The 57,899-nt window shown below is 41.4% G+C and overlaps 2 protein-coding genes and 2 pseudogenes across 4 annotated transcripts; all 4 read left to right on the top strand.

Annotated features, from left to right (window-relative positions):
* Positions 1–7,403: 7,403 nt before the first annotated feature.
* Positions 7,404–14,181, top strand: LOC108710382 (annotated as a pseudogene).
* Positions 14,182–15,387: 1,206 nt separating this feature from the next.
* LOC108710381 lies at positions 15,388–16,058 on the top strand (annotated as a pseudogene).
* Positions 16,059–16,826: 768 nt separating this feature from the next.
* LOC108710380 (probable N-acetyltransferase 16) lies at positions 16,827–39,039 on the top strand. 2 transcript variants are annotated; one of them, XM_041587332.1, is made up of 4 exons: positions 16,827–16,983; positions 18,442–18,667; positions 18,784–19,008; positions 38,209–39,039. In XM_041587332.1, exons 2-4 carry the CDS (start codon positions 18,479–18,481, stop codon positions 38,830–38,832), a joined length of 1,038 nt encoding a protein of 345 aa, XP_041443266.1. In that variant the 5' UTR covers positions 16,827–16,983; positions 18,442–18,478; the 3' UTR covers positions 38,833–39,039. The 2 variants fall into 2 exon arrangements, with proteins under 2 accessions (XP_041443266.1, XP_041443267.1); XM_041587333.1 differs by having other exon boundaries at positions 16,828–16,983; positions 18,442–18,658.
* An 8,696-nt stretch (positions 39,040–47,735) lies between these two features.
* LOC108711742 (histidine N-acetyltransferase) lies at positions 47,736–51,103 on the top strand. 2 transcript variants are annotated; one of them, XM_018253747.2, is made up of 4 exons: positions 47,736–47,869; positions 49,541–49,742; positions 49,842–50,066; positions 50,207–51,103. In XM_018253747.2, exons 1-4 carry the CDS (start codon positions 47,784–47,786, stop codon positions 50,936–50,938), a joined length of 1,245 nt encoding a protein of 414 aa, XP_018109236.2. In that variant the 5' UTR covers positions 47,736–47,783; the 3' UTR covers positions 50,939–51,103. The 2 variants fall into 2 exon arrangements, with proteins under 2 accessions (XP_018109236.2, XP_018109237.1); XM_018253748.2 differs by having other exon boundaries at positions 49,532–49,742.
* The last annotated feature ends 6,796 nt before the right edge of the window (positions 51,104–57,899 follow it).

The raw sequence follows: 57,899 nt of genomic DNA, 5'->3' as shown, positions 1-57,899 counted from the left end.
GAGTGTTGTGGCTTAAAACCAGATTGTAGGAGGTCCAGCAGGTTATTGTCAGAGAGGAATGAGGTAAGTCGGTTGTAGACTAGGCGCTCAAGTAGTTTAGAGATGAAAGGTAGCAGAGAGATAGGTCGGAGGTTGTCAAGATTGGAGGGATCAAGAGAGGGATTTTTTCAGAAGGGAGTATCTGTTGCACATGATATGCAGTTTATGAATGTAAGTATCAGAAAACAAGTAGGCTTTACTGCTGATTTAATCATTTGCTCTTGGTAAATGTAGTGAGTTGGAGCTGAGTTAAACACTGACAGTGACTGTTTCTAAGTTTGGTCACTAGAGGGCAGTGTGGCAAAGGGACTCCCCATAGTGTGGATAGTGCAGACAGGAGCCGGCTCCCCAATACAAGTAAGGGATGGGATGCCTGAGGAACTATAAGGAAGGCATTCAGGACACCCCTTAGTTTATTGGCACAGGGCTTTTTGTCCAAATCATCGTGCAAACCACGGGCCCTAACCCAAACCATGGCAACAGCCTCAGACCATTATTCCTCCTCCACCAAACTTTACTGTCTGTTGACATTGTGCTTTGAGGCATCTGCCAAACCCAGACATGTCCCTCAAACTGCCATACGGTGAAATGTCATTTCTCAATCTGGAGGCTGCGTGTGCACGATTTATGGATAAAAGAACCTTCATGTTCCCCAGCATGCTGCCCTGTATGTTTAACTTCAGTTTAGCTTCTGTGTCGTGTAGATTGCAATTTATTAATCAATATTGTTTACTGTAACATGTTCCTTTGGTTGTTGATATTTATCAAATGCAAAACATCTGGATTTCAGTGCAGTATCAGTGCAAATAAGCCTCAGGCTGTTATCCAATAAGCAGCCCATAAATATTCCACCCTGTCAGAGTAACGGGATTTATAGTCCCTCCAGAACCTCCCGGCGCCTCCCATAGTGAGTTATTGTAAATATTTCTCATTATAATATATAACAGCCATAGGGCTCAGTTATAATTGCAGTGCCACCATAAAAGTATGGGAACTCCTGCTCCCCAGTATTTCACTCCTAAATCCAGCAGATTAATATAAAGTTGCCCCTACCTTTTCTGATATTATAGCCCCTACTCTTCTGGGACATTTCCCATTAAATGTTGGAACATTGTAACTGGAAGTTGCTCAAATTCATAGTTGGGCAATGATCTAAATGATCAGACCTGGCTCACATGGGGGTATACCCCCAATATATAATAATAAGGGATAATGTACCCCCTACTGTAAACGATAAGGATATTAGAAGTCACTGAGGGGTTGTTCTGTGACCATATAAAGGCACAAGGCTGCAGGCTGAGTTATACAGGGAACTCTGAGTATCACTCATGTATTATAAGGGATAATGTACCCCCTACTGTAAATGATAAGGATATTAGAAGTCACTGAGGGGTTGTTCTGTGACCATATAAAGGCACAAGGCTGCAGGCTGAGTTATACAGGGAACTCTGAGTATCACTCATGTATTATAAGTAGGGATGTAGCGAACCGCCGTTTTGGTGTTCGCGAACGCCGTTCGCGAACACCGGCAAAAACTGCGAACGGTTCGCGAACCGTTCGCGAGCTTCGAACACCCGCAAAATCGTTCGTTTCGAACGTTCGAAGGATTTTTCGTTCGATTCGAACGTTTGAAGGATTTTCATCGTTCGATCGAAGGATTTTCATTCGAATCGAACGGTCGAGGGATTTTAATCGTTCGAACGAATGGAAATCGTTCGAACGAATGGAAATCGTTCGAACGAATGGAAATCGTTCGAACGAATGGAAATCGTTCGATTTTAGCGGTCGAATGGTCGCGAACTCAAATTGCGAACGTTCCCAAACGTTCGCGAACATTAGGCGGACGCGAACGGTCGAAGTTCGCGCGAACAAGTTCGCAGGCGAACTGTTCGCTACATCCCTAATTATAAGGGATAATGTACCCCCTACTGTAAATGATAAGGATATTAGATTTTTGCTACTCCTTAGGCAGAAGAAGGTTACATTAAGACCCTCCTTTCAGCTGGTCCCTGTCAATGTGTTGTGTACTACACCCCTTGCTGCACAAACAGGAATATTTGGACCAGAGGTTAAGAAAACCCCAAATATTTACTTAGCATACAAGCACTCTTTTGAAGGGTTGGCATTTTGCCAAGGTCCCCATTTTTTGTTTAAATTTTAGAGTGAATCTTAATGAAGGGAAAGAAGGGGGTGTGGGCCCATCCAGTTTATTAATTTTTAAACATGAGTAGTGAGTAGTGATTAGCCCATTAAAATTCAGGTTCTGTTGAATGTCATAAATTATCTTAAAAGATATACCTTGGGGTGTTTTTACACCTGGTAATAATGTACCCCCTGAGTATGACGTTTGCTCATTTAGATGCTGACTTGCATCCACCCAATACTCAGCTATTCTTTGGCAATCCCATATCATAGGCAAAAAGGGGTACAGCATTTAATTCGGGGGTGGCTGATTAACTAGATGTACCCATAGTCTTCCAATTCAGAGATGTAGTATATATTTGTTCCACCATTTTTAATTGTAGCATTGGTGGAAAATTAGTTTTTTCTTCCCATTACTACCGTTTAGATTGAGGAGCTCCTTAGTTGACTGGACTTTGATACATGGGGGCAGTTAGCCATTGACATGATGCTCTAAGTCAGGGATCCCCAACCTTTTGAACCCGTGAGCAACATTCAGAAGTAAAAGGAATTGGGGAGCAACACTAGCATGAAAAATGTTCTTGGGGTGCCAAATAAGTGCTGTGATTGGCCATTTAGTAGCCCCTATGTGGATTGTCAACCTACATTGAGGCTCTGTTTGGCAGTACATCTGGTTTTTATACAACTAAAATTTGCCTCCCAGCCTGGAATTCAAAAATAAGCTCCTGCTTTGAAACCACTGGGAGCAACATCCAAAGGGTTGGAGAGCAACATTTTGCTCACGAGCTACTGGTTGGGGATCACTGCTCTAAGTCTCTGAGACTTAGACCTTGGAAGTCCAGCCTTTGCTCAGGCCCCCTCTTAGCACTTTGATATAGTAAACCTGCTATATCTGCCATTCGGACAAAGTTTCAACAATATCTAAAACATCTAATGACCACTCATTAAAATATTGCCATCCCTGCAGGATTTCCAGTAATGGTGGAAAGATAAGAGGATAGGGAGCACCAACCATCAATCAAAGAGGAAGGTGTGCAGGGTCAAGTATGTATTGAATATGTATCACAAAAGAGAAAGAACTGACCCATATAACTGTACCCTTCCATCCATTCCATCCAAGGACTCATGTGTGTTCATGAATAAGTTGAGTTGTGCCTGAGACACATTACATTCTATATGATAGGCAGTTCTTATAACGGCATTGTATCACTGATATACCCAATATGAGTGCATCTACCTAACTATTCCACGGGAGGGATCTTTGAGTGGGTGAAGGGGTTGGCATTGGAAGTGGAATTGTTTGGGTGATCTCACCGTGGATTGCAATTTACTATCAGGGCATACTGAGTATGCAAGGCAGTGAATTTGTTCTGCGTTTTGTGAATATGATTAGAACATAGCCGTATATTTATGTAACCAATAGAACCTACAAATAATTTTAGATATTTTAATCTACTGTATATATATTGGACATTGTTTTATTGAAAGTAACGTTTTATTCATGAACCCACATGAGTCTTTGGATGTAATGGATGGGAGGGTGCAGTTATATGGGTCAGTTCTTTCTCTTTTGTGATACATGTCCAGTAATCGTGTAGTTTTGTAGTAAATGCTGCTTTAATAGGCTTATATATTCTTAATTTATACTGTAGGTGAAGGTCACTCATTGCCTACAACCTACAAGCATCATACACTTGAAAGCCCACTAGAACTGCATTGAAAGGGACCATTTCAAGTGCTGCTAAATTCAATTATCAGGCAAATCAGGATAAATGGAAGGAAATGTTTTATAACAAGGCCCTGAGATTGTGCCTCACGAGCCATTGATCGAAAATCTGTTGGAACAACTGTCGTAAAAGCCCACGTAAGACATGAGCAAGAAGGAAGAACGGATTGATCAGTGGTAGGTTGTGGAGGGGCTTAAATCATGGACACTCCCAACACTAACGGTGTGCTTGACGCGCATATGTAAATCCACCAAATATTAGTCAAAACCTAGAAATAAAATGACCTCAGCCCATGGAAAATAGTTTTACAAAAATTTTATTCTTCTTCCCTATAAATAATATTGGGATCAAGGATAATTTTCACCAGCCAAGTGTAAGGTTTACAACAGGGAACCGCTGTAACCAAGGATAGCCACTCCATGGGGAGTGGATATGGTGGAAACCCAGGGGTGTAGCCATAGATGATTGGAGGCAACGACATGATGAAAGTAAATTGTAGATTTAATGGCAGCCAGAACACAGAAAACAAAAAGGCAGGAACAAGCAAAAAAGGCTAATCAGGGTATCCACAAGGTGAGGGAAAAAATGGGGAACACAGGAACAAAAGGTACTCACTCAGGAACAAAGTACAAGGTATTCAAAGACAAGGTTTCAAAGAATGCAGGTTTCCAGGTTTCAGATACCAGGATTCAGATACCAGGATTCAGATACCAGGATTCAGGAACAAGATTCAGGAACAAGATTCAGGAACAAGATTCAGGAACAAGATTCAGGAACAAGATTCAGGTAAGCAGGTCAGGAACAAACAAATTACATTCAACCCTTACATTCAACCCTGCCCCGAGCAAAGCTCAGGGCAGGGTTTATAAGGGGAAGGTGATTAGGAATGGGAGACACATGAGGGTAAACGAGGTGGGTGGAAAAATACTGTGAACAGGCAAATAAACAGAGGCATCAAACACAAGAGTTCAGGATCAGCCCCACGAGTCCCCAGTGGCTCATGAGGTAAATGCTATAAGTGTCCAGAACAGCACAACAGGAGTTCAAGGAGTTTGAATCCCGGGCTGATCCTGACACCAAGGTAGTAAAATACTGACCAGGTGGCACAGGTCTTAGTCATGGCCTTTCCCACACAAACAAGGCCTTCTCAATAGACTTTTGCAGGCCTACATTGAATATATCCAGGCATATAGTGAGATGTACACCTGAACTCTGCTTTATAGTCTCACCATCTCCCAGGTCTTGGTTTCTACTCAAATGTAGCTGTTGAACAAAAACCTTAGGTGCTGTGACATTACAAATAAAGGGCGTCATTGGATCTAATCCATGAATTTAATGTTTATTAAACATGGTACTTCATTGGTATAGTAACAGATGAGACATTAGTTTATGCAAGACACGATACGGCATATTTATGGTTAATCTCACCATAGTAATCAGTCCTAATGTACTGGATCTGGTGGTGCTCCAAGGGAATACACACTACCTTGAGCCCTACCAGACTGGAGTCCCTATTTTATCCTCTAAAAATCTGAATCCCAACTGCATTTTGGTGGAGCACAGAACTGCTCTGGCTCAGAAATCCTGACTATCTTACACCCCTGGGATATACTAAAATGAACTGGTCCTTATTCATGGGTTCCCTCCATACCCAACTTTTCTAAGACTTTGACTACCTTAGGCTTAACTAATCCAATGTAATTCTTCAGTCTTTCACCAATGTAGGCTGTAACTATGGCCTCCTGTCTCAGGTATTCCAGCAGCATCCAACCCTCTCCTGAAGTGGAAGTCCAAACAGGAAGAGCACCTGGTGACTCCCTAGACTAGGGAAACCAGATACCTGGCCAACTACACAATTGCCAGGGAAACATACTTGGAAAGGGCAACTGCTCCACTCTCAACCAGAAACAGGCCCAGCCCTTGGCTGGATTACACCTTCAGAGTGCTATTTAAAGTAACGTATTACAAAACCATTATGCTCCTACACTATAATATTTGACTGTTTTGCACATTTAATAATTGTGTAGTTTTCTTAAAGGGTTCAGCTGACCTGATATCCAGCTTAATCACTGTATTATCATACATATTTTAGGATGGACAGAGAAATTAAAAAAGGGTAGAGAGGATTTTGTCTTTATGTGAAGCCAATATAAGACATTTACTAAAGAAAAGGCCAAGAATAGCACTGGGGAGGGTGAGAAACTTTCAATGGTGTATTCTACAAACTGTCCAGAATAAGCAAAGACACTGAATCCCAAATGGAAGAGACTTCACAACTAGGTCACATTCTTACTATGGTTGACTTTAATTATCCACACATTGACTGAGGTAATGGGGTTGCGAAATTAGAAAAAGATAGCAGGTTTGCAAATATGTTAAATGACAAATTTTTATTTCAGTTTGTTCAAGAACCTACTAGGAATGATTCTCTTTTGGTAATTGTACAAAATGAATCTATAGCATTTAGGGAATAGTGATCATAACATGGTCTCTTTTGAGATTATGTTGCAGAGGCTACTCTATAAGGGAGTAACTAAAACACTAAATTTTAGATATACAAACTTTGCCAGAATATTAATTGGGAAATGCTTTTCACAGGATTAAACACAGAAGGGGTAATAAGGGATAATATACCTCAATACATTGAGTTGTGCTGGCATGTTTCATGTGTAATAGATCTTGGCAGACTATTTTAATTGCCTTCTATGAGGAGGTGAACAGTAACCTAGACTCTGGGATGGCAGTGGATGTGATCTGCTCAGACTTTGCTAAAGCATTGGAGACAATACCACACAGAAAGTTACTAGTTAAATTAAGGAATATTTGTCTGGAACAGAATATTTGTATTTGGATAGAGAACTGGCTGAAAGATTAATTACACAGAGTGGACCAGTGTTGTTAGTGGAGTACCGCAGGGCTCTGTACTAGGTCCCTTGCTTTTCAACTTGTTTATTAATGACCTGGAGGTGGCCATTGAAAGTACTGTTTCTATTTTTGCTGATGATACAAAATTGTGTAGAACTATAGGTTCCATGCAGGATGCCGACAATTTGCAGATTTGACTAAACTTGAAAACTGAGCAGCAAACTGGAAAATGAGGTTCAATGTTGATGAGTTCAAGATAGAAACAACATAAATGCTAGCTATACACTAAATGACAGTGTATTGAGGGTATGCCTATTTGAGAAGAATGTGGGGATTTTGTAGATACCAAGCTTTATAAGAAGGATATTAATGAGCTGGACAGAGTGCAGAGATGGGCGACTAAACTGGAAAAGGGATAGAGGATTTAAACTATGAGGATAGACTCATAGTTGGGGTTGTTTCCTCTAGAGCAGTGATCCCCAACCAGTAGCTTGTAAGCAACATGTTGCTCTCCAACCCCTTGGATGTTGCTCTCAGGGTCCTCAAAGCAGGTGCTTATTTTTGAATTCCAAGCTTGAAAGCAAGTTTTATTTGCATAAAATCTAAGTATAGTGCCAAGTAGAGCCTTTTGTAGGGGCTACCAAATGGCCAATCACAGCACTTATTTGGCACCCTAATGGACTTACTATACTATGATGTCCATGCCCTTTATTTGGTAGAAGAGTTTCACAGAGACCTTGCTGTCCTCTCCTCCAACCCCTGGGAAAGGAATTACTGTATGTGTGCACTATGATTGGAATGAAAGGTTGACATCTATAAGACCCAGTTTCAAACCTGGACTATATTTCTTAATCAGTTCCAGGGTGCACTTTCATTGTCTAGAATTTGAGTTTAATGACTCCTGTTTGGGACTGCCCCAACCTCTGCCTGAACTGTTACTATGTTACAGTTTTCCCCTTATAATAAAGTTGAACTTTTGCTTGATCTGTCAACTTAGTCCCTACCTGGTCAGTGAGACTTGTATTTATTTTACCTTTCTATGCATTTTGAGTGAAGATTCATGGCAGCAAGAGAGGGGTAGGGAGTTCCACAGTAGGGTAAATGCTAATAAATGCCAAGCAAACCACAGTATATTACTGTAATAGCCTCCATTTGTAAGTACAAGTTGTATGTTTGATGTTTGTAACTCCACGACTGCCTGTATTTTGATTTTGCTTGTACTTTGTTTGCCTTGGGAATTGTGTAACTAGAAAGTCACATATTTATTGCTGGCTATGTTCCTTTTATGCAGGATAAATGATGAGTATCTCTTCATTTGAATTAGAGGACACAGTGTTATGACCATGTGTGACTTCTATTTTCTGGATTTACAGTTTCTCCCTGCCACTGCCAGTGACTACAATGAGATTATGTCTATCTCAGGTGGAACACATGATGGAGTGGATTATCTAAAAGAAAAGAAAAAGATAGTAAGAGCCCCAGTACTCTCAAATAAATTAACTAGTCTAAATTATATAGTGAACCAATGAATTGATAATTATAAAGTGCTTGTGCTAATAAAGAGGATTTGCTTGATTAATTAAAACCTTTTGATAGGCTTTAAATAAATAATTAACAAAACAACAAGTTCAGAGAAGCATAGAGTTGCTTTTTCTGTGTATTAAAAATAGCCAGTGTCAACTTGTTAGTTTATATACTGAATCTATAAGCGATAGATTCAAGATTCCACTAAGTTATAAAGTGAGAGTGCTCAACTGCTTTCATAAAATCACAAGGTAATTCATTAATAATATAGGTTAAAGAAAAAGGAACCAGGACCAACATTCAAGGAAATTTAAGTAGGAAAAGGAAAATAGTGTAGAGGTGGAGAAGTCCCAAAGAAACTGCTGCCTATTATTTTCTAAGCCCTGGGACCCCACACGGGAAGAAAGTAGTACACTGAGGACTGTGGTCTCGTATATTACATACCCTATCTCTTAAAGAGCTAAAATCTAAAAAACCACAAATCCACCAGTGCCATATAAATAATAGAGAATGAAGGAATTGAATGCGGTTCCCTCGACCAGACTATGAGTACCCAAATTCAGTTAAAAAAGATTTTTTTTAAAAAAGTTTTCTCAAGGTGATCGAAATAGTATTAGAATCTAAGCAACCATTAAATAAAATAAAAATATTATTGTGAAGAGAGGCTGTGCCAACGCGTTTCGCTAAAAAGCTTTGTCAAGGCAAAATCTGCCAATCTGCAAAATCTGGATTATCTGCCATTCAGGTACCATGAGTGGTTGGCAGAGCCTCAGCGGAGGATGTGTGTAGCCAGATCTGAAGAAAAAGTGGTGAGTTGGGGAACTCAGGAATCTCAAGCAACCATAGGAGAGTAAGAATGGAAGCCACATAATTACTTAGTGTAGAAATAGTAGATTTAAGTGTGTTTTACCGTTTTGCACAAATATTTTCAAGTTGTGGTTTTATGCACCCCAGGTAGACAGTTTAGACTTTGCTAAAGGCCGGTGCTGCCCTGATTTATATTAGTCTGCATTAATTTGTTTCTTCTTCTTATTATTAATAATAATAATAATAATAATAGTAATAATATCTTTATGGGGACCATCCGGGACTGTTGTGGGCTTAGATGAATCTGGACCTAAAATTGAGGCTGAGCTTTTTAATTGGGCACTTATTTGAATAAACATTTTTCCTGAAGCATTGCCTCTTGGGTGAGTATGACAATGATTTTTATGCCAGCATCCTATTCAGAATCCCAGTGCTAATAATGCATATTCTCTCCTTCGCTTCCTTTTTGTTGGCGGATGGGGGTGTTACAGTTGTGCTGCAAGGTCTTTGTGTTGCCCCGTGGATGAGGGGCCGTGGGTTTGCAAGGAAAATCCTGTAGTTTTGTTTTGACACCCTGCACACTGATCACCCTGAGGTCAAAAACAAACAGTTTGCTGAGCAAGTCGGCTGTTGCATTCTAAGGTATTATCTGCAGTCTAATTATCTGATTACTTTACAACTGTGCCTGGTTGGTTGTTGTCAGCCTTTGTATTGATTTCTATCCTTTAAAATCCTTCACGTGTCTACCAATGAGCTGGAGAGCCCCAGTAGAACCCAATCAAATACCTATTTTTTTCCTCAGAGTTATGGACCCGACAGAAATGCACATTAAAACTAGGCATGTCTTTTTGGTGGCATTGCTGATGACATATTGCATATTAGGGGTACTGTGAACAATGTGGAGAACGTTTGGTTCAAGACATCAGCAAAAGGAGGAAAGGCATTAGCACATCATAGAAAGTATAATTTTGCCCGTCTCTTCTCTCTAGGCTGTTGTCTCAATGCTCCTGCCAACACTGATCTCAAGAAGACAACAAAGTTACTGAGCTGCCGGCTACAGAATGTATATCAGGGGAGACCTCCTGTTCTACCAAACCTCTCTGAGGTTCTAAGTCTGTTTGATGACCCTATTAGTACAGAAGTGTTGTTTCCCAAGGGGATTTTCATTCAGGACCTGCTCCCTCTTACCACAAAGAAATGCAACATAGAGTTATGGGTGCATTGGGGAGTTCCCTGGATATACTCCAAACCTTCTGATCAAACCAGCATTTCTGCAGTTGCTCAGAGTAATTCTTCTTCCTCATCCAACCTGTCTGAACATCCCACTCTCTGCTGCACCTACTCTGGGTTCCTTAGCTTGAGCAACCCTTTATTCCCAGTGCCCTTAGCAAAAGGTATGTACCGTCTGAACATTGATCTGTTTGGCACCAATCCTAATTTTGCCCAGGCTCATATTTTGCATCATTTAACTGAGGCAGTAAGGGTGCTGCCTCCAGGGGTAGTATTGTCTGCTTTGTGTTTGCTGAAGAGAACTTGAGAAACACAGTTATTAATTTTTCACAAGGCATAGCCCCCTTCCATGCATATAGGGAGCTTCTTGTGTTAGAGAGATCCCTGGAGCCCAGCTGTGTGCCATGTAAAAACCTAACATTTTAACTGGCTAATTGGGTTTATGGGACACCCAGAATTCATTTTACTCATGTTTGTTTCTGGCCAGCTGCCAGTCAATCCAGTTGGAATATGAACTTGTTAGGTTAGTGAGAAATTTCAAAGAAAACAGAATAATGAACAAAATTAGATGCTATACACCTACAATAAACTAGTTGAGCTTAGATTCATTTTCCTGTAGATCTCTATGATAGCTGGTGTAATGCCATGGAATCGGGAACTGACAATTTGGTGCTAAAAAAGGAAAAGCATTCTCAGCTAAGGAAGATGGTATGTTCTAAAAATACCGTGTAGGGAGGGGGGGTTAAGGTTTTGTTACCCTTGATTGCAGGCAGTTCCCTGATGTTGTGAAAAGCTATGTGTGGTCCTAATTTACAGGGGCAGATATTTCTGTATCCTGGGTTAAAGTATTGGTAGTTCAGTAACTGACCAGAAGGTATGACAGTCCTAGACTTTAAAAGTGAAAGCCAACATGTGCTCAACCTCTTTGGATCCCACCTGTTAGAGGTGTTGGATGGAACTCAGAGCCTGGGTGGAAATCAGCCCATTAGGTGAAGCTATTGTGAGGATAGTTTTAGTATAGCACACCCTAGGAGTGAAAGTTAGGATCAGGATAGTTAGTGAGCAGTCAGAAGCTCCAACAAGAAAAATAGAAGGATTAGTAATTCTGGGTGCCATTTGGCAAAGTTGAGACTCAGAGTAATAATTTTTTCCACCGACACCCAACCAATTTTTTCACCCTGAAAGTTGCAGTTTAACAATATCCACCCTGAAAGTTCTAATTGTGCAAAACCTTTCCTTCGGTAGCTCTGCAAGAGTTTTGTGAAAGATCAAAAGTCGTATGTTTGTTCGTTCTGCTAGGAGCTATCCATCACCCGGAGGGGGTTGAGGGCAGTCAAAAAGGCAAAACTATGATGCCTTCAGCTCAAGACACATCAAGCCCAGTACTGCATTTAACTATAGTTCATATGGTCTATCAATAGTGCAAACTGAAGGAATAAGAGAAAAGTAAATATATATTTTATTGTTCATATTTATTATTTCTTCAGTTACACAGAGGAGAGGAAGGTGGTCCCTGTGCCATAGAGAAGGTAACACGCAGCATAGTTGGCTCTTTGATGGAGAAATGGAAGAAAAAGGTGTGAGAAAATCAGAGGAGAAATGATGGTGACTTTGTAGTGAATGGAGGAGATGTCCAGGAAGATATAGGGGTGCACAAGGGAAGAGAGGTGGGGAGGTGCAGCAGAGTGAAGGGCTTTGAAGGTTAAAAGGACCATTTTGTAACTATTCTTTACTTAATGGGAAGCCACAATAAATGTCATCAATCAAAAACAACCTGTTTTTCTAGACTTAAGGTGGCCAGGTGATCATCTGTGGTCTTCAAAGGGGGCATAGTGCTGGGAACAGTGGGTACGGTTAGGCTGGGGCTGAGTGGGTTGGTGTGCAGCCTGGGGCCAGAAGAATTATTAATCTGTCCTTCTGTCAGCAAAATGAACTACTCTTTGCTTCTTTCAGCCCAATCTCTTTACAGTTGTCCATAAATTCCTCTCTCACTTTCTCAAACTTTACTCAAACTCAACACCCTCCTCAATCTCACAACTCCTCTCACAGCAGGAGCCCCCCTAATCCCAGGCATGTACTATCTGAATATCATCTCTTTGCTGCCAACCCCAGTTTTGTATAGGTTCAAATCCTGCATCATTTGGCTGAGCAGATGTGAATACTTCCTCTAAGGGGGTTGTATTCCAGGAACCATTACTCTTTTTTTTTTGCAAGTGATAAACCCTTTCCCTCTGATTGCTTTAAGGAGAATAGAAGCAATCATCTGGGCTCATTATGCTGGTTGATATCAATAGCATGTCATAAATAAATCTGAAACAAATGGCTGGTTTATTCAATAAGGAACACAAAAGAGAAGAGGAATAAAGAGAATAAAACACAAAGATAAGATGCAATTTATATTTTAATGCTGAAACGGGATTGGAGAAATGCTGACTTTGTTCTGGTGTCAATTAGGTTTCTCCAATAAAATGTAGGAAAAAAAAGACTTTTCCTTATTCATTATTCTATATTAGTAAAAAAAAAAAAAAAGAATTTCAATGGATTTTCCTATCAATTGAGTGAATACATTTGTCTTTTTGCCTTTGTGAAAAAACTTCCCCAAGGGGAAGGAATATCAATAATCAGCCATTTTTTACCACAATTTTGCTCAATTTATCGAAAAAAATCTTAAAAATAATAAAATGTAAAAAGTGCCACCAAAAACCCGCTGAGGCACAGATAAAAGTCAAGTGAAAGTGCATTCAAGCAAGTTATCCATTTAGAAATGTTTTCTTGCAATTGTACGCCTGTCGTGATTTACCAACTTTCTTAAAAAATTCATGAGAAATGCTCATGAAAAGTGGAACCAATAAGATGTTTATTTTATCATGGATAGCCACAAGTCCTCTCCCAAAAATAAAGAGACAAATATCTCTGCTGTTGAAAGACTCTGTAAGTTCAGGAAATTATTGATGGGACCTTGGCTAGTTTTTTGGAAAAAGAGAACCCAATTAATCAATATTTTATATATTGCCTAAGAGAAGAGGTTAAAACACCCTCCAGGGCATCCCATTGTTTCTTGTGTGGATTCTATAATTCAATGTTTTTCTATTTTTGTGGATAATGAAAAAAACAACAGGTCTTTTATAAAAGATACAGGAGAATTTTTTTGTAGAAAATATGTGAAATAGGTATTGTTCCTGATGATGCCATCTTAATGACCCTCGAAGTGGAGAGTCTATACACCTCCATCCCGCATGATGGGTCTTAAAAAGTTTGGTCATGTGTTTAATAATATCTTTTTATTTCAAGATCAATTTTAAGGTATTTACTTGAGGACCCCTCATAATGTTCTTCTTGTGACCGCATGTCTTACTCTGTACTGTACATACTGTAGGTGGAATAAGGATGAAGCTCAGGCAAGAAGAACAAGATAATTATATAAAAGTTGGGTGACATACACTGGTGGCAAACTCTTTTCTTCATTAGTAACTTCATAACATGACATGAACATCTGGTTGGAGTGTGTAAGCTTCTGGTGAGAGTCTACATAGTCTATGGCAGTTAATAGTTAGCAATGTGTATATGAGCTTTTCCATGATCTCAGTTCTGCTTTATCTTCGTGGATTCCATTTTATCATTTGACGAAGATGAACCGATAAACTTTTGGAACGACACATTTGTGGAAGCACTAACATTTAATATATCATTAATATATTTAACTGAAAGCAGTGTGCTAATATGTCTTTGGGTTGGGATGGAGCTTGATGATTGGGATCTTATGTTTCTCTTTTGAACATCACTATTTTGTTACTTTATTAGTAAATTCTCCCCCTTAATCTGTAAGCCCTACAATGCTGGGGTTCCCATTTAGGGCCATGGTCTGTTGCGTGGGAGTAAATTTCCCCTTTAATTCAGTTTTGGGAAGCACTAATCCAGGATGGTGCCATGCCATGTTTGATGTTCAATGTATAAGACCTTGAGTATAATCTCCTGTTATGCGCATATATAACCCAATATGAAACTTGTGCCTGGATGATACAAATTCTTCATGTCAATTTTCTGCATAAGACAACACTCCAGCCAGGGGTGAGTGAACATTAGTCTTCTATTAAATTAGAACAGAGATGTTCTGCAAATTACAACAACACAAATCTGAACAAATAGAATGTAAGGTTCTGTTAGGAATCAACCTCTGGGTTTCTGATTGTTCTACTTAAAGTGGACCTGTCACCTACACATAAAAAGCTGCATAATGAAAGTCCTTTGCAAATTAAACATGAAACACAAATTATTTTTTTCATTAAAACATCCATACCTGTTATAAAGGTGTTTAAATACTGAGCTGTATATCAAATATTATCTGCAAGATTTTGGGGTGATACACAATTTATCTAAATAAAAGTGTCCACAAAATGGCTGCTGCCTGCTTGGTGATTCCAAGAGTGAAGAAAACAACATTTAAATAATAAATATAGAGTAATTAAAGTTTATTTTGATCAACTAACATGATAGAAAATAATTGGAATTCTTTTTAGGGTGACAGGTCCCCTTTAACCACTAGGCCAGGGGAACATCTGGCACGTTTAACTCTCATTTTCACCGGACATTTCCAGGAGCTTTATTGGTCAGCCAAACAGATCCAGTTGTACCTTATACAGCTCCTGCATTATTTTCTGGCCTAAGCATTAGCTTTTAATATCTTATGCATTGTGGCTAGTCCCTAGCCCTTGCTCCTTATGCTCTGACCCCTATTGTCTTGTTCCTGCTCTGGTCCTGTTCCTGTGATGAGACCATCCTGCTTGCGCCCTGACCTTTCATCCCTCTCTTGCTTTGTCCTGTCTCATATATACCATCCCTCGCCCGAAGGACTTAGCAATAAGTTCTCTTTTTGCAGATCACTGCCATAACTGGCTGAAGAAGCATGGTACAAGAGCTTGCCTTCATCATAGATAGGAAGCCCTTTAGGCTTTGTTCACATACATGTCTACGTGTGTACTGTACTGTAGAAACCTAAATTATTTTTTTGTTGGCTGGCCTTCTTTCATATTTTTGTATTTGATTACTTCTTTAACTTACATTCTTTAAGGTGGTGGTCTCAGTGATCCTGCCCCATGATCAACTAGAACATGCAATCAAGTTGCTGAAGCATCACGTGCAGAGTGCATATGGGAAGCAACCTCTTGATGCCCTTACCCCTGAAAAGGTTCTAAGTTTGTTTGAGAATTCCCATACTGCAGAGGGGCTGCTTCCAAAGGGGCTTCTTATTCAAGGTTAGCTTCCTCTTTCTACCCACAAATCCAACCTAGAGTTATTGATACAAAGGGGAGTTGTCTGGTTCCATTCTGAACACTGTGAAGAGACAATTGACTGTGAGAGCACCACTAAAACAAAAAAATACCAGTGGTACCATTTCCCCTTCCTCTGGGTTCCTTAGCCTGGGCTGCTGGGCATCCCACCCTACTCTGTGCCTCTAGGAGATGGTATGCACCTGTTTGACATTGATCTATTTGGAACTGATCCTATCTCTGCAAAAACTCATGTCCTACAGCAGCTGATAAAAGGAGTGCAATTGCTTCCTCCAGGGTCCGGTGTTGTTTGCTTCTTGTTTGCAGAAATGATGAACTTACTCATTTCTGCCAAGGGATAACCCCAGTTCCTCTATGGAAGGAGCAAATTGTCCTAGAGCAGAATCTCGCAAGACACTAAACATTACCGTCTCAATTTACCAGCACTGAAGCATTCCTTGCTCCAACTAAAACTGTTCACCTAACCCACATATACTGATTTCACTAAAGTAATTGAATTGTGAATAAAAAACGAGAATTATTTTTCATCTGGAATTGTATCACCACTTTTTTTAGTCTTTTACAAAAGTTGCTAGAGAGACAATATAGACCAGTGGTTCTTGGGCTTTTCCAGTTCAAACCCATCTCAAAGGTTCTACCTTTGTGGTCAAGACCCCCCAACCTAATAACAGGGTTGCAGATCTAAAAGACATTGGTTATTCTGACATGATTCCAAAATGATCCAAAAGTTTTCACCTCATATCTCATGAGCAGCTTTAGTTAATAAATACCAGTGTGTCTTGTGTTATATTTTTCTTGTATTCGTCAAGGATAATGACATTCAGTGTGCAAATTTGTACCTGGGCAGTTCCACACATCAACCAGTCAGTGATCAGGTTATTTTCATCCACCAGCAGTAAGAATAAAAAATGCAATAATTCAATGTCACTCGTTACTGCACAAATTCCCCCACTGTCGCTAAATGAGCAGCATGAGTCATGTCACACCAGTGACATCACAAAGAACCAATTCAAAGGATATTTTCAGCCTCTTCATGGCTTTTGAGTTTTATATGTATATAAATTATATTTGATTATATGTTTGAGAAGTGAAAGTGACTGACAGTTGCAGATCTGTCATGATGGCGCCTGGCTCTGTTCCAAGAGTGTCTGAGCAGCCGAGATAAGAAAAGTGTGCCTGTAAGTCTGATCTGAAAATGAGATAAAGAATTGTAGATGTTGTGTGCACAGATGTTATGAAAAGGAAAGGGAGTTAAAACTTTTGCTGTGAACGTTAATATAAAAATTCCACGGAGACATCAAGTTCTGGAGTCCAATTTCACTGAATTATTTGCCAAAATGCTCAACCTGAAGAAGGGACAGGTAAGTCATTTGGATGGTGTTCAGAAAACATTTGTTTGTTTTTATATGCGCCTATTGCTAGAGTTCCAGAGAGTAGTCAAGTTGGTGTTCATAGGAAGGTCCAGGCTCTCAAAAGCAAAACAACTAGTTTAGACCAAAGAGTCTGAGGTCACCTCATAACTTCAGCTATGATAGAGCCCATGTTCACCCAGTGCCTAACACACTGGTGGAATTAATTGCATAAATATAAATATATTGGTCACTTAGTCTGTGAGAGACTAAGAGGTACATTTACTAAAGAGTGAAAGTGAAAATTTGTAATTTCAGCAAAAATTAATGTTACCCTGGACATCACCAATTTACTAAAAGTAGAATGCAACAAGATTTAGAGAATTAATTACTTCTCTTGTCCAGGGAATATTCTCCAATTTACTAAGAGAACAAGAACAAATTGTCACCAAGAGATATTTGTCCAGGTACAAGCTGGTGAGCTACCATTATAAAGATAGAGCAGCCACCCCATCCAAGTCATTTCCTCATGGCGATAATTCTCTAGAGAATTTTCCCCACTACAATTGTATATACAGAGAATTTACATCAGGAGAAAATTCATGACATTTCTCTTGAAAAAGTGTACTTTTGATTTTCAATAAATATGAGGTATGTTCTGAAAATGCACCTGGCGAATTAATGTGAAGTTTGATGAAGTCAGAGGAGGAGAAAATTCACACTTTAGCAAATGTGCCCCTAAGTATGAATCAAGAAACTCATGGGCCAGATTCAGTTCAGTGAGAAAAAGTTATCTCAAGGTTTATCACGTGAAAAGTCATGGACAAGATTCAATTCAAGGAAAAAAAAACTTTTCTCCAAATTCAGTTCCAGTTTTTTCCCATAAACTTCAATAAAGTCTTTACATGATAAACAATGAGATATGTTTTTCTGAATTGCATCTCAAATTGAATCTCTTCCATACGTTTTCACATGAAACCTTTTTCGTATTGAATTTAGTGACATTGAGAGGAGAAATACAAGATTTCAGGTTGGAGGTTTGTAGAACATGAAGGCAAATCACTAAAGACCTCATTATAAAAAAGAATTGAAAAGCCGATCTACTATAATAAAATAACCTTGTATCAAGGGTCTCCCTCCACCTTATCTACACACACATACAAAATCAGCACACAAACTTCTGAATGTAGAAAGTATTAAAGTTATTCAGTTATTTAGGCAATTGCAAATCTATGAAAAATAATAGTTCTACACAAATGGGCTAATGAACTTTTGAGGGGTTTTGAGATACCCTTTCCTGTTCATTTTGACATATAGATGCTTCTTGATGATGCATTTGAGTTATAAGACTTTAGGGGTCTAATCTTATATTCACACAAAGAAGGTCTTAGGTTTCCATTGCAGTTAGGGAGAATAAGTAGGTCAATACAAATTACTCACTTGTTTCCATTTTCTCATTTCATGCTGTAGGAACAAGATTAAGATAGAAGATAAAATATGTTAAGCCATGTCTGAGGATTTCCTGCTGGATGTTCAAATTGTCCCTGCTACTTCACATGACTATGATGAGGTCATGTCCATCTCTGGTGGAATCGATTGTGGCCTGGATTACCTACCAGTTTCATACCATAAGTGGTTGGCAGACCCTCAGAGGAGGATGTTCCTGGCCAAGTTTAAAAAACAAGTGGTGAGTAAGGTAAATGAAGCAAGGGTCACCTTGTTGTAGTTATTGTAAGAGGGCAACATGATTAGGCATAGATCAATAACTTCTCATATAGAGAAACACTTCCAACTAAAGGTGTTCCCTCTTAGGTTGGATTTGTGTCGCTCTTGGTGGTAGATGGTGGTGAAGCAGCTGTAGCTCAAAAACTGCGGGTTGCCCTCTGGATGAGAGGCCGTGGGATTGTCCGTTTAATTCAGAAGCACCTTTCTGACACCCTATGTCCCAGATATCGTGAGGTCACCAAAGTTCGTCTAGCAACATCAGAACATGTACCACCCACTAAGCTGAGCAAATATCAACTCATTCATTCTAAGGTATTTATTTGCATGTGGATTATATACACCATGGAGAAGCCATAGGAGAGTACAGGTATGGGATCAGTTATGCGGAAACCAGTTATCTGAAAAACTCTGAATTACAGAAAGGCCGTCTCCCATAGACTACATTTTTTCCAAATAATCCAAATGATTTCCATGTTCTTTGTAAAATTAAAACAACACCTTGTACTTGATCCCAACTAAGATATAATTAATCCTTATTGGAAATAAAACCAGCCTGTGGGGTTTATTTAATGGTGAAATCATTTTCTAATAGACTTATGGTATGAAGATCCAAATTACAGAAAGATCTATTATTCGGAAAACCCCAGGTCCCGAGCATTCTGCATAACAGGTCCCATACCTGTATAGGATTGCACTTTCAGTTATAGGGTATAGGGATGATATACCAGAGTTCCATATCCTGGCAGCTAGATAGACCATTACTTGGGGACTGGTTCACCCAATAGTATATTACATGCATTTTCATTCCTGATATCTTGTTGCTTTAAACAAGTTGTGAGCACCTGTTATAATAGCAGAAACAATTTAGTTGATATTTATAGACAACCTACGCTCTAATCATCCTGATGAACCAAAATTCACCTGACACGGGTAGAGGACCCCCCATCTTCAGTGAGCAAGTACTGACGTTAGAAGGTATTTATTTAAAGGCCCCTGATAATGTTCTACCTTGTGACCACTCGTCTAACTGTAAATACCGTAGGTGGAATAAGGATGAAGTGCAGGTATGAAGTATAAGTTATTGATATAAAAGTTCTTCATGAGTAACTAAATCTCACATCTGGCTGGAGTATATAACCCCCTGGTGACAGTCTATGGCAGTTAATAATTAGCAATGTTTATATGAGTTTTTCCTTGAACTCACTTCTGCTTTATCTTCATGGGTTCCATTATATCATGTGATGAACATGAACTGACTTTTGGAACCACAAGTTTTTGGAAGCACTAGCTCCGAATACATTAAATATATATCTTTTAAGTGTGAGCATTGCTAATATGTCTCTGGGTTGGGATGGAGCTTGATCACTTTGATCTTCAGATTGTTTTTCAAACATCACTGGGCCATCATTCGGCTAGTAAATTCTCTCCATTAATCTGTAAAACCTAAAATGCTGGGGGTCCCATTTAGGACCATGGTTTGTGGTGTGGGAGTAACTTTCCCCTTTTATTCCGTTTTGGGCAACACTAATCCATGATGGCACCATTCAATCATCTGAAGTTCATTGTATCTACTGTAAGAAAACAAGTACTGTAATTCCCATGTTATGATTTGTAGTATGGTTGGAAAAATCATAGATGCAAAGTAAATCTATCGCAGAATCCTCTATGAGGCAGCACAGAGGGCTGTGGGTCTTATCAGCAGTGAGGGATGATTAGCCTAACCTGGAGTTAAACTGTATGACTCGAAGGTGGCTGCTCTCTGCCCTGTTCTGAGGGAGAAAAGAGAGCAACTAAAGCTGTATTGGGAATTCAGATACACTGAATGCAACCAGGTATTATTTGGCATATTTGTTGCTGGACACTTTATTCACAAGGAGGCCAATTCCCTGGTAGCAAGGACTGGCTATAACTGATGCCCTAAAGACTTGGGAGTGAGCTACAGTACAGATCCATCACAGAGAAAGCCCTGTGAATCTTCAAAGGACTGTGAGTGAGATTTGAATTTGCTTATCTGGATTTAACTTGCCCAAGTGGGACTGTGGGACCTTTGGGAAAGGACGTTTTTCTTCAAAAGCAAGGCTGTTACTATTTAGCTTTATTGCAACTTCAGGAGTTATGAACTTTCCTTTCACGTTTAAGCTGATGTGTTAAATAAATTTAAATGCAAAGTTCAGTTGGAAACTAGGGATGTAGCGAACTGTTCTGCTGCGAACTAGTTCGCGCGAACTTCGACCGTTCGCGTCCGCCGAATGTTCGCGAACGTTTGGGAACGTTCGCATTTTGAGTTCGCGTTCGATTCGAATACAAGTCGTTCGACCATTCGACCATTCGAATTCCTTCGACCGCTAAAAATCGAACGATTTCCATTCGTTCGAACGATTGTAAGCATTCGATCGAATGAAAAGCATTCGATCGAATGGCTTCGATCGTTCGATTCGAATGAAAATCCTTCGATCGAATGATTAAAATCCTTCGATCGTTCGAATCGAACGATTTTAGCGGGTGTTCGAAGTTCGCGAACTGTCCGCGAACGTTTGCATTTTTTGCCGGTGTTCGCGAACGGCGTTCGCGAACACCAAATCGGCAGTTCGCTACATCCCTATTGGAAACCCTAAAGTGCGATTCCCCCACAGTATTTATAACTTTCTTCATGCCAATTTTGTGCATAACACAACAATTCAGACAGAGATGAACATTCGTTTGTTTACAAATCAGACCAGAGAAGTTCAGCAAGGTGCAACAGCACAAATCTGCACAGAAGGTAACTTTCAGCTAGGGATCGAACCAGCAACTTTTGGGTTTTTGATTGCTCTCCTTAAACACTAGGCCAGGAAAGCACTATTACCTTTTCCATCTCATCCCAGCTGGTGTATTGGTTAGCCAGCCTACGCCAGCATTTTTTCCATGCCTAAGCATTAGCTTTTGATAGCTTGAGCACTGTGGTTAGTCCCTAGCTCTTGCTCCCTATTGCCTTGTTCCTGCTCTGGTTCTGTTCCTGTTCTGAGACCTCTCCATTCCACTCCTGCCTTGTCCTGTCTCTATGCCTGGTATGTCCTCCTCCAGCTTTGTCCTCTCTTTATACTTTTTCCATACTGCTACTGCCTTGTCTGGTCTCTATGCCTGCCTTGTCCCACTCCTGTCCTCTTGCTGTTTGGTCATAATAACCATCGCTTGCCTGAACGACCCAACACCAATCAAAATCCCTTGCACAGTTCTGCCCAAGTGTGAATGCTGAAATGGCCTAATGCCTTAGTTAAGTGTTAGGTCCACTTTCTGATGAGCACAGCTGCCATGACTGGTTGAAGGTGCATGGTATAAGAAGCTCTAAATGACTTAAAAGCTTGCATTCATCATAGATAGGTAGCCCTTTAGTGCCTGTGGGTTTGCTGGAATCACTCAGTGTGTGTCTTGTCACATGTATTTGGTGTTGGAGTAGCAGTTCCACGCAGTATTTATATTAGGATATGCTGGTAATCGAACTCTAGTCCTTGTGTTTCCACTCACTTTCATTACCTCAGTGAGCCACTGGAAGCATATCCCACTTGCACTGACTAGTTTCTATAATGGGTCTTTTACATTCCTTTCTACATAGTGCTCTCCTTCCAACTCGTTTGATTCATCTGTTCTTGATCAAGCAATCTGGGGCCTTTATAAGCCTGTTTTCTGTATCTCCCCGTTACTTGATCATTGTATCCCACAAACCTGATCCAGCCCATTACTCTGTTCCTGCTTGTCTCCTGCCTGATTCCTGTTTTCTTCCTTGCCTGATTCCTGGTTCCTGATCTGAGTCCTTGTCCTTGTTCCTGAGCCCTGCCTGTTTTCGACTGATCTCCTGGTACTGACTTTGGCTTGTTCCCTGGTTAATCCTTTGTCTGCAACCTGCCCCTGACCTCGGACTGCCTACCGGATTTCCCTTGCTTGCTCCCTGTCCAGAACTCTGTTTAATGGACTCTGATTACTTGCCGCCTGCCTCTGACCCCTGGCTTGGTAAAAGTACTGTTTTGTTTATTTTTAACCTGCTACATTGTTCTTTATTTTCAATAATAAATCCTCTTAATTTATAACATGTCATCTGCCTATTATCATGCCCCATTCCTGCATTACCCTCGTTATACAGCACATAGGCTCCTAACTGTCAACCACACACCTGTGCTCAGTCCTTACAATTGGACGTAGAAGAAGAATATCGGCACACGAGGCAACTAGCATTGCAGGGAACAACCTGCTTGTTTATTATGCGTATATAATAAAGCCGATATTCTTCTTCTATATCCAGTTGTGAGGTTGCTGACCCTCTAATATTGTGCACCAGGCTGATCTCTTTGAGGGTGTGTGATTTTTCTACATTGTTCATGTAAGCAGTCCTTACAATTTACATGTGAGAGATGTCGGTGGGTTTTCATCTTGGAATCTGCAGACTATAAGTGGGGAACTTATAGCACTGAGGGCAAAGGCAAATGTAGGGGAGGAAAGGAGACTCACAGAGCAACCACTGGCAGGGGCCAGTATAGTGGTGGGGGGTTGGAGAAGGGGCAGTGGAGGCTAATAAGTGAGATAGGTTTGTTACAGTCAGAAGGGGAAGTAGGGGATGGAAGGGTAGAGGAGCTGGTCCAAAGCAACAGATTCACCATTTTGGCTGAAGATGCTGGGGAGGAAAGCTCTGAACTGTTATGTATCAAGCAGGCTGAGTCTCAGAGCACCCTGGGAGACAGTGTCTCTAATACGGGTGGTGGGGGGAGTACAAAGAAGGATAGACAGGTTTTAGATATAGGGGATTCAATTTTTAGAAAGATGGATAGGGTAATCTGCCGTAAGGACCCTTCATGCCGAACAGTCTGCTGCTTGCCTGGTGCTAGGGTTCGGCATGTGGTGGAGTGGACAGATTATTGGGAGGGGCTGGGGAAGACCCAGCGGTCTTGGTACACATAGGTACCAATGACAAAGTTAGAGGAGGTGATGAAGTCCTTTATGAATGATTTAAAAAAAACTAGGTATAAAGTTGAGGGCAAAGGACTTCAAAGGTAAACTTCTCAGATATTACCTGTACCACGAGCAACGTTAAGAAGACAGCGAGAGTTTACAGATATTAACGTGTGGCTGAGAGATTGGTGTAGGGAGGAGGGATTTGGAGAACTGGTAAAATGGGAGAGCTGGAGGTGCTGGAGGGGAAATATGATGTGATTGGTGTGGCCAAAACTTGGCTGAATGAGTCAAATGACTGGCCAGTAAATATCAGTGGCTATACCTTGTTTCGGAGCGACAGATGCAATAGAAAAGGAGAAGGGGTATGTCTGTTTGTTAGGCAGGATTTAAAAGCAAATTTAAAAGAGGAGATGATGTTAGAAAATGAGGGGGTGGAAGTCTTATGGGTGGAGCTCTTCACCGATTGTAAAGAGTCCAACAAATTAATTGTAGGAGTCGCTATAGTGCCCCAAATGTGAGTGAGGAGGAGGAGGCTAAGCTCCTGATGCAAATAGGAAAAGGCTGCTAGTTTGGGGTAAAAACATGAATTTCAGAAAACTCATTTTAGTGCCTTGAGGGCTGCCCTATAGAGCATAGACTAGTGTGAGGATTCGGGTCTGCGTTCTTGCCGGCGCAGGCGCGGGCGCGTTAGCGCGCGTCGGCGCGTGACGCCGGGCGCTGGCGACGGTCGCAGGCGCGGAGGCGCCGGCGACGGTCGCCGACGCAAAGACGCGGACGCGAGCGCCTGAGACGGACGTGACGTCAGCACGGCGACGCCGGCGGAATGACGCCAGTTGGCGCCAAATGGACATTATTTAAACCTGGTTCTGATAGAGATGCATTGCCTGGTTATTAGGTTATCTAACTGAAACCCTAGCATCTCTTCTTTTGTGATTTCCTGTTGTTGACCTTCGCCTGTTCCCGGATTACGATTTCTGCTGCCTGTCTCAACCCTTCGGCCTGTCCCTCCGTTTACGAATCTTGCTGCCTGCCTTTGACCTCGGACCTCCTGACTACGACTCTGCCTAATCCTCTTGTACCTTGCTAATCGTCTCATTGGCTACTCTCCACAACCCTGCCCCCTGTTCCACTCCAGGTGGGTAGCGGTTGTGTGAGGCGCTTGTGGGTTCACTATCTACGGCTCGAGCTCCTTCTACGACTGGATTATACTGGTAAGCTTGACAGTATAACCAGGCCAAGATGGATCCAGCTGAGGGAGCATCTCCATTTGCCGTTTTGACCCAGCAGCTGTCCTCCCTTACGCAAGCAGTTCGGGAGTTGCAAAGTGGCTATTCACAGTTGCAGGAGCATATCAGAGCTCATCCACCAGCTGTCCTTCCTTCCACGGCCGCTCCTCCTCCAGCTCCTACAGAGGTTCAGGTGATCACCTCGGAAATCTCCGAACCTAAAGTTGCCTTTCCGGAAAAGTTCGCTGGGGATCGGAAGGTGTTCCGGAACTTCAGGAGCAACTGTAAGTTATTATTTTCTCTAAAACCCCACACGTATCCCACTGAGCAAGTCCGGGTTGGGGTCATCATTTCTTTCCTCACGGGTGAACCACAGACCTGGGCATTCCGCCTCATGGATCGCCAAAGTCCTGTGCTAACCTCGGTGGATTCCTTTTTTGATGCAATGGCGGTTATCTTCGACGATCCTCACAGAGCCACCACTGCTGAGGCTGCCCTGCGCGCTCTGAAGCAAGGGGACCGTCCTGCGGAAGATTATACGCTGGAATTCCGGCAATGGGCGGATGATACGGAGTGGAACCCAGCTGCTCTAAAAAATCAGTTCCGTTTTGGACTTTCTTCTGAGCTAAAGAATGAGTTAGCTCGTACGGGCATCCCTGATAGCTTGGAAGATCTCATTCTCACCTCCATACAACTAGATCGAAGGCTCAGGGAACGCCGGGAAGAAGAAAAAGCCGAGAAAGCAGGTCTTCTTCCTCAGACTTGGTTGTTACCATCCGCTCCTCCTCCTGTCCGAATGCCCTTTATAAATTCTCCAGTTCCTTCTTCGTCCACCTTCAACGTGGTTCCAGAGCCCATGCAAATTGGTGCTATCAGGTCTGCATTAACACCTGAGGAGCGCATTAGACGTCGCAGACTTAACCTCTGCCTCTATTGCGGACAAGCTGGTCATCTGCTTCGTGGTTGCCCAACCCGTCCAACGGGTAAGAGGATTTTTGAAAAAGACTTTTCTGGGGGTCATGTTCCTGTGCCTCTCCTGACTATCTCTTTGTCTTTACAGTGGGGAGACAAGAGGGTCGAACTCCAAGCAATCCTTGATTCTGGGGCAAGCGGTTGTTTCTTGGACAATAGAGTGGCGTTACAATTCCAGATTCCGCTCCAGCCTAAGAAGAACCCTATAGCTCTTCGTGTGGCAGATGGTTCTCTGATTACTTCTGGCCCTGTGGTGCAAGAGACTATCTCACTTTTTGTTTTGCTAAATAAAGGGCATGCTGAATTCATGAATTTCGATGTGGTTTCTTCTCCTTTGTTTCCTATCATCCTGGGATTACCGTGGCTGCAGAAACACAATCCGTCTATCAACTGGGCTACCGGTGAAGTAACCTTTCTTTCTAACTTTTGTCGTTCCCAATGCCTCCTCCCTTCTAATGGTGTGTGCTCTTTATCTCCTGTATCCGAGACCCAAAATCTTCTTCCTCAGGCATATTGGGAATTTTTGGACGTCTTCAATAAAAAAGGGGCCGACAGGTTACCTCCTCATCGTATTTATGACTGTCCTATTAACCTTCTTCCAGGGGCTCAAATTCCTTTCGGACGAGTGTACCCATTATCTGAGTCTGAACTTTCGGAGCTTCATTCTTATTTGGATGAAAATTTGGCTAAAGGATTCATTAGGCAGTCTTCTTCTCCAGCAGGAGCTGGAATTTTCTTCATTGAAAAGAAGGATCATTCCTTAAGGCCGTGTATTGACTACCGGGATCTGAACAAAATTACAGTCAAGAATCGGTACCCACTTCCTCTCATTCCAGAACTTTTCCAACGCCTGGCTGAGGCTAAAATCTTTTCCAAATTGGATCTTCGGGGTGCATATAATCTAGTCAGAATAAGGGAAGGGGATGAATGGAAGACGGCCTTTCGCACTCGTTACGGACATTTTGAATATTTGGTCATGCCCTTTGGTCTTTGTAACGCCCCTGCAACTTTTCAGCATTTCGTCAATGATGTCTTCAGGGACTTTCTTGATATTTTCGTCATTATTTATCTAGACGACATTCTCATTTTTTCTAATTCTTTGGAAGAGCACAGGGTACATTTGAAGAAGGTCCTGACTCGCCTACGCACTCATCAGCTTTATGCCAAAATCGAAAAATGTGTGTTTGAACAAACCTCTGTAGATTTTTTGGGTTTTTTCGTTTCTCCTCAGGGGATTCAGATGGACTCCAGGAAGATTTCTGCAATTCTTGATTGGCCGATTCCATCATCTAAAAAAGCTGTCCAACGTTTCATCGGTTTTGCAAATTTTTACAGGAAATTTATTAAGAACTTTTCTCAAGTCATTCTTCCAATCACTGAGCTGACTCGTAGTAATCAAAAGTTTTGTTGGTCATCTCAGGCTCAGGGGGCTTTTGAGGAACTGAAGAAACTTTTCACTTCTGGTCCTATTCTTCACCATCCAGATGTTTCTCTTCCTTTCACCTTGGAAGTAGACGCCTCGGAACTCGCATTAGGTGCTGTCCTGTCTCAGAGAACTGGGGTTCAAGATGATCTTCATCCTGTTGCTTTTTTTTCCCGTAAATTGGCCAAAAGCGAGTGTAACTATGATGTAGCTGACCGTGAATTACTTGCTATTAAGCTAGCGCTGGAAGAGTGGAGGTATCTTCTTGAAGGATCTAAACATCCGATTCTTATTTTACAGATCATAGAAATCTGGAGTATCTATGCTCTGCTAAAAGGTTGAGACCTAGACAAGCAAGGTGGGCTTTGTTCTTCATGCGATTTAATTTTCATCTTACTTATCGACCTGGGTCAAAGAATGTTAAGGCAGATGCCTTATCCCGAATGTTCTCTCCTGAAGATGAGGTTCCTCTGGTTCCTGAGACGATTTTAAGCTCTGATAATTTCCTCTTGTTGCAGTCTACTTTGGTAGATGGAATCAAAGATGCATCTTTAACCGTTTCTGAATCGTCACTTGTTCCCAAGGATGGGTTTCTTCTTCATCAAGGCAAGATTTTTGTTCCTGAACAAATGCGCCTAGAGGTCCTTAAGAACATTCATGACTCCAAGCTGGCGGGTCATCCAGGTGTCAAAAAGACTATCATTCTGGCCAAGAGATTGTTTTGGTGGCCTGGGATGGCTAAAGACTGTTTCAAGTTTGTCTCGTCATGTGAGGTTTGCACCAGATCCAAAGACTCTCATTCTAGACCTATTGGCCTTCTTCAACCTTTACCAGTGCCTTCTCGTCCGTGGGGGTCAGTTTCTTTGGACTTTATTTCAGAGTTAACATTATCATGTGATTGTTCCACCATTGCTGTTTTTGTTGACCGTCTAACCAAGATGGCTCATTTTAAGGCTTTACCGAGACTTCCTTCTGCCTCTGAGACTGCTGACAACTTTATTAAGGAAGTAGTAAGGCTCCATGGTCTTCCTGATGAGGTGGTGTCCGATCGTGGTCCACAGTTCACATCGCAGTTTTGGAAATCCTTGTGTGGCGCACTCAAGATTTCGGTGTCCCTGTCTTCCGCTTTTCATCCCCAATCCAATGGCCAGACCGAGCGAACCAACCAGACCCTGGAGCAGTATTTAAGATGTTATTCCTCATACCTCCAAGATGACTGGGTTAATTTGCTTCCCCTTGCGGAGTTCGCTTACAACAATGCTCATCATTCTTCCATCCGACAATCCCCTTTCTTCGCAAACTATGGTCTTCATCCAGTCACCTTTCCCTCTGCCATTGTTTCTGATATTTTGGTTCCAGCAGTTAAAGACCGATTAACTTTCTTATCCAATAATTTTCAGAAACTTCAAGAGAACATGAAGCGGGCTCAACAAGGTTTCAAAGTTTATGCTGATCAAGGACGAAGAGGGGATCCAAAATTCAAGGTGGGTGACCTGGTGTGGTTGTCAACTGTTAACCTCAAGCTTTCCTGTCCCAGTAGGAAGTTGGGTCAACGGTTCTTGGGCCCTTTTCCCATCATTCGTCAAATCAATGCCGTGGCATTCCAGCTTAAACTTCCGGCATCCTGGCACATTCATCCAGTATTTCATACAGCACTTTTGAAACCGGCCTCAACGTTTCTATTTCCTGGACGTACGGCTCCTCCTCCGCTTCCTGTCGTGGTGGATGGTCAGGAAGAGTTCGAGGTTGAAGAGATCCTGGATTCCAGGTTGAGAGGTAAACGTCTTCAGTATCTAGTTAAGTGGAAAGGCTTTGGTCCAGAAGAGAATTCGTGGGAACCAGTGTCTAACATTCACGCCTCTGATTTGTTGGAAAAATTCCATGGAACCTATCCTGGTAAACCTTCTGGTGGTCGCGTCCTGAGGCCGCTCCTTGATGGGGGGCAATGTGAGGATTCGGGTCTGCGTTCTTGCCGGCGTAGGCGCGGGCGCGTTAGCGCGCGTCGGCGCATGACGCCGGGCGCTGGCGATGGTCGCGGGCGCGGAGGCGCCGGCGACGGTCGCCGACGCAAAGATGCGGACGCGAGCGCCTGAGACGGACGTGACATCAGCACGGCGACGTCAGCACGGCGACGCCGGCGGAATGACGCCAGTTGGCGCCAAATGGACATTATTTAAACCTGGTTCTGATAGAGATGCATTGCCTGGTTATTAGGTTATCTAACTGATACCCTAGCATCTCTTCTTTTGTGATTTCCTGTTGTTGACCTTCGCCTGTTCCCGGATTACGATTTCTGCTGCCTGTCTCGACCCTTCGGCCTGTCCCTCCGTTTACGAATCTTGCTGCCTGCCTTTGACCTCGGACCTCCTGACTACGACTCTGCCTAATCCTCTTGTACCTTGCTAATCGTCTCATTGGCTACTCTCCACAACCCTGCCCCCTGTTCCACTCCAGGTGGGTAGCGGTTGTGTGAGGCGCTTGTGGGTTCACTATCTACGGCTCGAGCTCCTTCTACGACTGGATTATACTGGTAAACTTGACAGACTAGGGCATAATGTTTTAATCTAAAAACACAGAACATAAATGGTTCTCATTTAAAATTATATTAAATTGTTACTGTTCTCAATTTATTCCCTTAAAGAGTAAATGTAGAAGGACTAAGAATCACCCTATGTGGCATAATATAGAAGTAAAGGAGTTAATAGGAAAGAAGAGAAAGGCATTTAAAAACTACAAGTCTGTTGGGACAGAAGCTGCATTTAATGAATATACAGTAAACACTATAATAAATGTTGTAAAACAGCAATCTGGAAGGCAAAGATAGGAAATGAGGAGCGCATTGCGGCTGTGGCTAAGACTAACTCCAAAATGTTTTTTAATTATATTAATAGTCGAAAGATATGGGTTGAGAGTATTGCTCGTTTAAATAATGGTACCAGTATGGTTGTAATAGATAAAGAAAAGGCAAATCTGCTAAATCAGTTCTTTTCTTCAGTGTATACAATAGAGGAGTCTGAGTTCCAAGGCTCACTTCATAGCTGCACTGTTGGCTCAGCTCTAGTCAGTGGCTAACTCAAGATATGATAAATAAAGCTTTAATAAAAATAAATATAAACAAGGCTCCCGGGCCTGGTGGCATACACCCTGAGTTCTAAGCAAGCTTAGTTCCGTTTTAGACTGGCCCCTATTTCTGATTTTCTCAGATTCTTTTTCATCTGGTATGGTACCTATGGATTGGAGAAAAGCTGATTTCATTCCAATATTTAAAACGGGATTATAATCTCAGCCTGGCAATTATAGGCCAGTAAATTTGACATCTGTGGTGGGCAAATTATTTGAAGGCTTGTTAAGGAATCACATTCAAAATGTTGTCCTAGTGAATGTCATTATGAGCAACAATCAGCATGGCTTTATGAAGGATAGGTCATGTCAGACAAATGTTATTGCTTTTTATGATGAGGTAAATAAGATGCTGGACAGTGGGGGCAGTAAATATGATCTATTTGGATTGTTACAAAGCATTTGATACTGTGCCCCACAACCGACTGCTTTCTAAACTAAGGTCTGTTGGGCTTAATGAAGTCGTTTGAACATGGATAGGAAACTGTCTACAGGATCGGGTACAGAGGCTGGTTGTTAATGGGACATTCTCTACTTGGAGTAAGGTTCTTAGTGGGGTCCCTCAAGGCTCGGTATTGGGTCCACTTTTATTTAATTTGTTCATTAATGACTTAAGGGAGGGTATTGTAAGTAATGTATTAGTGTTTGCAGATGACACAAAACTATCCAGCCCAGGGGGGCGTGGCCAGCTACGGAGCATGGAGGACGCTTGAGAGCTGAGCTCCTAGGCCTTGTACCGGTGTAATAGCCAGATGGACTGCTGGAATGGGCAAGCACGGCAAATCTAAGGAGCAAAATAGCGACGACAACAAAACTAACAAACTCGGGGACTCACAGAGATTATTGAAGCAGTACTTCGCAACTTCTGATCTTCCGCGCACCACACGACAAGGACCCAAGATGGCGACTCAGCGCAGAGCGCGCAGCCCGCCGGAAGATTCAGACAGCGAACCTGTAAGTACAGGAAAGATAACTTTAGCACACTTAAAATCAATACCCACTAAGTCCGATCTCACAGAAATGATCGCGCAATTTAAATCAACCCTAAAAGAGGAAATTGGTAGTGTCAAAGCAGACATTGCAGCCTTACATACCCATATAGCTGAAACAGAGGAAAGACATGACCAGGTGGAAACCACCGTGGAAGCCTTGATTCTGGCTAATAATCACCATATCAAAACTATTGGGGCTATGCAAAGGCGTCTTGATGACATAGATAACAGAGGGCGCAGAAATAATCTGCGCATCAGAGGCCTGCCCGAATCGCATGAAAATGAAACCTTACAATCCAAAATACAACAACTGTTCAGACTTATCTTAGAAAAACCGGACACTTTTACAGTAGATATTGAAAGAGTGCACAGAGCACTTAAACCACGTGGGTTAGCTAAAGATAAACCAAGAGATATAATCTGTTGCCTGTCCAGATTTACTATTAAGGAGGAAATCTTAACCAGAGCAAGGAAGCAAAAGACTATCACTTTCATGGGCGCTGAAATAATTATACTACAAGACCTTTCCTGGCATACCCTGCAACAACGCAGACTCATACAACCGCTATTGTCAAGCTTAAAAGACAAGAAACTATTGTACAGATGGACTTATCCTTTTGGACTACAAGTCACTAAAGATGGAACTACAGCAACTTTAACAAGCCCGGAGGATATATCGCCGTTCTGCCAAGCCTGTGGAATAAAAGAACCAGACTTATCGGAATGGTGCAAACTTACCATTCATCCAAAAATTCCGGATCTGCCTTCCCGCGAAAATTGGATAGAGATTGAATCACCTAAAACCAAAAAAAAGAAGACAAAGATGACACCAGAGAAAAGAAAGGGTGGTGAGGAGTAAATTGACTGACAGTTTTTCTTCTCTCTCACATACCTCCACCTTCCTTTTACATAAACTTGGACATATACTTACCCATCGACAACAGACCCCTCAGGGTAAATATAGAAAGCCAAGAATGTTTAAGGGTTTTGAATGTTTTCTTTTGAGATTTGTTATATATACAAGGATCTATCTTGCCCTGCCCTACCTACAATTTAAGATATTGGTATCAGTCCACCAAATAATATGATCCTCAGGACCTGGAAAACCGTGGGTCCTCTTCCTACTCAAGTACATACACCGGTACTACTTATGGCCCTTAAGTCCTTAACCCTTCGTACACCTCCCCCCAGGGGTTAGGACAGGTATACTGGCTATACCTGTCCACACATAGCCGATACAACAGGCTTATTTTTCCCCAATGTTGAAAGCGTCTTATATTAGACACAAGTTTGTTTTTTTTACAATTACAGTTATACCTAAATGTGAAAATGCTACTTTAAATACAAAATCATTAGATAAAGAAATTAGAATACAATCTGTTATGGAAATGAAGACATATAGTTCTCTCAGTGTTTTATGGTCTAAGCAAATATTCTTACCTAAGAAATATGGCTGATGTTAAGTTATTATCGTTGAATGTTAATGGCCTTAATATTCCTGAAAAGAGAAGTAATCTTTTTAGAGAATTGAAAAGACAGAAAATATCTATAATAATGTTACAGGAGACTCATTTAATCGGAACTTCTTAAGAAATACCACGAATACCCCCAATGGTTTTATAGCAATAATGTGGATTCCAAAACCAAGGGAGTAGCGATAGGTATTCACAACAAACTAGACTTTCAAGTTCAGGACACGTTTAAAGATAATGAAGGGAGATATGTTTTTGTTAAGGGTGTACTTTGTAATACTCAATGTACCTTGGGATGTGTCTATCTTCCAAATCATCATCAAGTAAACTTTCTGCTTAAAATTTTGAAGGAGGTAGAAAACTTTGTAGAAGGAATAGTCATTATGGGAGGAGACTTGAATATGACCTTAAATCCCAGGATGGACACATCCACAGGCACTTCCACAATACCCTATTCTGCAACTAATATGGTTAAAAAAGCTTTGGTTAAACTCAGGATGCTAGACACATGGAGATGCTTCCATGAAAATGAGAGAGATTATACATTTTTTCGCATGCTAAGCAAACTTACTCAAGGTTGGATTACATCTTAATTTCACAGCAACATATCAGTTGGATCAAATCAGATAATATACAAAACATTCTATGGTCAGACCACGCAGCTGTACAGATTCTAATTAATTTCCCAAAACGCTCCAGAACCCCCTGGCAATGGAAATTAAATGACTCTTTACTGGATGATAAGGAGTGCTTCCTGGATTTACAAGACACCCTAAACACATACAAATCAGCCATACAACGAGATCCCACTTCGAACATTGCAAAATGGCAAGCTTTAAAATGTTTGACGAGGGGTATCCTAATAAAACACAGTACTAGACTGAAGAAAATTAGACTAGCTCAAATACAATCACATATCTCTAAAATACAAGAATTAGAATCTGCTCATAAAGTAGACCAAACACAAGAACTACTCAATCAATTAACCAAAAGCAGACTAGAACTCCATCATTACTTAAATGCCCAGAATAAGAACATTTTATCCAGAGTTCGACAGAAATACTTCGAACATGGCAACAAAACAGGGAAACTTCTAGCACGAGCCTTAAAAACTAAACAAAATAGAGCATATATTAGACAAATCAAAGATGAAAATAATAAAACGCAGTGGGCACCAGAACACATAGCAGAAATATTTAAGAGCTACTATGGGAAGTTGTATAACTTAAACCCATCTAAAACAGAAAATAGGAATAGACTTAGAGAAAAAATCCAGCAGTATCTGCAAGACAATGAAATTCCATTAGTCCCTGAGAAATACATACAAAGCTTGCAAGCTCCCATCACAGGCCTAGAAATACAAGAGGCAATAAAATCCCTTAAACTAAATAAAGCACCTGGCCCTGACGGATACACAGCTAAATTTTATAAATTGTTGGAACATAAACTTATTCCAATATTGCTTCCTTTTATGGACTCCATCTCAGTTACTTCTCCCTTAAACCCAGAATTTTTAAAGGCCCATATAACCCTGATACCCAAACCGGGGAAAGACCATTCACTATGTGAAAATTATAGACCAATCTCATTATTAAATATAGATTTGAAAATTCTATTCAAAATTCTAGCTCAAAGGCTCAACCCAGTACTACCACACTGTATCCACAGGGATCAGGTGGGATTTGTCAAAGGGAGAGAAGCAAAAGAAAATACTCTTAAGGTAATTAATTGGATCTTATGGGGGAAGAAAGGTCGGAACCCAACAATGCTTTTGTCAACCGACGCTGAGAAAGCATTCGATCGTGTGAGCTGGGACTTCCTAGACTTAGCGTTGCAGAAGATTGGTCTGCCTCCTCAGTTTAGGGAAAAGTTATGGCTCTATACTCAGTCCCATCGGCTCAAGTAAGAGTAAACGGAGTCTTATCCAATCCATTTATGATAAAAAATGGAACTAGACAGGGGTGCCCACTCTCCCCACTATTATATGTAATTTGCATGGAATTCCTCTTGGTTGCACTTCGCAAAAATACAGACATAAGAGGGCTTTGTATTGATAAACTGGAACATAAGGCTGCAGTGTTTGCTGATGACCTCCTATTGATTATTGCAAACCCTCTTGTCTCTCTACCGAATTTATTGAAAGAATTGACATTATATGGGCATTTGTCCAACTACAAAATAAATATGAGCAAGTCAGAGGCTCTATCAATAAATCTCCCTGCAGAGCTAAAACAACTCCTGCAAGCGTCCTTCGCCTTTAAATGGCAAGAATGTAAACTAAAATATTTAGGAGTTGAAATCTCAGCAGACATAGCCAAACTATTTGACTACAATTACACACCTCTTTTAAAGGAAACCAAACAGCTGTTATTAAATTGGTCAACAAAGCACTTCACCTGGAAAGGGAAAATAAATAGTGTCAAAATGACAATTCTACCAAAGTTTACATATTTGTTTAATGCTCTCCCGATTGCAATCCCAAAGAGGTACTTTGTAGAACTAAATCAAGCTATCTTCCATTATATATGGAAATCAAAAAGAGGTAGAGTCAGAAGAGAAACACTATTTCAACCCAAGGGTAGAGGGGGCCTTGCAATGCCTGACTTTGAGTCATATTACCAAGCGGCAGTACTGTCTGCCTTTCCTGATTATTGTGATCTTAATTCGCCTAAACTTTGGCGCTCCCTGGAGGATAAGTGGACACAAGGTAGCTTACATAGTCTGGCTTGGTTGCGCAAAGGGAATGTTCCCCAAACTGCCAAAGACCATCCTATTATTAATAATGGAATAAATACTTGGAACAAGCTCAACTCAGCAAATAAACTGTCAAAATATCCCTCACCGTTCATGCCTCTTCATAATAACACAGAGTTCCCACCTAGTATAGCAGATAAAGGATTCTCCTCAGCCTTCAATATAGAAAACCCTCAATTGAGACACTTTCTCAAATCCACGCAAGGGCTCCCCCCAGAGGCTGATAACACGAAAGAAAATTGGTCAAATAGAGATAAGTGGAGAATTACCCAAGTTCAAAACTTCATATCCTCACACAAATTATCTGGAATGCCCTCCAGAGAACCGACGAATTTTGAAATGCTATGTTCACCTGGAAATAATTTTAGCCACATTCTTTCGCGAATCTATAAAATAATTATTGACATTAAATTTTCAGATCTCCCAGCTTACACTAGAAGGTGGGAAGAGGATCTGAACATGTCACTTGGTGAGCGGGAATGGGAAAAAATCTTTAAGTATATCAACAAATGCTCAATTAGCAACCGTCTACAAGAATCCTCCTATAAGATATTATCTAGATGGTACAGAACTCCAGTGATTTTAAAAAAAATGGGCCTATTAGACAATGACCTGTGCTGGAGATGTGAACTAGACGCTGGCACGTTATCTCATCTCTGGTTGACATGTCCCATGATACAAACTTATTGGTCAAAAGTGTTCAAAATATGCTCTGAAATAATAGGAGAGCAAGTGAAAACCAACCCACCAGCAATCTTACTATTTCATGATTTTGAACCCGAAAACAACACTAAGAAAAACTTATTACTACAAATGTTAATAGCAGCAAAAGCTCAAATACCCATGTTATGGAGGCAAAAAAAAACCCCGACGATAGAGAAATGGTTCGATATAATCAATGAAATTTGCTTAATGGAAGAACTTACAGCTTCCATAAACAATAAGTATCTAGATTATGCAGCAACCTGGTTACCTTGGAGAGAATACATATCCATCCATTCTCCACCTTAAGTATTTATTATGCTGAGACTCACTAAGACATTAGGCTACAAACGAAACCTACCTGATTGTAAGCAATCTTCCCCACTCTCCACGATACACCTGAAAGAAAGCAAAGAAAAGACAGATAATTACAAAAAAAAAAAAAAAAATTGCTTATCCATATTGATTTTGTATGTTTAGTACATGAATAAGATTTCACGTTTTGGAATATTTGGTTTAACTTTCTGTTAAAAATGTTAAAAGTTTACTTTAATTATCACTACATGTTCAATCAATACCTAACACCGAGAAGCTTTCTTATGCTAGCTTTGATATGAATACCAATGATTAATATTTGCAAGAACTATGTTTAATGTAAGTGTTTTTTTTTTCCTTTTACTTGCGTTTATTACACGGATGTAAATGGTCATTGATTTTATTTGTGAATAATACAATAAAATGAATACAAAAAAAAAAAAAAAAAAACTATCCAGCCCAATTAATTCCATTCAGGATGCTGCATCCTTGCAACAAGATCTTGACAAACTGGCAATCTAGGCGGCTAAGTGGCAAATTAAATTGAATGTTGATAATGTTAAGCTGTGAAGATTCGGAATTTTCTCCCTAAATCGTATGGGCTCATAAATGAGAGCTTTAAGAAGGGGTTGGATGTCTTTTTAGCAAGTGTGAGAATACAGGGTTATGAAAAATAACTCGTAGTACAAGTTGATCCAGGACTGGTCCAATTGCCATTTTGGAGTCTGGAAGGAATTTTTTCCCCCTGAGGCAAATTGGAGAGGCTTCAAATGTTCTTTTTTTGCCTTCCTCTGGATTAACTAGCAGTTAGGCAGGTTAAAAGGTTGAACTTGATGGACATGTGTCTTTTTTTTCAATCTAACTTACTATGTTACATCTGGCAAGTTTTCTTATTCACTCTCATTATTACCGTTTCACCTAACTTTTCCAGTAGCTTTATTGGTCAGCCAACCAGAGACAGTTGTGCCCTATATAAACCCAGCTCCTGCATTATTTCCTTGCCTTAGCATTAGCTTTTGATAACTTCAGCACTGTGGGTAGTCCCTAGCTCTTGCTTCTTATGCTCTCACCCCTATCGCCTTGTTCTTGCTCTGGTCTTGATCCTACCTCAGTTCTTCCTTGTCCTGTTCCTGTGATGAGACCTTCCTGCTCGTACCTTGTCCTGTCTCTTTGACCTCTCCATCCCTCTCTTGCCTTGTCCTGTCTGCTATGCCCACTCCAGCCTTGTCCTGTCTCTTCACCCTATCGATCCCGGTCCTGTCTTGTCCAGTCTCTATGTCTGCCTTCTCCCACTCATGTCTTGTCCTGTATTTATGCCTGCTCCTACCTGTCCTGTTCCTGATTGATCATAATAACCACCCCTCGCCTGAAGCACTCAGCACCCATCAAAATCCCTTGCACAGTTCCACACAAGTGTGAAATTGGTTGAACCGGTTGAAGAAGCATGGTACAAGAGCTTGCATTCATCATAGATAGGGAGCCCTTTAGTCTTTGTTCACATACACATCCACGTGTGTACTGATACTTTGCTGTAGAAAGCTAAATTATTTTTTGCTTGCTGGTCTTCTTTCATATTTTGTATTTGATTACTTCTTTACCTTACACTCTTTTAGGTAGTGGTCTCAGTGATCCTGCCCCATGACCAACTAGACCATGCAGTGAAGTTGCTGAAGCATCGCGTGCAGAGTGCATATGGGAAGCAACCTCTTGATGCCCTTACCCCTGAAGAGGTTCTAAGTTTGTTTGAGAATTCCCGTACAGCAGAGAGGCTGCTTCCCAAGGGGCTTCTTATCCAAGGCTGGCTTCCTCTTTCTACCCACAAATCCAACCTAGAGTTATTGATACAAAGGGGAATTGTCTGGTTCCATTCTGAACACTGTGAAAAGACAAGTGACTGTGAGAGCACCACTAAATCCGGAGATACCAGTGTTACCATTTCCTCTGGGTTCCTTAGCCTGGGCACCCCACCCATCTCTGTGCCTCTAGGAGATGGTATGCACCGGTTTGACATTGATCTATTTGGAACTGATCCTGTTTCTGCAAAAAAACATATCCTACACCAGCTGATAAAAGGAGTCCAATTGCTTCCTCTAGGGGCCGGTGTTGTTTGCATTTTCTATGCAGAAACGAGTCTTCATGATGAACTTACTAATTTCTGTCAAGGACTAACCAAATTTCATTTCTATAAGGAGCAAAATGTCCTAGAGCAGGATATCAAGGTTCTCGCAAGACACTAGATACCTTCTCAATTGTCCAGCACTGAAGCATTCCTTGCTCAAAACTGTTTGCCTAACCCACCTATTGCTGATTTCACTAAATTCACTAAACAATTCTCATCTGGAATTGTATCACCACTTTCTTGGTCTTTTACAAAAGGTGCTAGAGAGACAATGTAGACCAGTGGTTCTTGGGATTTTCAGTGTAAACCTATCTCAAAGCTTTAACCTTTGTAGTCAAGACCCCCCCCCCAACCTAATAACAGGGTTGCAGATCTAAAAGACATTGGTTATTCCGCCATAATTCCAAGATTATCTAGGACATCAAAAAAGTTTTCACCCCAAATTCAGATTTTATTCTCATATGAGATTGTGTCACCACTTTGGACTTTTTCAGTTCAAACTCATCTGAGAGCTTTAACCTTTGTGGCCTCCTAACCTAATAACAGGGTTAAAGATCTGAAAGACATTGGCTGTTCGCTCTACTACCAAGAACATCTAGGACTCCAAATACGGATTCACCCAAAATCTCATCCTAATTTACCTTCATGGGCTCATAGTAGTATCTAGCACAACAAAAGACCACAGAAAACTCATCTAACTAGACCTTAGGACAAATCCAGATTGACTACTCTTAATTAGAGTTTAGAAAGTATCCAGAGAAGGTACACAAATGAAACACCAAGAATATAAAATCCAGATGAAATTCAAAAAGGCATAAACATAACACATTTTAGCCTCATAGATTTCAGTCACCTAAATTTGCTTTGGAATGATCATAGCTATAACAATAAGCATCGGTGGGCAAATTTGTACCTGGGCAGTTCCACGCAGCAACCAGTCAGTGATCAGGTTATTTTCATCCACCAGCAGTAAGAATAAAAAAAGCAATAATTCAATGTCACTAAATGAGAAGCAGGAGTCATGTCACACCAGTGACATCACAAAGAACCAATTCAAAGGATATTTTAAACCTCTTATGGCTTTTGAGTTTTATATGTATATAAATTATATTTGATCATATGTTTGAGAAATGAAAGTGACTGGCAATTTCTGAGCGATTAGGAAGGCGGCTGGCTCTGTTCCAAGAGTGTCTGAGCAGCCGAGATAGAGAGAGTGTGCCTGTAAGTCTGATCTGAAAATGAGATAAAGAACTGTAGATGTTTTGTGCACAGATGTTATGAAAATGAAAGGGAGGTAGAATCTTTGCTCTTAACGTTAATATAAAAAACTCTACGGAGACATCAAGTTCTGGAGTCCAATTTCACTTAATTATTTGCTAAAATGCTCAACCTGAAGAAGGGACAGGAAAGTGACTTGTATTGTGTTCAGAAAACATTTGTTGGTTTTTATATGCGCCTGTTGCTAGAGTTCCAGAGAGTAGTCAAGCTGGTGTTCATAGGAAGGTCCAGGCTTCCTAAACCAAAACAATTAGTTTAGACCAAAGAGTCTGGGGTCACCTCATCACTTAAAGGAGAAGGAAAGTCTTCGTGCACTTGGGGGTGCCAAATGTTAGGCACCCCCAATTGATTGTATTGACTTACCTGAAACCCCAGGCCAGTGCTCCTATCAGCAGAAAACTGCACCGGCCCAGGGTTATACCAGTGAGCACCACAGAGTGATTCTCTTCTGGCTTCTTCTTTTTTCAAATTTCCCAGGACAAAAGCATGCACAGTTGAACGAAACAGACGACTTTTTAGTTAAAGTTCAGCTTTTCATTCTAATGCGCACTCGCAGCCGTGAGAAGAAAGCGGAAGATGGAAGAGGATCGACCCATGGTGCTCACTGGTATAACCCCGGGCCGGTGCAGTTTTCTGCTGATAGGAGCACTGGCCCGGGGTTTCAGGTAAGTCAATACAATCACTTGGGGTGCCTAACATTTGGCAACCCCAAGTGCACGAAGACTTTCCTTTTCCTTTAAGCTATGATAGAGTGTAATAACCTGGTGGTCTAGTGGGGGGGACGGAAGGGATGCCTGCCGCCCCCTCAGCGGGGACGCCCGCCACGCAGTTTTCCTCCTCAAAGTGATTCTCTAAGGCGCGCACACTGCGTGTCTCTTCTAATTGAAGGCGCATGAGCACTGGCGTCATGACGTCAGCGCGCAATTGGAGAGAAATTCAAATGTTTAAAAGGGAAATCCATGTGTAGAATCTTTGCCCATTATAGGATTTGTTCCTGGTGCTTCTGAGCTTTAAACTAAATCTGTCTGAACCTGTTTTGATTCTTGTTGTGACCTCTGCCTGGCTCTTTGACTATTCTGACCTATGGATCCTGACCCTTGCCTGAATACCGACTCTCCTGCCTAATCCTTTCTGATTGACGCTTATTCTCTGCTTGCCTCGACCCGGCCTGATCTGACTCTATTGCCTAACGCCTTGTACTACGACCTTCTGACCAAAAACCCTAAGCTAACAGTTGTGCCCCTCTGCCTATCCAGAACCTCTAGCCTTGCACCTCTCGTTTAAGTCCTGGTGGTATCCAAGTAGCGGAGGGCTCCTCACGAGGCCAAAGGCGGTCACACTACAGGTGAAGAACGAGCCAAGACCAGGGTGCTTTGCATTTGTTCTGGTGTTGGGTGCCGACCGTGACATAGAGCCCATGTTCAACCAGTCCCAAACACACTGGTGGAATTAACTGTATAAGTATAAATATATCGGTTGCTTAGTCTGTGAGTCTAAGGGGTATATTTACTAAAGGGTGAAAGTGAAAATTTGGAGGAATTTTTTGCAAAAATGAAGGTTGCCCTGAACATCACCAATTTACCAAGTAGAATGCAGCAAGTTTTGGAGAATTAATTGCATTGGCTAAAATTCCCATCTCTTCTCCAGGTGAAATTTCTCCAGTGAATATTCTCCAATTAACTAAGAACTCAAGAACAAATTTTTGCCAAGAGAAATTTCTCTAGTTACAGGCTGGCCGAGGACCATTATAAAGATAGAACAGCCACCGCATCCAAGTTCAGTTTCCATATTCGTCATTTCTTCATGGTGATAGTTCTCTAGAGAATTTTCCCCACTACAATTGTATGGGGAAAATAATGGCAGATTTTCGCAGCGAATTTACGCCAGCAGATAATTCACCACATTTCTGTTGAAAAAAAGTGTACTTATTGATTCTTAGTAAATATGAGGTGTGTTGTGAAAATACCCCAGGGGAATTAATGTGAATTTTGATGAAGTTAGACGAGGAGAAAATTCACACTTTAGCAAATGCACCCCTAAGTATGAGTCGAGAAACTCGCGGGCCAGATCTCACGGTGTATCACGTGAAAACTCTATTGAAGTCTATGGGGAAAAAAACTGTGAATAAATTATGATTTGCCTACAGTGATGGGACACAGTGGATAGGGTGTCAGGCTTTAGCTTCTCCTCCCTGACCCTCCACTGGGTGAGATCCAGACCACATGTGAGGTATTTCTGCCTGGAGGTGCTGCACTGTCTTGACTACATCCTCAGGGAAGGCTCTTGTAGAAGGGTTCCCAGTGAGTACAACAGTCACAGTGGAGCCACAGACAGATGTAAAAGGTGTGAAATGGTAGAAAGAACAATAACGTCAAGGACTTGGACACCATTCACAGACTTTAAAGCTCTAAAATTAACTAAAAAAATACTACATCCTAGTAAAAATAGAAGTTGCTCTCCACAACCCTTTCACCATTTGCCAAAGCATATGAGACTGGGCACTCAGACATCCCCACCTTAACAGCAGAAGAATGGGAGGAGAGCAAAGCAAAAGCATACCAACATCTCATTGCTACAAGAGACAGGCTCATTCAGTTTAAGGTGACTTCACATTACACCACTACGCCAAATCGGCGATGCAAACAAAGCTGTCCAAAATGTCGGCAGCAGGAGGTTGGGTACATACATACGACGTGGGAATGCCCTAAGATCAATAAGTATTGGGATAGAGTAATGTCCCATATCCAGGATAAAACCACCTTCCCCAAAATAATGTCTCCACAAGTACAGTATGTATACTCGGGGTGGTGGATGTGATTGTTCCACTGAATGCAAAGAGAGACCTGTGGTGATCCTTGTGTTCTATGTCACAAAAGGACTCCTTATGAAGTGGATGAACCCGAAACCACCTTCCCTCCAGTTCTGGCTAGACCTAATCAATAAAAACCTTCCACTTATACAGCTTGAATCATTCAAATTTATTGAGTTTTCGAGTGAAACCCGCCAAATAAATCTTAAACATCATGAAGGCTATTAACATCTTCAATTGGTTCAAGGGACCTCTGCCATTGACTTCTACATGACCCGACAGGTTTAAACTGGAGTATTTTTGGTTTCAAGCATTGCCAGCTTCGGGGTATAATAAATCTCCAAAAATGTGAGTTTTTTCCCCCAAAAACTTAAAAATTTTTAGTTTTTTATTTTTAACCCAAAAATTCAAGTTTTGACTGAAAAATACCCTAGAAAACTCTAACTTTTCAGGTTAAATACAACTCCATTAATAAGTGTGCCCCTTAATGTTGAAATGATTTATAGTAGAATTAAGGAATTATCCAAATTAGGTAAAGATCTGTTCCCAGGTTCCGAGCATTCTGGAGAACAGGTCCCATACCTGTATAGGATTACATTGTCAGTTATAGGGATGTTATACCTGAGTTCCATAGCCTGGTAGCTAGATAGACCATTACTTGGGGACTGGTTCACCCAATAGTATATTACATGCATTTTCATTCCTGATATCTTGTTGCTTGAAATAAGTTGTGAGCATCTGTCATAGTAGCATTTTGTCTATTTGCCTGCACTTTTAGGGGGTTATTTAGCAAAGGTCGAGTTTGTGAGGGTTGTGAGTTTTTTCTACCTCGACTAACTCACAACTCGAATGTTTGCTTATTTATGAAAAAACCTGAATGTAAAAAACTTGATCGGGGAAAAAACTTGAATACTTTGAATTTATTGAGTTTATAGGCTAAAAACCCTTGGATACTCAAATTTATCGGGTTTTCGAGTGCAAACCACCATAAAAAACAGAAACAAAAATCATGAAGGCAAAAAACATCTTCAAATGGTTGAAGGGACCTCTGCCATGACCTTGACAGGTTTTAGTTGGAGTATTTTTGGATTTCAGGCTTTTAGCAACTTCGGGGCATAATAAACATAACTTAACCTAATGCAGAGTCTTTTTTAAAAAAAAAATTAATGTCAAATCCAATAATGACAACAACAAAGAGAGACTGTGGAGTAGCAGAAACAATTCAGTGGATATTTGCGCTGTAATCATCCTGATTTATGGGCCTACCTGGGGCAGTACAAGTGGGGTTATCAGAGGGGCACCAATGCTACGGGGTTACCATCCTTCTGGGTTACTTTGCCCTTGATCGCTTACACCCTGTGCTGTTACAACTGACTTACCCATATCTATCGTCATCTGTTCTTTCACATTGGGGCAAGTTTTTTTTAATATTGTGAAAAGCTTCTGGGCACATCCTGTAGGCATGGCCAGTTTTCAGACACAAGTTACATTTAATTTGCTTGACACTTTCTTTACTGATGTGACCGGCCTCCCCACAAAAGGCATGCTGTTTGACATTATGTTTTCCGGCAAAGTGAGTTCTAACCCCACATTTAAAGCACAGTTTGGGTTGGCCAACATAAAAGCCCTGCCCATCCTTCCCAATAAAAAATAAGGTACTGCCTCTGCACATAACCCTCAGCATTAAGTTTCACTTTAACCTTATACCCCCAACCCATAAATCTTCCTCATCACAGATTCTGACTGGGGGAGGGCGATAGCACTGTATATTGCCTTCTGAGCCAAATTAATGTGTCCTCTGGGTGCATAGATTATGATGATCATGTTCTTGAACTCAGGTTTGGATACAGAGATCACCTTAAAATTCTCCCACTCCTTCACCCTTTTCTTCAAGTTGTACCGTCTCCAAAACTCCTTTTAAACCCTTGTGACAAGTAAAAACTCAGATCAAATTCAGCCTCTTTTCTACTGAGTATGACAAATACATCATCAGGGGTAAAACAAAGTACCTGCTTTATTAGGTTTCTTGCCATAAAACACCTGTCTTGGAAATCATCCCTCTCACCTGTCAATTTAAATTTTACCACATTCTTTCTCCTGCCATACTCTTCCTCCTCCTCCTCCTCCTCATCATCATTATTATTATTAAAGGGGTTGTTCACCTATAAGTAACTTTTAAAAATAGACCCCCCTCGCCCTCCTATCTGAGTCCTACTAACTCCCTCTGGCCCTTCACTCAGGGTTGGACTGGGCCAGCGGGACACACGGAAAAAACGATGCTCCCCCACCAGCCCAAAAATATTTCTCCCTGACCTCCCCCCACCCCTACTGATATACTTCTCTGCCATTAGCTAGACCTTTACTGATCTCGTCTTCAAAACTCTTCTTTCTTCACAACCTCCGTGAGCTGCCATTTTAGATTCAGCAGTCCTCCTTCAATCACTTAGCTGGGCTTTCGGCACAGTTGCCCAAGCCAGAGCACCCTTCCTCCTCATCATGAAAGATGACTAAAAATAAAGAGCTTGAGTCGGGGGTGATATCACTCCAACTGGCAGTGCAGCAACAAAGAGTGATGAAGTGCAACATCTCTGACAGCTTCAGACTGGGGTGTCGGGGGCCCGTCAGGCTGCAACCTAAAGGGCCACCCTCCCAAAGTCTTCTGCACAGACCACCCGGGGAAACATGTCCCCTGACCACCCCCCCCCCGGTGTGCCACTTTTACCTTCTTCCTCCATCACTGTGATTGGGGAGAGGAGGTGAGGAAGGGTTTCCATAGTCCAAGGGGAGCGGGCTTGGGTCAGCTGGGTCCATTGGGATTTTAATGGTGTCCCTCTAGCCCTGATCTCAAATAAATAGAATAGTTACATCATTTATTACAAACAAAGACTTCCTAGGGAAAGATCCAGAGGCATCTGGGTATTCAGGTTGAATAAGTCGACCCTGAAGTGGTGAGATGACACATATGAGTTCAATCATAATGTGCAAGTGAAGGGTAACTATAGGTTCTCCTAATACTATGAAAAGAGCCTGTCATTCAATATGTTATCAGATTACAGCATCTTAAATGCCTTCCTTTTCCCAATAAACTTGGGAAACAAGAACTGTGGACCCTTGGCTTCTATTTTACCAGTTTAGCCAGTTTTATAGTGGAGGCGAGACTCTAAACCAGTATAAAAGAGTCCAAAGTACACTCTGGAGTTCAGTTTTGAGGAACAGACCTCTGTGTACAGGGATCGCCCAGAGACCGAATTACTGTCCAAGGGTAGGTTACTATTCCAGAGTCTTTGTGCCAGGGATAGTTGTTATTTATCAGTGTGGTTATATATGTGTGTTGGTAGTTTGGTTTTTAGTTATTGTGATCTTTTCAACTGCTTATTGTTGGTTATTTGAATACCATGGATATTGATTATAGGCTTGTCTTATGGGTTGTTTGGATACTCACATATCAAATGCATAAAATTTGCATTTAGTCTTTGGAATAATAGTTTTTGCATGTATATAGCATTGTTTATTGTTTTTCATGATTGTGTTGCTTTTTTTTAAATTTTTATATTTGTGCATAAATTATCATGTCAAAAATCTCTTGTGTAGTTTAGCACTTACACTTTCTCCAGATACAGATACTTCCCCAAACCTGATGAACAGCCTTCATCCTTATCTCCTCCTCACCAAACTCCTCCCACCCCTCCTCATCCTCTATCCTAACCTTTTTTTGCTTCCCCATATCCTCAGTTATTTCCCCTTCCAAAGCAGCCTTAAAATTACACTGGAAGGAGGGGTCCTGCCTTGGTACCATTCTCCCCTCCTTACTCTTCTCTGATTTTGAGCCAACCATCCAGCAGCCACTCTCCTCTTTATCTCCAGTCTGTGCCTGACCCTAATACCTAACAAGGTTCTCTACAAGTCATTCCTTTAAAAACAAAACTTTACTTTGCTTTTCTCACAACCTGCCTCTCCTCTGTAGAATCTTGACCCACGCGCACACAGTTGGCTTTGGTTATAGTCTTTATGCAACACCCTGTAGAACAGCCTCCACATGGAAGTGTCATATAATAGAATCCTAGGATACTCTCTGGACTGCTGTAGAGGGTGCCCTCTAGTGTCAGCAGTGCTGCATAGCAATAAACATAAACAAGGCATAATAAAAATGTGCTTAAAAAGGGCTGTCCTCCTGCCCATCACACTGCAAAAACTCACTTTTCACATTGGGGCAGTTCTTTACAATATTGTGCCAAGCATTTCCATGGAAAGATTATATCTGACCATGTTGCTCTCCTTACTGACATGGCTCTGGAGCAACATTTAAAGCAGACTTTGGGCTGACCCCCATAAAAACATGACTCCCTCCCTTTGCCAATGAAAAATGAATCAGGCAAATGCTTTGTAACATTATCATGAAAATTCTGGGAGGCTTCAACCCCCCCCCACCTACCACCAAGAAATCTTTTTCCTCTACCAGAAAGTTTTTCTTTGTTGCTTCTGATCAATTACATTCCCTTCAATCCTCTCACCCAACCCTTTCCCTCATATTCACAACCTGCTTTTCTGCACCTTCATTCTCCCCATGCGCCCCTTCATTCAGAGCAGATCCATGTCCCCCTCCCTCCTCATAGTCACCCATCTCCGCCCCACCAGCCACACCAGCACCCATTGTATCAGACATATTATGGGATGTTACATGTACAGCATTAAGCTGACCATAGACGCAAAGATACCAATGTACAAAACGAGATTTGTATGTTTTTCAGAACGCGTGGGGAGTGTGCCGACATTTTTCGTGCCATGATGATCAGTTGTTCAGTGTATCGGGCAGGTTTATATCAGCTACAGATAATATCTCTGCATGTATTGCCTATCTGACTATATCAATGGGAGACTGTCACTACTATTTATTGGACATAACTTTCCTACAATTGCTGTCTGTCAATTAATGACCTGAGCATCTTGTGTTTTGTTCTCTTTACTACTTTATATTCATCTGAATGGTTAGTTGCAGGTCGGAAGATTGTCATGGACGATCATTCATCCTAATAATCTGTATGTCTATGGGCAGCTTTAACAAACAAGGGTAAGTTTTGCTCACCATTAATTTGTAAAAACATTAAGCGGGGGTGCAATGAGGCTGTGACCTCACAATTCATAAAGACAAATACAAGAGTCCTCTGCACTCAACATATTATAAATATATTTAAGACATTAAGACATTATGTGGGACATTCACTAAGATTCGTAGTTGCGCTGGCGTCCGCTTCGCCGCACTTCACCAGGCGTATTTTCGCTAGCGCTCTGCAAATTCACTAAAATCCGAAGTTGCGCTCAGGGGTAGCGTAAGGTTGCGAAGTTGCGCTAGTGTTAATTCGCCAAGCGAAGCAAAGTTACGCTAGCGATGGTTAATTTGCATATGGCGCCAAATTCAATTTCCAATGGAAGTATTCGTAGCAGAACTACACAAGCCTGGGAAACCTTCAAAACATCAAATGAAATTTTTATTTTGCCCTACACATTTGCCCACTGTATAGTTAAGTTGCCATGAGTTAGGAAATGTAGGGGGGAAGGAGGGGAGCCCCAAAAATTTTTTCGATCTTTTTCAGCCTATCACCCATAATAAAGAAAACACGCCAGCGTTTTTTGGGACTTAGAAAAAATTTTGACTTTTTTTGAAGCAATCCCTATCTACTCTATTGCGCTTCGCCTGGTCTGAGGTGGCAAAGGAAGTCTAGCGTAAAATGTAGCGTTCAGTACACTGCGCGCCTTAGTGAATTTGCGTAGTTACGTCCGTTGCGCAAATTCCGCCAGGCGTAAGGGTGCGAAGTAACACTAGTGAAGTTACGCCAGCGTCCGTTAGTGAATTTGCAAAGTAACGAAAATGCCCAACGCTAGCGAATTGACGCTAGCGTTAGGTGCTTCGGAGCTTAGTGAATTTTTGTGTCTTAATTTACTAAAAAATGCCTTACCCTTTAAACAAAACAGGGATTGTTTGTCCATATATTGCAATATATTTAAGCTGAACAACTACGTCAAAGTCATCCCATATCTGGCCAGTCCTACGCTCAATTTTCATCTGATTCATTAAGAATTCTATTGCTTCATTATACATTTTAAAAAGGGACTTGGTTTTACCCGCAACTTATTTGCTGCTTTCAAGGTTAAAACTCCCAAACTTGGCTGCCTTTTTATTGGCCACCAGTGGGATCACCTGACTATTGCTGGGAAAGATGGGAGCTACAACATGGAGCTGGTCACTGCTCCTGTATAACTATAACAAACAAGGAGCAATAGAATTCTTAATGAATCAGATGAAAATTAAGCGTAGGACTGGCCAGATATGGAATGATTTTGACGTAGTTGGCCAGCTTATATACATTGCAATATATGGACAAACAATCCCTGTGTTGTTTAAAGGGTAAGGCATTTTTAGTAGTTTAAGGCACAACATGTCTCAATTTCCTAAATATATTGATAATGGGTTGAGTGCAGAGGACTCTTGTATTTGTCTATATGTATTTTGTGGTCACGGCCTCATTGCACCCCCGTCTAATGGTTTTAAATTGAGTGGTTATCTACATGGTATGGGGACCCTTGATTTCTAAAGGCAGCAGGAGATAAAGCTGTTTTACTATAGTCCATGTGCAATATGACCATGTTAATCCATGCAAACATGAGGTGGGGTTGTGTGTGCGCTGATGTAGTTGCACCTTTACTTCCCACTGAAGACTTATTATTGCTTCAGTTGACACAGGTGCCATAAAGATTGTATCATCATGTCTGAGAACCCCCTTCCAGGTATGCACATTGTTCCTGCCACTGCCAGCGATTATAAAGGGTTAATGTCCATCTCAAAGGGAATATATAGGGGAGTGGATCCTCTGCCTTTCAAGTACCGTGAGTGGTTGGCAGATCCTCAGCGGAAGATGTTTGTGGCCAAGGCTGAAGGAAAAGTGGTGAGTAGAGGAGGTGAAGGTAGAAGGCAACACACAAAGACAAAGCTTGACCCCTACTGAGTCATTTTGTAAGCTAATTGTTTTTCCTTATAATTTTAGGTGGGCTTTTCTTTGTTTGTGCTGATAGATGGTGGTACAACGGCTGTGTTCGATTGTCTTCGTATTGCCCCCGGGATGAGAGGCCACGGGATAGCCAGGGAATTGCAGCAATATTGTCTAGACTACGGATGGTCCAAGCACCTGGAGGTCAAAACAATTCTCTTTATGGAAGAAAGTGAAACAGCAAAGAGAGTACTGACACAATACCAACAAGTTCATTCTAAGGTATCTTCTCCTGCACTCCAGTTAGTATTCTATTTTGACCATTGTGGTTTCTTTAGTCTTCCTTTCACAGAACAATCATCTTTGAATCATTTCTATATAAGACGCTAAGGCTTTGTATTCCTTTTCTCTCTTCCCTTTAGGCAATTATCTCAGTACTAATTCCCCATGACCAGATGGAGGAAAAGATAAAGCTGCTGGAGCACCGGCTGGAGAGTCTGGGTGGGAGAAGACCTGTTGTTGTTGCCCTGAGTCCTTCTGAGGTTCTACATCTGTTTGATAATCCCAATACTACAGAGGAGCTGCTTCCCAAGGGGCTCCTCATCCAAAGTTGGATTCCTTACTCCACCTGCAGATCAAACTTAGAGTTGTTGTTGAGAAGGGGAGTTGTCTGGTTTTATTCCCAACCCTCCTCCATCTCCCCCAGATCCAATGAGATCTGTATTGGTACACCTATATCTAAATTCAGCACCCGTGATTCTTGTAATACACACCAGGAACCTTCTGCATCCAATCCAGTGCCTCTTCCCCACTCATCTAGTCAACCAAGCCCTCTCCCTTGTACCTCCTCTCATTTCCTTAGCTTGGGCTGCTCTCCGTTCCCTGTGCCTCTAGGGAATGGCACATACTGTTTTGAGATTGATTTATTTGGAACTGATCCTACATCTGCCCAAACCCATGTCCTACACCAGCTGATTGAGATGCAACGAGTGTTGCCATCAGGGGCCACTGTTGTTTGCTACTTGTTTGCTGAGAAGAGTCTGCGTGATGAACTAACTCAGTTTTGCCAGGGGTTAGAGCCTTTTAATGAAGTAACAGAACAACATGTGTTAGAGACAAAGGATTGTACAATAATTCCTAAATGCTGTTTGTAAGTAATACAATTCCCTATATCCTGCCTCAGTAATTATTGAAAGAATTCAAATTATACAATCCTGCAGAAGCATATTTTCAATAAGGCTTTGGGAGGCTAAGCCTCCCCAAAACTGCCTGGCACCCTAATAAAATGTAAAATAAACTTGCTCCCTTACTGACCTGCACTCCGCTGCTATTTTAAAAGGAGTGGAAAGCTTAATGCAGTCCTTTCCGGTTCTGCTGCAACCAGCTGTGCTCTGATTGGATCATTCTCCTCCAATCAGAGCAGAGCTCTCTTGACAGACAGTAAAATGTACCAATTAAGGCTACAGATGTAGGTGGGGCTGGGGAGATCTTATTAAAGGGACTGTAGAAATGAAGTGTATGCTGTAACCTTTGCCAAAGCACCCCACTAGCTCATGTGCAGCAGATTTTACCCCAATCTCACAGTACTATACTGTTTAACTTCTCAAAGCTGCCTCACTTGCTGGATTTAACATTTTGTCACCTATTATCAGTAATATTTCTATCACCCTTGCAGTAGTCCTAAGTTAACTCTTTTCCCCTGAAAAAAAAAATGTTGCTTTTTGGGGGTTTTTGCACTTGAATTTTTTTTTTCTTGTTTTTCGTCATTGTTTTGTTAATTTTTGGTTAGTTAAGTCAGAGTTCTCATGAAACTGCATGGATGGGATATAACCCTATGTTTCAGTCTAGCGTGACAATGTGTGTGAGTGTGGGGGAGGGGGGTCTGAATGTCAGGCATAGGTACCCACTGTATATAATATGTCTGGCTACCTACTGCTTTTCACTGTGTGCATCTTACTGCATATAATATATGGGGTGTCACTGTCCATTGCATCTCACTGCATAATATGTACCTGGGGTGTCCGTACCCACTGTCTTCCAGTCAGTAAAACAAAAATACATTTAAGCTAACTCACCTAGGACACAATGCTTTAATGTTCCAAGACTTTATACTTTTTTTTCAGCCCTTAGGATTAAAAAATATAGTAATTGTTGCAGTGTTTGATTTAGGCTAAGAACCCATACAAACAAACCAGATTTCCATACCTCCCAACTGTCCCTTTTTCGGAGGGACAGTCCCTCTTTTGACAGCTCAACCCGCAGTCCCTCATTTGTACTGGAAAGTCCCTCTTTTCTCTGCACTGAACAGCCAGAAAATAAACAAAGTTTCTCACTTAATTGGCTTTTAGCAGAGAGCCCAGAACAGCTAACAGGTGCAAATAAGATACTTTGTAACAATTTTGAGACACAAAAACACAGTTTAGATAAGGAGAAATATTTTCAAACTTTCATAACCTGCCAAATTTTGTAAAACAAACATGGTAATTAGGGGGTGTGGCCGCAGAAAGGGGCGTGCTCAAAAAATTGCTGCGCTACATGCGGGAAAAAAATATTTGTCCCTCTTTTTACTTCCAAAACGTTAGGAGGTATGGATTTCAGTCTACAGCAAAAAGTGAATAATAAAGCTCCCACTTAACACTCCACAAAATGATGTCCCCTTTGTTAGAATTAAGGGGAATAACTGTGAACATAAGACAGCTGGATAACCCCTCTTATGTGACCTCAGTTGGAATCTCATGGAAGTGCACGTGTCAGTACTATTACACTGCTAGAAGTGGTTTGAGGGGGGGGGGGCAATCATTTTTACGCCTGCAGATCAATGTCTGAGATTAACTTTAGGTCCCTCTTTAGCCTCCCCCCCAAAAAAAATTCACCCTCCGCCTATGCAATCCTGAAATGATCCACATATTTATTCTAAAACTAAAAGATTTATTCTAAGACTAAAGATACATAAGGGGATTTTTTCAACAATGGCATAAGGAGGGCCCCTGTGTTATACCAGTTGTCAAAGGTCCAGATCCTGATCACTATACGTAATTGACATGTCTTGTTATATATGTCCAACACCTGCCCCATCATTCACCAGGGGAGAACATGGGTCAGTCTTAAAGAGCCATGCAGTCAATATAATAAAGCCTATTATAAACGTGTGCACCTTATGTTTTTGTTTTGGCTCCAAGGATTTTTATAAAGAATTTATAGAGTTTTCTATTAAAATCTGACATACATTTCCGTTTACTTTGCTTTAATCAATACGGTTACAGTACTATTGTGATGATATGGGCACAGGATAAGCATGAGAACAGCCAGCAATAGTAATCACTAGTAAGAGTCCAGTCCCTAGAATACAAGGAACTCACAATGATGTTGTTCTTGGAATCTCTTGATCCTTGACGCTGACCACTTGAGTCTTTAATCTGGTAGGGGACACCCATAGTATATACCTATTTAATCTCCTGTTGGAAGCCTCTTGCTGTTCTATAAATTACCCTTAGCCTGACTCTATCTCCTAGAACTACTGTATAACAGTGTATCCAAACACAGCATTATGCTATCTTCTCCTCATTCTGAGGACTCCTGTCTCAGGCTCTTCAGTACCATCCCCCACCTCCAACAAGTAGGGCTCAAAGAGACAGATCCTCAAGGTGATTTCTACTAGGGACTAAGGGAAACATTGACACCACTGAAACATATGCCTTAAGGTGGCCATACGCCAAACAAGCGGATCTTTTCCGAATACGACATTAACGAGCATGGCTATATCGGGGGTAATCTGATCTGATTACGATGTGCAATGGGCTCCGGCGGGAACGGTAGGGTCAAAATCAAACCTGTCCCATCGACCAAACGACCGATCTCCGCCGGATGAAAGATGTCGGCACTCTCCACACACGATCGCAAAATCATACGAATCCTTGATCCGTACTATAGGATCTTTGAGTCTATGGCCCATTTTTAACCTAGATATAACATTATCATCACAATTTTACCATCTTTGCTCCCATCTACAGTTTGTGAAATATGTGTTCTCTCACCCACTCAAAATTCCTCTACTTATTTATTAGTGAAGAGAATATAGTCTAAGATTAAGTCTTCTTTGCAAGAAATGAGTCCCTAGCAACCTACTGTATGACTTTCTTTGGGCCAAAACAAGGTTTCTAGCTACTGTGAAGCCATAATCCTCTCTATAATCCTCTGTCTCAGCTGGACTCCCATATTATTGTGTGAAGGAATGGAGCGGTGCTGCTAGAGTTACACCTCCCTTGATGCAAACACTTAGCAGAATGGACATCAGGGATTCTTAAAAAATGAACATTATTTAACACAGAGGGATAGTCTTTAGTGGTCCAGATCCCCTTCAATGCAACCTCAGGGAATTGATTCAGGGTTCTGAAGGTAGTTGCTCTTTACTCAGGCAGTCCCCTAAGGTTTCAGCTAGTTGGGTAGGTGCTAATTTAAAGTTGGAAGGAAAAACTGCTTCCTTATCCTGGTTTTAAAGCATTTTCAGTAACTGGTCAGGAGGTTTCTTTGTTCTGTTCTATAGAAAGGAAAGTTAACCTGTGCTGGGCCTCTTTCTTTGGTTTTTGCCTTCCTGGAAGGTGGGTGCAGGTTGAAACAGCTTACAACAGAGTAACAGAAAGGAGTAGGGTAACTAGTAAGCAGTCCGATGCTTCATCGATGAAATTAGAATGATTAGAGTTCTGGGTATACTACACATACAGTAGGGATTCAAGTGTACAGACTTAAGGACTACTGTAACTAGTCTAGGTTCCACTTGGAAAGCCTGAGGCTGAGGATTGGATTCCATCCTGATTAAATCCACTGTTAAATTATTGATCCCTGAAGGGTAAAGCACTGGCTTGATTCTTTAACATAGTAACATAGTAAGTTAGGTTGAAAAAAAGACACTCTTCCATCAAGTTCAACCTTAAATCCATATATAACCTGCCTAACTGCTAGTTGATCCAGAGGAAGGCAAAAAAAACATTTGAAGCCTCTCCAATTTGCCTCAGAGGGGGAAAATTCCTTCCTGATGCAATGGGACCAGTCCCTGGATCAACTTGTCCTATGAGCTATCTCCCATATCCCTGTATTCCCTCACTTGCTAAACACCATCCAACCCCTTCTTATATCTATCTAATGTATCAGCCTGTACCACTGATTCAGGGAGACAATTCCACATCTTCACAGCTCTCACTGTAACAAACCCCTTCCCAATATTTAGGCGGAACCTCTTTTCTTCTAATCGGAATGGGTGACCTCTTGTCAACTGGAAGGACCTACTGTTAAATAAAGCATTAGAGAGATTATTATATGACCCCCTTATATATTTATACACAGTTATCATATTACCCCTTAAATGCCATTCTCCAACTTGATCAGTTTTTCCTCATAGCTGAGATTTTCCATTCCTTTTACCAGCTTAGTTGCCCTTCTCTGTACCCTCTCTAATCACTTTTGGACCGGGTTGTGTGGGGCCCACCTGGGCTGCCACCTTAGGGCCCACAGCCCCCCCAGCACAAAGACCCACCACCCCAGACACGAGCTCCAGCTGAAACCTCAAACCCACCATCAATACACCTGTCTGCTCATGTTTACCTTCTCTATGACGCACACCCTGGGTACCCCTGAAACTATAACCTTTAGAAGGAGAAACAACAGCCTGTCAGAAAGCAGTTCCATCCTAAAGTGCTGGCTCTTTCTGAAAGCACATGACCAGGCAAATTGACCCAATATTACAACTAAAAAACAAATACACTTGCTGGTTCAGGAACGAAATCTTATATTGCTGAGTGAATTATTTGCAGTGTAAATTGTGCAATTTAGAAATAAAAACATCTTACAAATCATAACAGAATCCCTTTAAGTGTTTGGGAGGGTGGAAAAAAAACAAAAAACACACCTACCTTGAGCCAAAGGGTAGGGGGGATGAATCAACTATAGAGACGCCCATCTCAACCAGTTGGCAGTTAGTACCACCAAGCCCTAAGAATAATAGTTCTCATGGGCCTCCATTTAAAGGACTCCAGCCTTCTTACACCCTGAATATTCTATGTCACTGTCTATTGCCCCAGCAACACAAATATTCCATCTAACCAATGACCCTACTAATTAAATAACCAAATGAAACACCAAAACTTGTAGAAAATAAGGGAACCAGAGGTCATAGCTTTATTAAACATTTAGCAAATTAAGTCGCCTCCACCAATGTGGCCCAGTTGATATCACATGTCATTCTTTAAGAATATCCACCAAGAAAGAGCCCACAGCCCACAGCCCTGCTCTCCCTGGTTTCTCTCTTCTCAACACATCAACATGGATCTTAAAGAGGGAAGTTATTTTAACTTTAAGTATGGTATTCTGAAAATGTTTTATTATTTGTGTTTTCTGACTTATTTAGCTTTTTATTCAGCAGCTCTCCAGTTTGCAATTTCAGCAATCTGGTTGGTATGGTCAAAATTCCCCTAGCAACCATGTATTGATTTGAATAAGAGCCTGGCATATGAATAGGAGAGGCCTGAATAGAAAGATGAGTTATAAAAAGTAGCAATAACAATACATTTGTAGCCTTACAGAGTATTTGTTTTTTAGATGGGGTCAGTGACCATCATTTGCTAAAAGGGATCCTGTCATCGGAAAACATGTTTTTTTCAAAACGCATCAGTTAATAGTGCTGCTCCAGCAGAATTCTGCACTGAAATCCATTTCTCAAAAGAGCAAACAGATTTTTTTATATTCAATTTTGAAATCTGACATGGGGCTAGACATATTGTCAATTTCCCAGCTGCCCCAGTCATGTGACGTGTGCCTGCACTTTAGGAGAGAAATGCTTTCTGGCAGGCTGCTGTTTTTCCTTCTCTATGTAACTGAATGTGTCTCAGTGGCACAAGGGTTTTTACTATTGAGTGTTGTTCTTAGGTCTACCAGGCAGCTATTATCTTGTGTTAAGATGGCCATACACGGTCCGATAAAAGGTGCCAACAGACCATGTCGGCAGCTTATTGGCCCGTGTATGGGGCCCCCCGACGGGCTTCCCCGATCGAGATCGAATGGGATGAAAAATCCCGTCGGATCGCGGCAGCATCTATTCGTTGATGCGATCCAGAGATCCGACCGCCCATTACTATTCGTTAGGATCCGATTGTTGGGCCCTAGGGCCCATGATCGGATCAGCCCGATATTGCCCACCTCAAAGTGTGCATTTCAGGGAGAGATCTGCTCGTTTGGCGACATCTCTCCGTCTATGGCCATCTTTAGGGAGCTGCTATCTGTTTACCTTCTCATTGTTCTTTTGTTTGGCTGCTGGGGGGAAAAAGTAGGGGGTGATATCACTCTAACTTGCAGTACAGCAGTAAAGAGTGACTAAAGTTTATCAGAGCACAAGTCACATGACTTGGGGCAGCTGGGAAATTGACAATATGTCTAGCCCCATGTGACCCCCATTGGAGCAGGAAAGAGTCAGAAGAAAAAAGGCAACATCCCTACACAAAATGGGCCTTAAATCTGTGACAGGGTGAATAGGGGGTGTTGTGCAACTACTAAATAAAACAATCGGAAGCCAGAATGTTCTTGAACAAAACAAAAAGTAACAGGCTTTATTCTCTTAAATCACAACCAGGCACAACAGACTCCCAATCCTTTGAGATATTTACGTAAATGTCAGGTAACATCTCAGCACCTTGTGATGTCCCTGTGGAAATAGAGCAGCAGATTGATAGAGGCACCCTCAGGATCTCTGAGTAGTGACCTGGATCCCAACAAGTTGTATCAGGGAATACACCAAACTTTAATCAATATTCAGCTTAACCGTAGTAACTTAACTAGTAGCTCCCGGGCTCCCCAACCCCACACTCGATACAATTTGTATGCTGGAGACCTTGTGGCCTAATTGTCCTTAAGGGGTGTGAATCCGGGTGAAATCTCACTGAACCCTGGTAGTAGTTCCACCCCTGCAGCTTAATGATCCCTATGCCCAACCCAGCGCCCAAGTCCCACCCACACACATCAGCGCGAAAAACAGTAAACCCCCCACACATAAGTTATAAAAAGCCATTCATGGTCAGCCCCCCCCATAGGCCCCCTTATAAAAGTTTTTTAAAAACCATTGGTGGCCAG

The sequence above is a fragment of the Xenopus laevis genome, chromosome 3L (genome assembly GCF_017654675.1).
Source record: "Xenopus laevis strain J_2021 chromosome 3L, Xenopus_laevis_v10.1, whole genome shotgun sequence".
In the NCBI taxonomy this organism is placed as follows: Eukaryota; Metazoa; Chordata; class Amphibia; order Anura; family Pipidae; genus Xenopus; species Xenopus laevis.
Note: the sequence above shows the minus strand (reverse complement) of the source record. Positions and strands in the feature narration are given on the sequence as shown.

Excerpts from the sequence above, each read along its gene's own strand:
- LOC108710380 (XM_041587332.1), top strand. The coding sequence starts at position 18,479 with ATGTCTGAGGATTTCCTGCTGGATGTTCAAATTGTCCCTGCTACTTCA. Across the intron at positions 18,668-18,783 it reads AAAAACAAGTGGTGAGTAAG|GTTGGATTTGTGTCGCTCTT; the intron begins GTAAATGAAGCA and ends GTTCCCTCTTAG. Across the intron at positions 19,009-38,208 it reads ATCAACTCATTCATTCTAAG|GTAGTGGTCTCAGTGATCCT; the intron begins GTATTTATTTGC and ends ACACTCTTTTAG.
- LOC108711742 (XM_018253747.2), top strand. The coding sequence starts at position 47,784 with ATGGTTAGTTGCAGGTCGGAAGATTGTCATGGACGATCATTCATCCTA. Across the intron at positions 47,870-49,540 it reads GGCAGCTTTAACAAACAAGG|GTGCCATAAAGATTGTATCA; the intron begins GTAAGTTTTGCT and ends CAGTTGACACAG. Across the intron at positions 50,067-50,206 it reads ACCAACAAGTTCATTCTAAG|GCAATTATCTCAGTACTAAT; the intron begins GTATCTTCTCCT and ends TCTTCCCTTTAG.